The sequence below is a fragment of the Symsagittifera roscoffensis genome, chromosome 1 (assembly GCF_963678635.1).
Source record: "Symsagittifera roscoffensis chromosome 1, txSymRosc1.1, whole genome shotgun sequence".
Lineage (NCBI taxonomy): Eukaryota > Metazoa > Xenacoelomorpha > Acoela > Convolutidae > Symsagittifera > Symsagittifera roscoffensis.
In genome coordinates, this window is record NC_087062.1 from 85754721 (window position 1) to 85826338 (window position 71618).

A 71618-nucleotide genomic window follows, 5' to 3' on the forward strand; every position below is an offset into this window, starting at 1 on the left:
TTCTGATAGACTATCTGGACAACAGGAATCAGATTCTTATAGTGGAAAACATAAGCAGTGGATAACACAAGCTCCAAATTTTTCGATGTAACTGACCGTACACTTTAAGCATCTCTTCTAAGCCCTCTACATCTAGATGAACTGGAGAATTCTAGATGAACTGGAGAATTGGGTCAACCTTAAGAAATGTAAATAGCAAAGAAAAAGGTACCAAAGTAAACTTCTAGAGGAGCAGACCTCACCTAAAAACGAAAGGGTGCAAAACTAAAACACTCCAAGATCATAAAAAACTCTAGGAATTGACTTGAATGAAAACCTGCCTCGGAAAAACCATATTAAAGGTTGTTTATGAAAAGCTATTTCAGTTCTCTAATTGCTCATAGGAAACGTAGCTTTGAGAAAACTCCATGAAATTGACTAAAAATACCAGTCTTTTCATTCAATTTTTCACGCGTATCTGCGTCGAGAATAGGCAACCATCTTCTTCAACGTTTGCAAAAGAAAGTGATCAAAAGGATAACGTGACCAGAAGAAATTAAACTTGCCAATCAAATGCAAACTCTCAAGACTCTTCCATTACCAATGATTCTCGAAATGAACGCTACCTTACAGATAAATGAAGAAAGCAATTGTATCAGATTAGCGAATAATCAAATTTCGTCTCAGAGAAAGAATGAAAAAATTTTCAACGAAAATGAGCATAGAAAAAAACCAGAGCGGAGCTAATAAATAATGTAGACCCAAAAGCAAAATCTAGAAGAAAGGCAACAAAATTCATATGAAAAGAGGGAAAATAGCGCAAACTATATGGAATTTTGTTCACAAAAAAATTCCAAAACAGTTTGGATTCTGCGGAAATTTTGCGATTGCAACAGATGCAGACATATAAGAAATTTATGGTCATTTTTTATACTCAGACCGGTTCCGGAACCTATTGAACCAACTTTCAAATCCCCACATACAACTACAATTGTTGAGAAATTTTTTCACATATCTCGCGTGGTAGGAGCTGGCTCACTAGGTTCTTGAGTGAAAATAATTTGAATGTTATGAAAACATAAGCCAACTTCTCCAATGAGTGTGAAATACCAAGTGTCAGATTTCAAAAATCAAAAAGCACTCTCATTGTTGAAAAAATATATATTCTAATTGTTGACTTCATAGCCGAATTTTTTCTGTTCTAATTTAAAAACCTATTTGCGTACATTATCGACGTGCTGCTTTCTATGATCACATCAACCGTCCGCTTGCGTCTGTAAACTTTTTTGTTGTGTTTTACTGTTTTTTGTTTGGCGGGAGATAGGTCAGCTTGATTGGTGTCATCATGAGGTGACAAACAATTGCATCCGAAACAAGCAAGTGCTGAAACAATTACGGCATGATAAAGATTTTTTGCATTTCAATACATGGCGAGTAGTGCAATTGTATACGAGGGACAATCTTTTCGTATTTCTCTAGGCTTCTGTCCACGCACCTTTCTAATAAGTTCAAATAACTGTAGATAGACTGAAAATTGATCTAATACCCGGTTTTTGGAAATTTCGGGTCCCCGAGTGTTTTTTTTAAGCAAGTTGTGCATAAGTTTTAGCTGAAACTGCGAAAAACTGAGACGTTTAGGGCTAATGAGGACCATAAAGTTACACTGAGATGGTAGTGAAATTTTCGGTTTGCCGTTTTCTGAAGCTTCAAATTGACGCAAGCTTAAAGAAAACATCAGAAAACGATGAAGGATACTTGGAAAAAATGTCCAAGAGACAGTAAAAACCCCTTGGTGGAAGGAATGAGCAATCAGTTAAGGTGTTTAAAAACGTTGAACTGCGGGAATGGGTACGTAAAATGCTGTCGTTGAGTCCGATGGGTCCAATTAGAGACAAGTTTCACGAAAAGCTCTTATGAGAATCTTAATAAAACGCTTGCAATGTTTTTCGACAATATCGATGGAGCCAACATCGAAACCAACACAAAAGATGCGACAAAATCAATTGAAAACACTGCTCTATGTCCTGACAAAACTATAGTGCCTCTTGATGTAATATTAAAAAGGCTTATGAAAAATGTTCTCCACGAAGAAAACTGTACAGCCGGGAGGGGAGTCCTCTCCGCAAATTTAAGGATTCACAATGAAAAAGGTTCTGAATATGGCGGTCAGCAGGGCACTTTTTCAGTGTAAAGATTAACGGTACGCTCAAATTGACGGTCTCTCAAGGGGCCTTTCCCTATGTGATTTATGCAAGTCTCAGGCTGAAAGATGATGACTCTGCTTTGAAACAGGAACTACCGGCGAGGCAGGTGCTACAGCCAATGCACGACAAAAAAAGCTTTGTGCCCATGTTGCAGCAGGAAAATAACAAATAGATTAAAGGAGACTGGATGCGAGATTTACCAAAATTTGTTCCATCTAAATTAGGCAAACATTCGATGATTTATATGCATCAATAACCGAGAATGTCTGTAAGTGAAAACTGTTGCCGCGTTAAGAACAATGAGAAGGATATTCCACAGGTAAATTTGTTCTTCAAGTATGGATGCTTTTTTCGGACAGTTAAAAATGAGCCAACTCATATTCTTGTTGCCGCCAGTATCTTCGAAGTGGCCTTTCCTGGATTTGAACATAAATTTTTAGCAAAATAACAGGGTAATCTGCATTTGATATCAAAACTAACAGACACTTGAACTATACTAAACTTTAGGAGCTGCTCCCCATTTTTGTACAAGCTTAGTGTTCTTCAAGGCACTATCCGAGAGTGTTTAGGAGTACACCTAACTGGGGAAACTTGACAAGGCTAAGGAAAAAGAGCCGCAGATGTGACTGCAGACGGCCTGTTCAAACTGATTTAGGGTAAGGGCAAGCCTTGGACAGTCGGAAGAGGGCATATAAACTTGGCGTGGTCATTAACTTTGCTAAGATTAACTCAGTTCAATTCAGTTTGATTTGCTCAGCCAAACCAAACAAAATAAATTTTTTTAAAATGTGACATCGGTTACGAGGCAAAACTGTGTGATATATGAAATTTGAGCGGATTCCGCATTGTATGTGTTAAGAACAGATTAAACGAGGAACCCGGAGTCGGGCTAAATGCAGGATACACGCGGAACCCGGAGACTATGAAAGTTGAATTTGCCTAAATTTTTTCTTCTACTTCATACAAATCACAACTACTAACAAACTTCTCATACAAAACTTCTTCATGCGTATCTGCGTCGTGAACAGAAGCCCATTATTCTGGAATATTTTCAAGAAAAAAAGAAGAACAATCAATTAGAGTGACAAGACGAAGTCATGTATGTCAATCATTTGCAAATTCTTAACATTCTTTTTTTTCAATAATTCTCCTAATAAACAATATTTTGCTGATATTTGAAAAATTGATTGTATCAGAGTAGCGAAAACTCGAATATCGTACCAAAGAACGAATGAAAATTTGTGTCCACAAAAGTTGACGACCAAAAAGGCCAGAAGAGAACATACTATCTCAGAAACAGAACCTAGAAAGACGTTGACATTGAAAATTAACTTGATGGAAGTAAAATGGAAACAAGTCGACGAAAAATTTTGCAAAACAACTGAATGCAACCGGCAAAAAATTTTCCGATTGCTACAGATGCGGGAAAATATCTACAATTTTTTACGTGTGACCGGGTCCCAGTACACTGCAAACCTACTCGCAATAGCTAACAACAATTACAACCTCAAATAAGCAATCTCTTCTCAAGTATCGCGTGTGGGAGACGGCTCATTAGGCACTTGAGGAATGTTTCTTATTACTTGAAATAAGTTTCAATGTTTTGAAATCATAAGCCAACTGCTCCATGGGTATGGACTATCAAATTTCAGAGCTCAAAACTCTAAAGGTACACTCAGGGTGGAAAAATTATAATGAAACTGTTGCATCTAAAGCAGAGCTTTTTCTTTCTCAAAAAAACCCATTGCGTACATTATCAAGGTGCTGCATGCTATGATCACAACAACCATCTGCATGCGTCTAAAAAAGTCTTTTACAAAAAGAACAGACAAAAAGAGTGACAAGACGAAGTTAAGTATGTCAATCATTTGCAAATTCTCGACATTCTTTATTTTTCAATGTTTCTCCAAATAAACAAAATTTTGCTGATATTTGAAAAAGTGATTGTATCAGAGTAGCGAAAACTCGAATATCGTACCAAAGAACGAATGAAAATTTGTGTCCACAAAAGTTGACGACCTAAAAGGCCAGAAGGGAACATACTATCTCAAAAACAGAATCTAAAAAGACGTTGACATTCAAAAGAACAAATTGAAAATTAATTTGATGGAAGTAATATGGAGACTTGTCGACAAAAAATATTGCAAAACAAACTAATGCAACTCGCAAAAAGTTTTCCGATTGCAACAAATGCAAGAAAATATCTACAATTTCTCACGTGTGACCGATTCCCAGTACACTGCAAACCTACTCGCAATATCTAACAATAATTACAACATCAATTAAGCAACCTTCTCTCCAGTATCGCGTGTGGGAGACGGCTCATTAGGCACTTGAGAAATGTCTATTTATACTTGAAATAAGTTTCAATGTTTTGAAATCATAAGCCAACTGCTCCATGAGTGTGGGTTATCAAATGTCAGAGCTCAAAATTCTAAAAGTACACTCATGGTTGAAGCTTGAAATTGATGCATCTAAAGCCGAAGTTTTCATTTCTCAAATAAAAAAAACTATTGCAAACAATATCAAGGTGATGCTTGCTATGATCAGAACAACCATCTGCTTGCGTCTGCAAAAGTCTTTCGCAGTTTGTATAGCTCGGCGGGAGATAGCTCCGCTCAATTGTTGTCATTAGGCTGATAAAATGAAAGCAATTGCTTATGAAACAAGCATTTGCTGTCATAATTATAGCTTGATAATCATTTGTTTACATTCTTATACAATTGCGTGTAGTGTGATTGTCAACGCATGACTTTTTTTTCAATTTTTTTTCCTTGGCACCTGTCTAGTCATCTGTCTAATGATTTCAAATAACTATGAATGGACTGAAAAATTTGAGAAAAAGTTTTGAAAAAGCTCTAATTCTGAACGTTTTGAAATTTAAAGTCCGCAAAAATTTTTTTTAGAATAACCGTTGCATAAACTTCAGCTGAAATTGCTAAGGACTAAGCCTTCTAGGGCTGAAGAAGACAGGAAATGGTACGAGGAGATGGTAGTGAAAGTCCGATTGCTGGTACAAAAAGAAATCGATTTTCGCGGGCATCAATTTTGCGCTTTGTAAAATGTCTATTTGATGCAAGCTTATAGATAATGTCAGAGAACCATATGAATTAATTGTGCTTGATAACCTTGAACTATCAAGATGGGTACTAAAAACACAAAAAAGCGAATGAAATAATGAGAAAGAATATTGGGATGCTGGCTGTGATTTTTTATAAAAGCGGTTAGTTTTTACTAAATTATGAGAAGGACACACAAAATAATATTGAAACCTGTTTGCAAGCATCTATTTTCCGTTATGTGAAGCGTCTTTTTGATGCAAGCTTATTTACAGATAACGTCAGAGAACATAAAAATTATTTGGAAATTTTTTTGGAGAGACAAGATAAACCTCTTGGCAGTAGAGAGGAGAGATCTGCTGAGGTCCTTGATAATATTGAACTGCCGGGATGGGTACATGAGATACTGTTAATGGGACCCAAGCATCCAATTACGGACAAATTCATCAAAACAAACCCCCCCAAAAAAGCGAATGAAATAATGAGAAATTATATTTGGTTGCTGGCTGTAGTTTTTTATAAAACGGTTAGTTTTTGCTTAAGTATGAGAAAAACATTCGAAACAAAACTGAATCCTTGTTGAAAACTGCTCAATGTTTGATGAAGGTGCAACGACTCATGAATTGAATCAGATGAAAATTGAAAAAATATATATATAAAGATTTACTTGCCATTAACAAAAAACGAGATGAGTGATCATTTGTATTCTAATGGAAGGTCAAAAATAGGTCAAATTTACAGAAGTTACACAAAGATGAGACATATCTATGACCAGTTGTATCACTTCAGGGCAGCTGTTTTGGGAATTCTAAAAAAAAACACTTGCAAAAAGTTTGAAAACACCAATGAAGCCAATATCGAAACCAAAACTAAAGTTGCAAGAGAAACAATTCAATTTGCTGCTCTAGATCTGGATGAAACTATAGAATCTCTTAAGGTAAATTTTCTATACACTGTTGATTCCTTGAGGGAACTGTTTGAAATTGCCTTACAGAAGGTGCTATATCCAGGAGTCACCTCCTGAAATCAAAGATCTACGAGGAAAAAAATTTTTGAAAATGGTTGTCAACGAGGTATATTGTAAGTGTAGCGGTTCTTTTTATGTTTAAAATGATAATTTAGCAATGAGCGTTTCCTTACTGCAATGCTTGCAAGTGTCAGGCTGAAAGAGCATGAGATTTCTTTCGAAGAGGAACTAACGACAGGTTGTCGCATTAACCAAGGCATGACAAGAATGTTTTGTGCCCATGTTGCAGCAGGCAAATAACAAATAGATCGAAGGGGGTTGAATGCGAGAGATGCCAAAACTGATGTCATCCTAACGGGAATTTTTTTCGATCATGTATAGCATACATAATCGAGAATGTCTGGTTTTGTCAAAGCTGTTGCCGCGCTAAGAATAATTAGAAGGATACTCCACAGGTAAAACTGTTCTTCAAAATCTACCGTTCACTCTAGAGGAAGCTGAACCAGAAGGAAATTTGCCGTTATGGGATTGGAATATAAATTTCCCGCAAAATAGGAGGATAACTTTAAATTGGTCTCAAGAAACCTTAGATATTGGGAATATACTGAATTATAGAAGCAAGCGAAGTGTTAGCCAAGGCACTACAGACACATTGTTTTGGAGAACGTTTAGTTTGGAGCAGTTTGACAAGTATGTGGAAACTTACAGGGTGCTATGGCTGATAAATTCTTACCCAAAAAATTGGTCAGTAAATGTGGCAGCAGATGATGCCCTGTACAAAACCATTGACGGCAAAGCAAGCCCCTGGGCATAGAGCGGAGTTTTTAGTTCAATTACCAACGATTTCAAAGCCTCAATTGCTGATAATTCAACGAAAATATCACCAAAACTAAAATTTTGACTCTTAAAAACAAAGTTTAACCACTCGTTAGGTTGTTTTTAACACAAGAAAACTCTAATCATGTTTATCACCGTTGAAGTCAGTATTTTCTGATGAACAGCCTTATAATGGAAATACTTCTACATAAGTCGGACAACTCTTCGACATTTGACAACTAGAATTGAGAAACATAAGAAAGCAGACTCATCAAAAGGCCTCCACCTTCAGCAGCGCAGACTTAAGTGAAAAAGCGCAGATATTATTTGGGAAATTTAGATACAAACTAAAAGCCAAACTAAACTGTTAACCTTAGAGGCTAAAATTATCTGGAAAAAGAAGCATCACCTGAACACGCGCGAAGAGCTTAGACCCAGATTACTCACACTGAAAATTTAGTTCCTGAGTTTTTTTGGATTTTTATTCGAAAATTGACATAACTAAATGTTTTGACTCAGAAATTTGCATACAAACTATTTGAAAATTTTAAATTTTCATTTAGACGATAATTTTTTTCATTCTGTTTGACAAAATTTAGCGGTCAACTTTGATTAGTTTATTTTTAACTTGATGGTCTAGAACCAAATTGATATGAAAAAACGCAAACTATTTTTTTCCATTGATATTTTATTGTTATTTAAATTAACTTATTGTAAAAATCCTGACAAGGCACATAGTTGCGAAAATGTACGATGTTTGTTTCTTATCACAATTTCGATCTATTTTTGTTGTAACTGCCTTTTAAATTTTAAAAAACAATAGTTAAAAAACTCCTTGAAAGTTTAATGTTCTGACCATTTGGAAAATGTGGAGTAACTTTGTATTGTGTTGCATTATCGTTTCTCTTTTTCTTTGTTTGATCCAAACTCAAAGTCAAATACCACGAAGAGTCATTGGAAGGTATCGTATGATATAGCTCATAAAAACAGTTCAGTTGTGATTCGAATGACATTAAAACTTTTGAAAAAAATTTCTTAGCGTCAAGAAAAACCAGTGTGAAATTTTTGATTTGTGGTCTGATTTCAGGCTAAGTCCTAGCAGTCTTACAAGCGCTTATTTAGGTTTGATTTAGGATGTCAAAATTTAATTGTTTGCCTAAAAACTAATGGCCAGATTTTTTTTTGGCACCATTTTGAGAATGAGGAAAATTGAAAAACTTGTTAAATTTTTGAACGATTTTTTTTCTAATTATTTTTCTACTAGCTCGCGTATTTCACTATGAATGTGGAACAGCTTTTCTATCATACCATGCAAGAAAAAACCCTAATTTGAAACCGGATGCCCAATTACTGTGTAAGGGCACAGAGTGTTCCGACCATAGTTTTATTTTTTTTCAACTGGGTACAAGACTTTTTTTTATAAACATTGTTGTCCACAGCATTCGCACGTCAATTAACTCGTGTTTTTTTGTATAGGCAAATGCCAATGCATGTTAATGCAGGTATGGGACTGGTGCGATTGTCATGAGATCCTTCAATAGTGTTTTTGTTCGAAAATGTTCTAGTATTTTTGGCAGTTGAGTGTTGGCTTTAAATCCATCGGCTCATTTTTGGAGTGAGTTTTTTCAATTATTTTTTGTTGGTTTCTATAAAAATGGTTGAAGTATCACAGAATCTTTCGGACAAAACTAAATTACTTTCCCAGACCCTTCTTAAAAAATGAAATTTTTAAAATTAAAAAATAATCGAAAATGTTCGAATTGTTTTTGAAATTTTTCAAATAACATTTTCTCTAAAAAGTTGTTACATTTTTTTCCTTTCGATTTCAGTTAGCAAAATAAATTTGCTTTCAACCTTCTTTATTTTTTGTTCAATCAGCTGTTTTTATCATATTTTTTTTCGTGCGGGTATGATTTTTCACAACTTATTTGCTTATTTTGTTAAGTTTGCTACAACATTTGACAATATGTCCTCATAGCTTTTTGGCCCATTTTGTTATGAAAAATAGTGCTTCAATTCAAAAACAAGAACGCAGCAAGCCTGTGTTGCCACCAAATCAAAAATATTTAATCTCAAAAACTTTGGTAACTTGATTTAAAATTGCTAGACAAATTCATCGTTTTGCGAAGTCAATTTGAACTGATGGCTGCTTTAATATTGTTCTTCAATTGTTGCTTTGTTTCATTGGGTGGCCTCATTGTCTTAGAGTATCAAAGTTTGTGATAACTTTGTTAGGAATTGCTGGACGAAAATATCATTTTTCGTTTTTTTTCTCGCTATTTTAAAAATTGTTTACACTTTTCCTCATGTTTAGTGAATTTTGATCTATTTCTAGGCTAGATTTTTCTAAAAACTGTTCAATGCATAAATTCTTCTATACTAATTTATTATTTTTTTGTTTGACTATTTGGTAAACTGTTTTTTCAGTCAAATTGATGGTCTTCGCTAATCGGACTACTTTGGAATTAAAATTTGGCGTTATCTGGTTCATAGCTATTCAAAATCTTTTTTTAAATATACAATGTCTAGTTTTTATTCTTTTTTTGTTTCACTTGTTTTGTTTCTGGTCTGATTTTTTTGAACTCATTAAAAGACTAAAAGTAAGGTTTAAATTGATGAATTGTTTTAGAATTGATATTTGAACAAATTGCAAAACTTCTCATTGTCACTAGTGTTGTGTTTAATTCAGAAAAGTTTTCAGTTAATCAAAATTTTTGTGTTCCCAATAAATAGGAACTTTGAAACGTTAACTCAAACGGTTTTGCACATTTTGTGCATCACCAGTATTAAAAAATTTTAAGCAAACTTTTCAGTACAATTATAATTTTTTGAAAAGTTACAAAATGTCTTAAGAAAACTCAATAAACTTCTGACCAATCAAATTTAAGCAACTGTACTACACAGTATTTTACTGAATCATTATTAACAGTTTCTTTAATATGTTTTTAATTTTTTTGTTCTTAAATTGTTAAATTATTTTGCATTGGGATTGTTTTCGATTCTGTCATGTCAATTTCTTAAATTTTAGCCATTATTTACATGAACTACAATTTTAGCGTTAATACCCGGCGCGTCTTGATTTTTGGCCTTTTACCACCAAATATGCAAAACCTCTAGTGTTAGTAGCTTCTGACTTTCACCTGTTTGGTCTATAATTTCTGATTCCAGCTCAGCAGAACCACCAACCTCCTTATTGCTTTCTATCAAATGCTGTCCTACTGTAGAGTCCTTTTTGCAGTGTTCATCAACCATCCTGGCTAAATTTTGCCCTCTCCGGCCGACTCAGATGGAGTTACAACCAGTACAAGTAAGCTTTTACTTTTGTTTGGATCTCAGTTCATAAGCAAAGGAAGTTTTAAGGTTTGTTCAGCATTTTCTCAACTTTCTTGTTGTAAAACTGGTTGAGCCCCAGATATTTGCCGCATCTTTGCAGCTAACAGCTGCGATGGAAAACCTCGAAATTGCCTTGTCAAAAAAGGGTTGATTCTACCAACCAATTATGATTTCTCTATTTCAATGTCGCAACCTTTAAAAGTTCCTACCCCAATGTTCTTGTTCAGAATTTCAAACACTACCCTGTCCGATCATTTTTGCGGATATTGATTTTCAATCCATTGCTTACGATTTTTCTCCAACGCATTGTCAAAGTTTACCCACGTTAAGTCACTTCTTGCGACCCGATAGACTTTACCTTCAAAAACATTTTTTTTTGTTTTGCAAAGGTGCGCAGCTTCTAAAATTAAGAATGTTACCAGTATCTGTGAGTTTTTGAAACAACTCAATTGTGACTTGTTTTCGTGAGTCCATGTTTACATTTGAAGCCAAAAACTCTTAACTACCGTTACTATCGAGTTTTTATTTAGTGAACAGAAAGTTTGGATGCAACTTATTGGCAGCCTCGAGGACTACCCCAGGATTGCCCCTCACAGTTCTAACTGTGTCATTCACATAACTTAGAAAAATTTTAACACAATTCTCAAATCGATCTGTGTACTGCTGGTTTTTGCACGTTTTGCAAAACCAGACTTTTTCAGCAATGTTTACATATTGGGAATCCGATGTGTTAACACACCCTAAGTGGAACCAATCCAAGCAGGCTCCGCATTCTTCCCACTTTAGTCCAGTAAATCACCTTTTTCTGACATACATCAGATGGAGTTACAACCAGTACATGTAAGCTTTTACTTTTGTTTGGATCTCAGTTCATTTGCAAAGGAAGTTTTAAGGTTTGTTCAGCATTTTCTCAACTTTCTTGTTGTAAAAACTGATTGTGCCCCAGATATTTGCCGCATCTTTGCAGCTAACAGCTGCGATGGAAAACCTCGAAATTGCCTTGTCAAAAGAGGGTTGATTCTTCATACCATTTATGATTTCTCTATTTCAATGTCGCAACCTTTAAAGTTTCCTACCTCAATGATCTTGTTCAGAATTTCAAACACTACCCTGTCCGATCATTTTTGCGGATATTTATTTTCAAACCCTTGCTTACGATTTTTCTCCAACGCATTGTCAAGTATACCCATGTTGAGTCACTTCTTACAACCCGATAGACCTTCCCTTCATAAACACTTTTTTTGTTTTGCAAAGGTGCGCAGCTTCTAAAGTTAAGAATGTTACCAGTATCTGTGAGTTTTTGAAACAACTCAACAGTGACTTGTTTTCGTGAGTCCATGTCTACATTTGAAGCCAAAAACTCTTAACTACCTTTACCATCGAGTTTTTATTTAGTGAACAGAAAGTTTGGATGCAACTTATTGGCAGCCTCGAGGACTACCCTAGGATTGCCCCTCACAGTTCCAACTTTGTCATTCACATATCTTAAAAAAATTTTAACACAATTCTCAAATCGATCTGTGTACTGCTGGTTTTTGCACGTTTTGCAAAAACAGACTTTTTTAGCAATGTTTACATATTGGGAATCCGATGTGTTAACACACCCTAAGTGGAACCAATCCAAGCAGGCTCCGCATTCTTCCCACTTTAGTTCAGTATATCACCTTTTTCTGACATCCAGGGCAGACTCTGTTGTTATCTTCATTTAGCAACGTCCATGTTGGTGCGTTTTTTCCCTTTTGCAGATTCGTTCTCATTGAGCCACAAATTGGTCAGTAATAGGGCTAGATTGATTCCCCTTGCTAAACCGCCTTTTTGTACTTATCACAAACTTTTGCATTCAAAGTATACCTTACTCGCAGCAAAAATTAGTAGCCTTTTATAGCTTCGCCAGATTGTTCCGGATGATTTGTTTGCTGAAACAACTTTCTCGTGGCTTCTTTTCAACAGCTTCCTCGAGTGGGCATTAGTATACAAACTTTTAGCATCAAGGGAAAGTAGATTCTCATCAGAGTCCAATTGAGTTTTCCCTAGCCATTTGAGTTTTTGTTTCTATTTTTGCGCCACCAAATTCATCAAACAATTTTGCCAATGTTGATTTGGTTGATCAGATGAGCTACCAGGTGAAAAAACGACGGGAGACCGATCATTTAGCAGACAAATCGTTCAGCATAAAAAGTGATAAATGAGTCTCTTAGCCAAACATAATAATGTCATAGAGTATTGATTGACAGACTCAAAAAGACGCTCAGTTTGGGGCAGCGGAGCATGTGGTCGCTAATCACAAATGCCGTGTTTGAAGTTAGCTCTCACGCTTTATTTGTTCTCTGTCTGCTATAAACATGTCTACCAAAAAACCTGTCGGCTAAAATGCCAAGCACCGTAATGACGGGTCGAAATGGTGTTTCTTGTTTGTGCACATTTGCTTATCCGTTCAACCTAGCTTATTGCGCCCAGGCATTTCGGGTTCGGGTTTTCGGGTATCGGGTCGGGTTTTCGGGTTTTGAGACAAATTTCGGGTTTCGGGTCGGGTTTCGGGTTCAACAAATTTTCGGGTTCGGGTATTCAATTATGTCGGATTTCTAAAACCCGACTTGTTTGCTGTTTTCGGTTTCGACAAAAACTTACCCAATTTTTCTTTTGTTTGAGGTTTTTTTACTTTTTTAATTTTTATTTCTATTTCATTTCTGAACGCGATTGCATTGTACGATGAAGGAAGAGTGGCGGATATTTGAAACCAAAAATCCAAAGTTGAAAGACAAGTTTCTGTGCGGTTTCATTGACAAGATGAAAACAGAAGCGCGGAAGTGCGTTCGTTGCAAAAGTGTATTTTCATGTAAAAAGAGCAATACGTCAGCTCTTGAAAGGCACATTAGCAGCTGCACTTCCACTGAGTCGGAAGATGTAAATCAAATTTCCATAAGAAAATTTCTGAACTCGAATACTGAAAAGTTTACTTTCCATTCCCAATTCGTATAAATATTGTTTTTACAGCTATTTTTATTGTTCACTGTAAGAGAAAGTTACACTCTAAAAACGCATCAAATTTATTGCGTCAACGTTCATACCATTTAATCTACCTGAAAATCGGGCATGTCGGGTCGGGTAATCGGGTTTTGAGATCTTTTTCGGGTTTCGGGTTTGAAATGAATGTCGGGTTCGGGTTCGGGTTTGAAGAAACCGTCGGGTTCGGGTTCGGGTTTTAGCTTATCGGGTTTCGGGTTTGAAAAATGTCGGGTCCCGAAATGCCTGATTGCGCCCCGTTATCTTCTCCTGATATATAGCGCCTCGCTGATCTCGTGATCTTTCTTTGTCATGGCAAAAAATTCTTTAGTTATGTCTTTTTCGATTCTTATGACAAAACTGTCAATCAGATTCTATCTCTTACTTACTGTTTTGCGTGCAAAAAATCGGTAAGTTTCCTCGAATGTTTTTTTTTTCAGTAAACAAAAACACAAACCCTTATAAAAAGGAGCTGCCAGAAGCACGTTATCCTGTCTTAGATGGAAAAAACTGAAAAATTTTGTTCGGTATTTGTGTCTCTCATTTACTAATTTAAAAAGTTAATCATAGTTAGTGGTTTTCGTTTTTTCATCAAAAAAGTTTACCAATGCAGTCTACCCATTTTTCAATCGCGTGTCTTCGTAAAAATTTTGATGCATAGCAGGCAGGTTAAAAAGTTAAAGTTGGAGGTAGGCTGATTTTGTAGCTTGTTTAATTTAAAAAATGTTTGTGCAACAATTTTTTTATCTGATTTCTGATAACTTTTTCTTGACTTACAATTTTGCATTGCAAGTAGTGCGAAAATCTGCTTCGCCCCTGTGTAAAAAAGATCCGTACGAGAAACCAGTGCTCAAGCATAATCGACTGTCATAGTAAAGTAAGTAAACTGGAAACTAATTTTTCTAGTAAATCGACTTGAAAATAAAATAAAAAATTCAAGAAAGTTTTTCAATTTTGTTTATTGCAGAATGTTTTTTGAAATTTTTGATTCCAAAAAAGGCGCAATCAAACTGGACTTTACTCGAGTTAAACTAAGTTTTACGGCTTAACTTATTTTTAGGTTTTCAGGGCCTTGAAATAAGCTATTGTAAGCCTGCTTGATCGCTTTTTTTGATCGAATTCAGACGAAAAATCGAAATTGTCCACCCGGTTTTTCTTGACACTGTGAAGTATTTCTCGAATGACGACTGAAAGGGCTCTAATATGATATATTAGACTTTCTTCAATGATTAATTGTGGTAGCTGAATTTGCGTGGAAAATAAAAGAAGAAAAAACTGTAACATCCGAATACATATTTCCTCCACATTTTTCTAATGGTCGGACATTTTTTTTTCTTAAGACTATTGTCAGATTATTCTGTGCTGCTTGCATAGTAACCGGCTATCTTTGTTTATATATGGATTTTTTTACAGTTAATATTTGTTCGATGCTCCTATGGAGGATGTAATGAAAGATTATGAGAAGTTGGATAAAATTGGAGAGGGCCAATATGGAGTTGTATATAAAGCACGAAACGTTACCTCTGACGAACTAGTTGCCTTGAAAAGAATTGCCATCGATGAAAGAGATGGTGTACCATCCACTGCTTTGCGCGAAATTTCGTTGCTGCAAGGTCTAAAACATGAAAATATTGTTAGATTAATTGACGTTCTTTTCGTGGAAGCTCGCTTCTATATTGTGTTTGAACTCTCTGACATGGACTTGGGTCAGTTTATTCGAAGGTTTAGACCAAAACTTGTTCCGCTTGAGGTTTCAAAGAGTATTTTTAAACAGCTGATCTCTGGTCTTTATTTTTGTCATTCAAGAAGAGTTTTACACAGAGATATCAAGCCTCAAAATTTACTTATCAACAAGGATGGAGTCATGAAGATAGCCGATTTTGGGTTGGCACGAGCTTTTTCTATTCCTCTTCGGCCACTGACCAATGAGGTTGTGACTCTGTGGTACAGACCACCGGAAGTTCTTTTCGGTCAGTAGAATCATTTTTGTTATGATATTATGCGAATAACTGATAGTTGATTGAAAATAGCTGTCCCGTAATTTGAAAACAATTTGCGGTGCTAGTTTACTTGTTTGGTCCCTCAAAAATGCTGTGGTTCCTAATAAAAACCGAGGTACAGTATGTGGCTAATTCTAACAGTAAGCATTTTTATTTCTCTATATTGCTGTCGAAACGGTCCGAGTTAGTCTTGCGGGTATGAATCCGGTTACCAACCCCAAGTCAAGGGGTCAAATCCCATGCTGGCTTTTCTTTTTAGAAAAAAGGGGGGACCTATCATCTAAACTAGTTTTGTCACGGGACCAAACAAGTAAACTGGTACCCAATTTGCATGTTACGATTATTATCGTAATTTGTCCGTTCCGATTATGGACAATTGCCGAAGTTTTAGGCGACGACTTTTACTCTATGGGAGCTGATGTTTGGTCGAGCGGCTGCATCCTCGCAGAGTTGCTTCTTGGAAAAGCGCCATTCCAGGGTGACAGTGAAATTGGACAGATTCATGAGATTTTCAAACAACTGGGCACTCCAGAGGAATCTACTTGGCCTGGTATTTCAAAGAATAAACTCTTCAGAACTACTTTTCCAAATTGGGTTCGCCAACCGACCAAAGTTTTGTACCCGGGAGTTAGCAGCGATTCTGCTATAAAACTCATGGAATCTATTTTTGTTTATGACCAAGAGAAGCGTGTGTCTACGAAAGACATTCTGAACTCTTCTTTTATTGCGGATGCATGTAGTAGATTTCGGTTTATGGTACCGAAACAGTCGGCGAATTATCATTAACCTTTGAAAGGCATTTTGTTATTTTAAAATGTTCTTCTATCGTTGTGAGTTTGAATTTTGTTGTGTTTGGTGATAAACTGCTGTAGCATAGGAAATAAATTTCTTATTTTAGTCTCAATGCGAATTCTACAAGCATGAACAAAGGTCTTGCAGAAATCAAGGTTTACTTTATTACATTTTAGAAGGCTTGGGTAATAGTACGAGTTTTGTGTTATCGCACAATTTTGTGTTCAATTTCAGATTGTGTTATCGCACAATTTTTTGTTCAATTTCAATATCAAATTCTATTCGGCGAGATATCTATCAGCATTTGTTATATGCGCGTTTGTGCAACTACTTCAGACAGCTAGGTGGATGAGTTAGCGGCTGTAATATTCGAAAATCTTGCCATGTAGTGTACTCTGTTTGTCTACATATGCCAGCTGTCACTAGACGTGCGATAAGGAAGAGTGCAATCGGGTATTAGACTTGTCTTAGCTGTAAATAACTTGGTTCACAGGTTTTGATCGTGAAAAAATTGTCCATAGGGTTCAAAATTTTGCATTTCTATTTCTAGCCATAATTTGGGGTTTGAGCTACTGAAGTCATATAAGATCTACAGCTGGAAATGTTGTAAGTTGTAAACTGGATTTTTCTCGGTTTTTTGGATTCCGTCCTCAATTTTATCGGCCTACTTACCGGGTGTTCTTATCTGTTTGAATTTTAAAATACTTTTTCAATTGAGTTTTGCAGAGCGTAATAGTACTTCATAGGTTTTGGGTATTAACACACGCTAAAATTTTCTGGACGAAAAAAATTGAGAAGTTTTTTTTAGAATTTTTTTGCATTAAAATTTCAGTTCTTTCGTAAGCATATTTTCCGATTTTTTGCTTTGTCTTAAAGTGTGTGAAACTAGTTGGAAGCTACTATGCGTCATAAATAAGTGCGAGCAATTCCATTTTAAATCCGTTTAATTGAATGGCGCAGTGTACTGTTTCACTATGACTAAAAGTTTTCGAACATTTTTTTGGCAAATTTTGGATTTTTTTGCAATTTTGACTTCGAAATTTTTCGGCGAAAGTCACATGATAATCAAGAGAGTGGTTGTTTCTGGCTGAAATATTTTGAAAATATGATTTTTCGTGTTGTGATTAGCGGGCATCTTTTTCTTAATGTAATCTATCTTATGTTGTGATAAGAGTTAACTGAAGTTTCGGTCACAAATCGTGATCCTAAAACTCCATAATTTACGTGGAAACATCAGGAACAGTTGTGGGCATCAAAAGGCTCGATCATTTGCTGGCTTTTGACAAACTAAAAAACTGTGAGACCGCAAATTTAACGCAATCACATCAATTTAATTAATGCAACGTAGATAGCTGGTATCCATGTTGCATTTGCCAAGATTGATTTGATTGATTAATATCGTGGTCTTAGTTTTTATTCAATTAAAAAGCAAGCAAATCATTGAGCTTTTTGATGCCCGCCACTGTTCCTGATGGTTCTTGGTAAACTTTGTCGTTAAGGATCACGATTTCTGACCTAAAGTTTTCTCTTATCTTTTGTCTGCCAGTTACGAGTGAGAAAATTATGTGAAGGCAAGATTCTTCTTTTTTCACTAAAAATATTTCTAAAAGAATTAGTTGAGGATTTTTTTTCAAAGTTTTCCGTCTACTATTTTCAACAGAATTCATTGGTTTTTAGCAATCGGTTGAGACAGATTTTCTTTTCAAGCTTGGCGTTTAGTTTGCAAATGGCGCTAAGCTCCGCTCGGCCACTGTGTTATAAATCAACGCTACTGACTCTCATGAATTATTTTAAATAAACTTGCTTTTGAGGTATTTCTTGTAAGAGTAGCTCAAAGGTACTTCTTGATGTTATATCGATTTAGTTGCCTCATACGTTTGAAGAGTGAAAAAATATCATTTTGAATTTGTTTCGTATGGGGGCGCAAAAACTTGGGAAGTTCCAAACTAATTTTAGCTCAATTTTTTTATGACCACGTTTCTTGCAGCTCAATGTTTGTCTGTTGAAGCATTGCATGTTTATTACTGGTTGACAATTTTTGTTTCAATTCTAATTTACAGTAGATTTCAAATTGGCGAAGGCCAATGACAGGTAATCTGGACGTGTGTGGTTCAAATCTATGTTTTTTTAAGCTTTATTTCCAGGCTTTTTTGTATTTTGTCGATTTCAGTTTTGCTCGGGTTTGCGAAGTAGAACTCCGCCGGTGGGTTAAAAAAAACTGTAACAAAGACCGCCGGTGGGTTAAAAAAAACTGTAACAAAGGCTTCTGCTGTCCTGTTTTTCCGAAGACTCAGGGAGTGGTAAGGAAGTATGGTTAAGGGTGTTTTTGTTTCGGGAGATTTTAAGGTGCCGGAAAAAAAAACAAAAATGAATGATTGGGGAACCTTTAAAAGCCATTTAAACCGAGTATTGCAATCGTGTACTAGACTTTTCCCCGTAAACAACTTGTCCACAGAATCTTCACTTCTAGAGGATCTTTCATCTCACATGAAAATTCAAATAAAAGTACTATTACTTAGCTAGTAATTACTTCAAGCCCATTTCAGGTTGTAATTCTCAATTTTTTTTCGGGTTCCTGGTGTTCATCCTGATTTATGTCGGTTCAATTTCCGTTTTTGTAACGCCATTTTTTAAAATGTGGTAGGGTTTTTACTGATTTACTTTTGTTCCAATTTAAACAGTTTTTACTATAACTGAAACTTCACAAATTTGTAAATTTACCATGTCTCATTTTGTGTTTTTTAACTATTCTAACAGTTTCAGTTTATGTCATATCGACTTTGTCAACTTATTTTGCGTAATTTCGAGGGCGAAATATATCCGTTTGGGATTATGTGTTTCATTTTGGATGGCTCGTAAAAACTTTTAATTTTATGAAATTTTTTATGACAACAGTTTTGTTTTCGGCTCAACAGGTTTTGACCCAAAGTTTCTCGCCTATGTTGCCACTCGGTTAATGATTTCCATTTTTAAGGACTGTTTATGAACGTCATCTGATACAAAATGTTTGTCAAGTTTTGTCAAGTTATGTTTCCAAGTAATTTTTTCCAACTTAATTTTTTTTAGAATTTTTTTTGAATTCTGTCTTTTTCTGCAAGGCGTTTTCTGCTTCGCCTCAAGTAAAAAGTTATTCAAGTTTGCACTTTGAAACTTTTATCAAATCGTAAAGTGGACTTTTCAGGTTAACAACTGCTTCAGCAAAACCTTTTATTCCATTTTGTAAACGACTTTTACTTCCTTTTTCTCCGCTTAAATTTTTCGTTTGTTTTTTTTTGTGCAGAGAGGTCTTCGGCATCAATTATTTTGGCTGTTGTTCAATCTGTCTAGTTGTTTCATAATTTGTCGCTTGAGTGACCAAGTTATATATATTTTTTAATCTCAAAGTTGTTGTGATCTGTCATGTGAAATTCCAATGTAACTAACTATGAAAGTTCTAATTTGGTGGCATTTTCTATAATCATGATCTGACTTGGAATTTTCGTAGCGCTTGTTCTCTATTTTACTGGTAACCAGTGTTTGCCATCAGTTAAGCGTCCGTGGCTGAGAGGGAAGGACGTGAGATTCGTAAGCTACTTGTCGGAGGCTCAACGCCTCACAACGCGCTAGTTTTATATTTGCTATTTATTAGTATTTAAAGTTTTCAAGTTGCGCAGATGAGAGAACGTGAGACTCAAAATCTCGTGATCGCAGGATCGAATCCGACGCATAGCAAGCCTTTTACTAGTTTGAGGCTTATTTCTACCCTTTCATATACCACTTTTTGGAGCTAAAATTGAGCGACTCCCTATGTAGTAAAATTGAAGGATCATACGAATGTTTTTGCCGCCCCTATAATACTTGCAAAAGCAAGTGTCCTGTGTTCAGGACCTATATTTTTTGCATGTGAACAGCTTTCTGGTAAATTTAATGAAACGTGCTGTTTTCATTGCGTTTAAGTGCAGAAAGAAAAGAAGTCATATTACAGCATTGGTACGGCGACTTTCTTCTTATCTTATACTAAAAAAAAATATTTTTTGAATGAAAACTAATGTTTTTCAAATCTGTCGGTTTCGTTGTAGTTATCTTTGGCTCAGTTTCCGTTTTTTAATGCTACCTCTAAGAAATTGAACTTGATTTGTTATTGACCGTTGGCGAATTGCCGACTCCCTCCCACTTGGTTTAATGTAAAACTAACATTTGCCTTCTAAGGTCTAGGGTTCGAGTTTTGGTCGGACCTCGTCTTTTGTCAGTATACTTGAAGTTGAAGTTTTTTCCTGGAGAAATTGAAGAAATTTTCCGACTCATTTTTGAGATTGTTTCCGGCCTTATTTTCGAAGGATTTCCGGCCTTTTTCGACTGTATATTATAATGGTTTCGGCTTTTGTTTTACCGGGTTATTGACCTTCTCTGTGTCGCTTCAAACTATTTAAAAATTTCGTTTTTCAAAAGTAGGTCTGGAAAGTTTTAAAGTATGAGTTTCAAGTTTAAAACAGAGCTGCTACGACAAAAAAGCAGCATAACAAAGTGCAATTTTAAGAAGTAGAAATCAGCCTCGAATTAGTAAATTTTGGCCATGTCTCGGACTCAATCTGTCTCACGCTTCGCCTTTTAACAGTTCTAACTATTTTACTATAATTGCAATTTGCTCTGTAGTTTGTAGTATTACTAACTTTGAATTGTAATAGTAATTTTTTTGATTTTTTGGTTCCGCGGATTTTTTAAATGATTTATTGGCTTGGTAAATATATATTGTGCAGTTTCATGGGTGAATTGTTTTTAATGCTTTTTGCATGTTTCAGGGGTATGGGTCGTAAAAATTTTCATTTAGAAAGCTTATAGCTTGAATATCTCTTATGTCTAGCGTATCGTTTTCGTCTTAATGAGGGTCGGCCTATTTTTTTTCACTTGAGTTGCCACTCGGACCGAGACAAAAAAATGTACATTGTTTTTTCTACTTTTTCAAGTTATTTTTCAGCTTTTTTTCTGAAAAGAATTGATTTCCTTCTTTTTCTATTCAATATCTTGTAATGCAATTTTTTATTTGTATCCGCTTTTCCTCTGTGTAAATAATTTATTGGCCTTAAAATCTGTTGATTTTTTTAAAAAAGGACTCGTTGTTCTTATAAAAGTCTGTTTCAGTTATAATTTTGATTAATGGCATATTGTTTGGAATATAATTGAAATGTTTAATGAGAAAAGATACATATGCAGCATTCAACTCACAAGGATTGCGCACGAGCCATGAGGGTTTTTGAGGCAAACCCTGAAAAACCAAAAACACGATTAAAATCTGATGCGAAAATGGTTTCATGTAATTTGGAACTTTCTGTAAGGAAACATTTCTCAATATTATTTATTTCGTTTATGTTTATTTGTTTTAAATTTGTCTGAAGTTTGTTTGAGGATAAACATTTTTTGACTCGCGAGCGCTCGTGCATCTTTGTGAAAAAATTTTTTCGTTCAAAATTTGAATGGGGATTTCGTAGGCAGCTGATTAATACTCTTTTTTTTATGTTATAGTCATATACTTATAAACTATATAAAACAACAGGCTTTGCATAAAAATTGTAAAATCTCATCGAGAGTGTTTTTCTTGGGAAAAAGCTTCGAAAAGCTTTGCCTGTATTTTTTTGCTTTGTCAGATTCTTGTAATTATTCAAAAAGTTGTGTGCTCTAGGCAGCGTATTATTTGACAAATTTTAGTTTTCCGATTTAAGTCTTGACAAAACATCTTGCTGTATTTAAAACTTTCTCGCAAACTATATCGCATAAAAAGGGGCAGGATAGCTACTAATGGTGAAGGTAGGATAGTTGGAATTTTTTGAAGAATTGGATTCATTTCCGTTTACAAAGAATAATATATAAAATATATAAAGTACTGACTCTTTTCCACCCCCCCCCCCCCCAAATTCGAAGTGCAACAAATCTATTCAGAATAGTTAATTCGTTCGGCCTGCAATGTGTCCTTGTATAATGACAACGTTAAATTAACTGAATGAAAATTAAGTATAAATGTGGGGAAGCAAAGGAGCCAAAGTACTTTATATGGTATTTTATCCAAGAGAGTTTTTCTGAGTCTGTCGGCTGTTTTTCCGGGTTTGTTGACTATGCTCACTTAACTTCCTAACTGCGGGTTTGTTTTGGTCGTTGATGCGACTGGCACTCTTCATTTTTGAGTTCGCTCTGAAAAATCGGACTTGGTCTCTTGCTTTTCTGTCCATAAATCGACCCCTCTCCCCTTCTCGAGGCGACCGCGAATCATCATGGTGTTTCTTCACGAACGGGTTTGGCAGAGGGGCGGGCGTTGCAGGTGTGCGAGGTGGAACTTTGTAGAAACCGTTAATTATGTAAGATAAATCTCGGTCAAGGTTGGACCGTTTATCTGATTCTGGTTTTGGTACGTAGTCACTAAAAGTGGCCGGAAGTTGAAAGTTGACACATTTCCCAATTCGATCATCTTTGCTATCTTTTGTTTGAGTTTTGCTGAAGATATCTTCTTTGTAAGTCGCAGACTGGAGTACGTGGCCGTCTATAATTTGGGCTAGGTTGCTCAATTGGCGGAGATGTTGTTTTTTTGAGGGACTGAGCATCGAACAAGAGTGAACTTCCCGTTCAGTCCACAAGATGCTGTTGGACAGGGCACTCGTGTAACATTTGAGACACCTGTTAATTATGAAAATTTTATTTTATAAATTGAACTGAAAGTGGTAGTAAGTAGAAAAACATCCAAACAACTTTTTCAGCAGAATCTATAGTTACAGAGTCACATCAATGAACCGAGAGATAAATATAGTGCCTGACATCAAATATCTGGGTTTTTTTTTAAATGCAGAGCTTTTTTGTTGTAAAATAAAGGACCAAATACGAGCTGCCGAGATCTTCGCGCACAACCGCTATTGTGCCCATGATTCAGTGATAAATGCAATATCTTTGGATTAGAGGGGTGGGGTGCGGGTGTCGCGCGCTTAAGCAACGATCACAAATCATAGTGGTTGTCAAAGGACGGAAAGCGCGAATTTTTTATATCTTCACTTCAATCTTTTTGGATTGCAATAATTTAGAAAAAAAATTAAATTAAAAGTACATGTCTAGAGCATCGACCACAGAAACAATAAAAACTTAAGTAATCGTACCATTCTATGGGGTTGTATTGCTCCGAACTGTTCCTGGCATTTGCTCTGCCCTCTTTCGAAGTGTCTTTCACCATCACTTCAACCACGATTGGAGGATTCCTGTCCCTCCTCTTTTTCATGCCCATTGCGAACTTCGGTGGAGACACTTTTTCAGCCTCCGATGCGACTATAGTGGTCTGTTGAGTGCTATGAAATGGAGTCTACAGGCAATTGAATCAATTATTAAATGTACCCAAAAAAACTGTCAAAAAACCCGAATAAAAGTTAAACTAGACGAACAGTGAACTCAAAATCAGCGGCGGTGAAGTGGTTACGCCCCCGCCTCTCAATCGAAAGGTCGGATGTTCGAGGCCCACCAGGATCCGTGTTTGTTGCTTCAGGGCGCGGCCCGGAAAAATAACCAATTAAGTTACGTGTAATTGTTAACCAGGGGCATAACAGCGGTTCTCAGTGAAGAGCTGAACAACTCCTGTGTTCGTCCTTTCCTTCGTTAAAAAATTGTCAAAAAAATTAATAAATTAGATGTCAAATTCCCGTGTTAAATTTTTTGTGATAAGATTTCTTAAAATCATTTTCCTGTAGGCTCAATTACGGTTCCGTGTCCTTTTGGATCACATGTGCTATTTTCACTTTGTGTTCCTGCATAAGTGCTTGGTGCATGTGATAGTGGAATTTCCTAGATTTCTCCTCGATAGAGTTTGGATCCCTTTTTCTATCGGTCGGTATCTGTTTTGGAGCGTTAAGTATTACAGGTTGTTGGTCATTCTTACGAATAAATCTGGAAATTTGGTCGCTCGGCATTATCAGCGCAGTTTGGACTAATCTCAGAATCGAGAAAAATATGGCTGCTTTAGGCTTTTCTCACTTGCAATTAGAATCGAAAAGAATATTATCGGTCGCACCTTCGAATCGAAGATGTTGGAAAACGTACGGTGATGATGATGTTTCACGTTCTAGTGAGCTCAAATAATTGAGAATGAATGAAAGGTTTCGATAAACTTCTTGAATCAGCTAGAAAGCCACTTGAAACATGATTTCTAATTAAGCTAATTTAAGTTATGAATACTCGACAAGATTGACTTGCTGTCTTCATTGCTCACCGAGACAGATCATTTTCTCAGCTTTTGTTAGAAATATGAAGTGAACTTGTAAAATTTACTTGCGTTCTTTGTTAGATTGTAGTCATTTTTTGAACGATTATTTTAAATTATACACTGGTATGTTCATTGGCCTGTTTGTTTTCCGCTGTGTTAGCTAATAAGATGCGAATATGGTGGTTTTTGTTAATCTGATCTTGTAGATAACACTGCTCGTCTCTTGCTCCGGCTGTTCGAACGATCAAAGTGCTTGAGTTAATCCAGAACAGTACTTACGCGTTTAAAAGCCAACGCTATTATAGAGAAGACAATAAAGCTGAAAAGAATTGCTAGGATTCGCTTTTAGAGGCCTTTTTAATGAACGTTTTTTTCGCATTGTTTTGAGAAAACAGGGTTTTTGGATGCCGTAAGATTGTTTTCTGTAATAAGGCCCAATTTTGAATCTTATTGTTTTTTTTCGTTTTTCATTAAGTTTCTACATGTGACTGCTCTCTCTCTCAACTTAATCTGAAAAAATTTAAGCTAATTTAAGTTATGAATACTCGACAAGATTGACTTGCTGTCTTCATTGCTCACCGAGACAGATCATTTTCTCAGCTTTTGTTAGAAATATGAAGTGAACTTGTAAAATTTACTTGCGTTCTTTGTTAGATTGTAGTCATTTTTTGAACGATTATTTTAAATTATACACTGGTATGTTCATTGGCCTGTTTGTTTTCCGCTGTGTTAGCTAATAAGATGCGAATATGGTGGTTTTTGTTAATCTGATCTTGTAGATAACACTGCTCGTCTCTTGCTCCGGCTGTTCGAACGATCAAAGTGCTTGAGTTAATCCAGAACAGTACTTACGCGTTTAAAAGCCAACGCTATTATAGAGAAGACAATAAAGCTGAAAAGAATTGCTAGGATTCGCTTTTAGAGGCCTTTTTAATGAACGTTTTTTTCGCATTGTTTTGAGAAAACAGGGTTTTTGGATGCCGTAAGATTGTTTTCTGTAATAAGGCCCAATTTTGAATCTTATTGTTTTTTTTCGTTTTTCATTAAGTTTCTACATGTGACTGCTCTCTCTCTCAACTTAATCTGAAAAAATTTTGAAAATATGCAAAAAATTTTCTGCATAAGAAGGTTATCGAGCTGCATCGTCGTAGCTTGGATGCTTGGGCCACAGTTCGGAATAAAGTTTTGTAAGACATATTTGCCGCTATTTAAAGAGAATTAATTCAGGTTGGATCATGTCTTCGCCAATGTCAGTTCTAAAACCACACAAAAGATTCCAGCCAACTCCTCGAAGAAGCTCAGATGACCCCTTCAAGCTGCCCGAACTGAGCGAAAGGAGCCGTCGATTATACGGGCGAAACTATCATTCAGGAGCCGAAGCATTCAACTTCGCTTCCATGAACTCATCAAATGATGTTGAAATGCCTAATTTGTTGTGCGATTACACGACAGTCGACATCGAAAATAGACAGAATACTCCTGATAACCTCGACAGGTTTATAGCTGATTTTGTTCATAAGGATGGTCAGAATAGCAGGAAAAATAGTAAAGCTTCACCTCGAAATAAAGTGTCACCGAGAAATAAATTAACAGGGGCTGGATACAGTCCGTCCGCGCCTGATGTTGCCCTTATGACTTCCATGGCCTCGCGATTACGTCAAGTTGAAGGACAATTGCAAGAGTACTCTCGTGAAATCATCGAAAAGGACCTGAAAATAAAGCAGCTTCAAGAGCGATTAAATCAATCAGAACTTGAGTTGAACAAAGTGAACGAAGTTTATTCGAAAACAAATGTAGGAGTGGTTCAGAAACGGTGCGAGGAACTGCAGAAGCAAGTGGATGAAATGGAGAGTTTTCTGGAAGACTACGGAATGATTTGGGTTGGGGATTCGAACAACGCCAAATATAATTCCAGAGAGTCACTAAACGAGGATGATGGTGACACTGGAGAAGATTGGATCCCAGGGGAGTCTGTGGATATTGTTGATAGAGTCCCCTTTAACGAACTCATCAAAGGAGTGAAAGATTTGAATGTTCTAGTTGGTGAAGGAATTGCCCGAGTGTCGCAAACAAAAACAGGAGCGACTTTCAAAATTCCAGATCCTATAAATCTGGAATTTTACACTGATGGTTTTATTCTATTTGATGGTCCCTTCAGAATGTATAGCGACGACTTTTCCAAAGAATTCATTAGAGATATCTTGGACGGATTTTTTCCTTCAGAACTACGCGAGAGATATCCGGATGGTATCCCGTTTGCTGTCAAGGACAAAAGAGACGTAATGTTTTTGGAAAAGGAAAGCCCCAAGCAAAGCTTCCCAGGTTCAGGTCACAAACTTTTGCAGGAGTTGGAATCAAGAGTAGTAAGGTCTGGATCAGCTCATGGAAACAAGGGAGAAAGCTCGAAAGAGTTCACTCGGAAACTGCCTCTGTCTGTTGTGAAAAATGGGAAAGTTATCGATATAAGAAATGATATCGAAGCACAACTGACTCAAAATGATAACGCAAATGATGGGTCCTCAAATAAAGAATCATCTGATAATCGCAGCGGTGTTTCAGTCTTAGCCACGAAGTTCATGAAAGAAGTATATAAGCTAGATCCGAAAGGCGAGGATACGTCTAAAGTGGACCCCGAAATTCTCAAGAAAGTTTCGACGCTCCGAATCAGGTCAGCAGCCGGAGATAATTTCTACATAGCGAAAATGTATCACGACGAAACCATTGGCGACATACGGAACTATATTCATGCAATGATGTCAGATGCAAAAGTATATGACCTTGAAATTATTACTACATACCCCCGAAAAGTTGTTCACTCGGATAACACTCAGACTATAGCAGATGCAGGGTTGGTTCCAACTGCTGTGCTGGTTTTGAAAGAGCCGAAAAACTAAAAACAAATTTCTGTGAATATCTAGCTTAAAGTGTACAAATTGTGTAAATTGTAATTACTCAAGTTTTGATTTAGTTATAATGAAAATTCATATGGCAGGAATGTTATTGTTTCAAATAACGAAGTTTTGATTAGAGGAGCATCCGTTTTTGAGGGTAAAATAAGGCTTAGATCTCTGAACAATTGAAATCCAGATTTAATTCCAGATCAACCGTCTACTCTTCTTACTGATCGAGTTTACTCTCTTGGGGTTAGTTTATTTTAAAATCTTTTTAACCTATTCTTGAAATTAGTTTTGAATAGTTCTCGGTAAGTACGGTCTATGAAACCTTAAACAATGTTTTACAAAGCACAATATAATTTTTTCCAGTATAAGTGAAAGCCTACTCCGCTTCTGGGTCAATAATGCAGCACGTAAGCAACGATTTCAAATGAGAGGCGGAGAATTTTACCACATTATCGTTTCTGACAAAAACAACTTTTGTTTTCTGGTAGGATTTCTTTTTGCTCGAAAACCATCTAAATAGTTGAAAAGTTTATTTCTAGTTTTTTTGGACATTGTCCAGATACTGTAATACTCGATGATGTTAATTCCAGAATTTCCGAAGGCTTAATTTCTGGCCTGTTTTTGTATGGTGAATTTGTTCACGCTAATTTTTATGTTATCCAGGTTTTGATAGAATGGAAGGTTTGATAACTAGGTACCGCGATAGTTATTTCAACTTTAAGCTGCGTGTTTGGTCCTGGTATGGGCGATCATTTCCTTTTTTCTATCTTCAACCAATTGTTTTGAAATAAAGAAATTAGAATTGTGTTCTACAGCCAGATCGTTATATTTGCATTAGACAATCAGATGTTATCATCAGAGTTTTGGAATAAGAACGTTTGTGTTCCTAGCATATCCATTTTTGACACTAGCGATCAGCCTACTATATTAGTACGAACCTTCTTTTTTTCTAACCTAACTCGAAAATAAAAGTGTTCATTGAAAGTGGAAAGTGTTTTATTTGGTGGCACTTTTGCTATAATCACGATCTAGCATTGGAAATTTTATAGCATCTGTTCTCTGCTTTATTTGTGGCTAGTGTTTGTAATGTATTAAGCTTGCGTGGCTGTAGTGCGTGATACTCATAATCTCTAGGTCGCAGTAGATCGCAGATCGAATCCAAGACATAGCCGAATATTTATTAATGCGATGCTTGTATCAACTTTTACTTATTGCACTTAATAGAGCTAGTTTTTGTCATGTTCTCGATAGTGTTTCTAGACAACCAATCTTCTCGAGAACAAAGAAGTGTTCTTACCTTAGGTAGTGTTTTTACCTTAACTAGCCCTAAGGTAAAGCTGGTAAAAACAAAAAAGAAAACAAGATCAGCCAAATAAATTTTAGTGAGACAAAAATTTTAAAATTTAGTCAATCTAACTGGGTTCACCTCACCAAAAATGGCGGTTTGTCAAACTAATTTTTGTTTAATCTTTCGAGAAGGGGTTTGCACATCAAAAGTTACTCAGGCAAGTTTTGGTTTGCGTTTCTCTAGCTTCGTTTTTTTTTTACCATTTTGACCACTTAAAGAATAATTTACTCAAAATTAGTTAAAAAACAGAAAAAAGCGTGCGCTTGGTGATAGTGCTAGGGTACTTATGAAATATTGAATTGTTATATAATTTGTAATTTACACTTGGTGTCTTATTGGGAAGCAGATTTTTTTCCCGTAAACTACTTTTTTTTAAACTCAACTTGATTTATTATCGAACTTCACAATTTCCGGGTTCCTTCCCACTTGGCCTAGCGGTAACGCCGTTGACCGTGCTCAATAAAGTCGAGGGTTCGGCTGGACCTTAGTTTTGTTAGTATGTATGCCCTCACAAAAATTGTCGGTAAAAATTATATTGTCAGTTTTTCGTTTGTATGCTCAATTTTTGTCGGCTTACTTGCCTCAGCATAGATTTTTCTTGTGCTGTAACCAACTTTCATTGCAGTTGAATCTTCGAGTGTTGTTTTTGTTATTTCAGGGAGGGGGATTTGAAACTTTTTAACTTTCTAAAATCAATTTTTCGGTTAACATATGTCTGCTCAAGATTTGTCGACTTAGTTCCCTCATCACGTTTTTTTCCTTGTTCTGCAAGCAATCATCACTGTATTCGCAAGTGCAAGTGTTGTTGGTTTTTTTAATCAGTGGAGACTCAAAACTAAGTCTTATGTTTTTTCAAAACATTTTTTTTCCGGCTCCTTGTGTCGGCTCTTACGTGGTCGGCTTTGTTTTTTTTTCTTTGTAAATTCTGTACCATTGCTAATTTCTAATCAAATGTCTGACATGTTTGCCTAAAATTTATTTCTATCGAGAAATAACGAACTTTACATTTGGGTAGACGTAGTTTTTTTCATGTTTTTCATGATTTTTAAACTTTAAACCTCTTTGTAAACTTTAAAAACAATTGCTTCATTAATGAAACGCAGATCTTTATCACATCATAAGTCGTTAGCAACAAAAATTAGCCAGTTACTATTTGTTCCTCTGGCTGGCTTGTTTTTGATTTTCATTATGAATTTTGACAAAAGTTTTAGATGTGAGAAAACACGCTTTTTTCGAGCCGAAAGTTACTTCGCGTTTCTGCTGTCACGGTAATACTTATTGATTCTGTTGATTTGTTTTTGAGGGCTAATGGGTTGAATACTTGTCGAACTGACGTTCTATAACAGCTAATGCCTCTATAAGGGAACCAATAGTTTTGAGAACAAAGCAGACTTTTTGAAAGTCTGCATACTGTTTGAAGATGCTATCGTTACTCACGATAAAAGTTATCAGATTTCGGAAGCTTTTTTTGACATCGTAGGTAGTAGGCTCTCTTTTAAAGGGTAACCCAAGGACCAGATGAAACCGCAATAACACAAATAGCTCGTTAACTGCAAAAGAGTCTGGGGTTGTTGATATTTTTTTCTTTGTTAGTTTGTCATACATGAACTTGTCCTGTGAACTGACAAAAGCGCATTTAGGTTTATTGGGCCCATATGATTTTGTTAACGTAGTTATATTATCTGCCAGATAATTATAATTGCTTCAATGGCTAGGGTATCCATTGCGAAAATTGCCGTGTCTTTGATCGGAATGATAGTCATTGCTCCCCAGTTTTCGAATCTCGTTTTGTGATTGTGCAGGTTGCTTGTTTTAAATTTGTTTGGATCACGTGCAGTTTTTGTCGGAAAATAGTAAAAAGCAATAGATATTTTTTATAACCGTTGTCTAACGCTCTGGTTGTTGGAGTATCAGTTCAAACATATGCATAATATGATATTGAAGATAAGATGAGTTTTAATCGAAAACATAATCATGCTCAGTCGAGGTAGGCGAGATATATGGTACTTTTTTTGTAGCCCGCTGCTGATAAAATTGGAAAACAACGTGCATATACTTGTTCAGCCTGTCCAGTTATCTTCGACTGTCTCCGGTCGTTTTTCGTCAGACTTGATTTCCCTCCTGGTCTTGAGATCCAGAATAGTCTTCGTGAATATCTTGGTAGTCGTCTTTCGTAATAATCAGCATAGTCATGGAAGCTCGATTGTTTGTTTTTATTTTAACAGTTACTGAACCTTTTTGCTTCAAGTGTTGAATGGAAGTTTCAACTCTCGATTGAATATGTAAGGTTTTTTGACTGCTCGCTGCAAAACCTGAATAAGATGAACTAAAAGATATATCGCATCTCGATGTCTTCATTGCAATTGCTGACAACATTTTTTTAATTTGCTGAGATTGTACAATTTATTTTTCGTCATTGTTAGTTCTGTCGGCTTGTATCGGCTTAAGTTATTCGGCGAATAATGAAGAGGTCTTGAACAGTAACGTTTTTGTTTTCTGGAAGCGGTGCCCTTGTACTTGTCAGGAACTTCCGCTAGTGAATTGTTCTCTTATTCGCCTGTTATGCTTACCTGATCGGAATGTTTGTCGTTGGCATCTAATTTAGCCAAACTTGCTAGACGGTTCAAATCAGTTGTAAAGTCTTTGCATACTCAGTTATGGATTTGAAATACCTATTTTATAATTCAAAATCATGTTCTCGGATTTATCAGATCCTGTTTTTCGATTTTACGTTACTCTTGGCATGCGGGCAACAGTGATACTGGCTCTTAAAAGTAAGTTTTTCAAATTTCAACCAGCTTTCATCAGGTTTTCAATGAAACGCTGAGATTGAAACAGAGGGTGAAATCGTGCTGTCATAAAAATACTTTCGAATGGAGAGTAAAAAATTTTCCCGGGCAATCAAATTGATCGCCAAATTTTCATGGAGTTGAATTAGTTTTTTCACGAGCGTTTTATAACGAGGGATTGTTTGATTGTAGTCGAAATTCCAGTTTAGATAATGTTGCAAAGTTAAGAAATGCAAAAGTAGCAGGAGTGAATATTTTGTGAAGTCCGATTTTTAAAATGCTTTTCAAGTTCGTGAATCAAAATAAAAGTCATCCTTATTAGATCAGAATTAGTAGTTAAGTAGAATAGTATTCAATTGCAGTTTTTTTGTTTGAAAGTTGTTAAGAAGTTTTTGTGTCAGTTTCAATCTAAATTAGTTACAGATTTTAATGTAAAATAGAAATTTGCTGAAAAACGCCACCGTATCTGTTGCTATAAGATAATTTCAAGTGTTTTATATGGGTATGTCTTTTTTTGCGGTGCGTCTTTTGTACTGGTAGGGCGATCCTTCCTTTTTTTATTTTAACCAACTCTTTTCAAATAAGGAATTGAGAATTGTTTTCAACAGCTAAAAGGAAATACATGATATATAATTTGTGCGGTTTTTTATTGTTATATTTGTATTAGCCAATCAGATGTTATCTGAGCTTTGAAAAATGAAATTGATTTTCCTGGAAGAAATTAAGTTATGCTGTAATAAGATAATTGCAAATGGCGTGAAAAATGGATCTGGAATATTTTTAAAAGTGGAGTCAGTTCACAGAGCAACATACTACACCATTTATTGATCCAGTTTTCTTATATATGGTTGTTTTTTTATCAAGTGCAACATAAATTATCAGTTGTGAGTAGTTCATTGTAAGTACGCTCCATGAAACTCTTAAAACCATTTTTTCTAAAATCAAATTTTTATTTGTTTTTCATAATTGCATATTTTAAGTGCAAATTGAGTTATGACTGGAGTGTATAACTCATAGAGTAATTTCGGATAGGGTACACCGTCTGCTCGTCACGCTATCTTATTTTCGGCCGGATAGATTCGTGCAACTTCTTAGTCTAATACCGATCCTAATCTTACTCTTATACTATCTAGTCTCAGGTTGTTTAACTAGTCTCTGCTAGGCTCAATAGATCTAGGGTATACTGGTTTATTGCGGCTGCTGAAGTACTCGGGAGAGTCCAACTAATTTCTAAGTTAAATTCAAATCTCTCTGGTGCTGAAATTACAAGTAACTTCAGCACTTACAAATAAGTGGGTTGTTAGTTAGATGGATCGTGATTGGTTAATATTAAATACTTTACATTGGTAAAACATTTAATTTATCCAATCATAAAATATAGTTTAGATCAGGTTCCACCCATCCGGGTTTTACAGAGTTTTTTAGAACAGTTCTTCTGTAATTCGGAGGATGGATGATGGACGTTGGTATTTGGCAAACATCATAATTTTCTTCCGCTTCTTCTTTGTTAAAGAAGTTCCAGGAAGCTGGAGTTAGGGACATAAGACGTTGTGTCTTCTTGTGACAACGACTGAGTCTTTGCAACAAAATCAATTCTGATTTCAGAATGGTTGGCTATGTCAGGTTTTTCTGTTCTTCGTGGAGAACTTCTTTTGTGTCTGATCTAGCTTGGGAATGGCGTGGAGATTGTGCGTGGAGGGGATGCCTGGTTACTCGGATCTGTACGTACACTTGAATCATCGAGGTGGTCATTGGTCTAGTTCAATGAAGTCCTTTTCTGCGAAGTCAAGTCGTACTCTAAATCCTTTGAGTTGTGATTGTGAGCGGCATATCGATTGTAGTTGGTCATTCTCTCTCGAGTGTAGTGGGATCGTTTTGTCTCTTGATGTTCGTCCTTGATGTTGTATTCTGATCTATGTATTGCATAATATAATTTACATTTTATAAAACTTTTATTAGTTTAATATTTTTTAATTATGATTTTAGTTAGTTGTTTTCACAAAAGCTTTTTGTTTTAGTTCGGTTATTTTGAAGAGTTACTCACCCTTGAGTAGCTCTTATTAAAAATAGGAGTGTGGTCACAAAGCGTGGATGTAGCGCGGTGGGTTAGGCCGGCTATAGAGCATGCTCAGGACGTCCTCTTCTGGTGGGTTAGGCCAGGAGTGGGAGTATGATTTCATGCGGTTTTTGTGAGGGGTCCTGTTATGTGATAACGTTTTATGTTGGGTTTGTTGTGGTCTTTCTTATGTCTTGTTGGTTATGTCCTTTTTCCAAAAATCAAATTGTTTGTGGTATGGGTTTGTCTTTCGACTTTTTTGTGTTTTATTATTTCTTTCTGAGACTTTATAATAGTCTTCAAAAGAATAATTTATCCAGTTTTAAACTGGGTTAATCCGGTTTGGGTACCGTTGGTTTCCTTTTCTTAGTCATGCTGTTATTCTATGATTTGTGGTATTTAGTAAGCTGCGTTGGTTAGTTTTGTTTAATATATGATTCCTTTCCAACCGGGTTAAAGGAAAGTTTGAAACATGTTATTTTATGTTAGAGTTGTTGAGTGTGAAAACTTGAAACTGAAATTCATTATTTTAAACAATTCTTCGTGGGCGAGCTGTGCGAGTGTGGATAGAATTTCTGTGCGAATGAATGAAAATATCAAAAGGTTAGTACTGCATTTGCATTTTATCAATTTATTGCATAGAATTTGGAAATTTACTGCTAGGTATGTGGGAATTTTAAGTTACAAATTTTCATCATAATTAGATTTACTGCTTGTGGGGAAAATTTTATAAATGAATTTACTGCATTGGTATTAAATTTATAAATTTATAAGTGTAAGAGATAAATAGAATTTTTGAAAATTGTTTGATGAAATTTGCGATTTTTATTTGTCTTTTGTGGTTTTTGTAGGTGATTGTTCGGATGAAGGCTAAAAATCTAAAGAAAACATGGATAAAGAATGGTGAGTTTTTAATATTGTAATTAGTTAGTAATATTCATTTAATTCATACCTACCTGTTAGTCGTCCGGGAAAAAACCGTGGGGGAAGATGTCGTGAATTAGTTCTGAAGTTGTTAGTAGTTTAGCTAAGATGCGGATGATATTTTTAGTCTGAAGTAGTGGCCAAACCAATTGAAGTGCCTTAATGGTGGTTAGTTCTTCAGTACCAACTGCAAACTCATAAGGTGTGTTTTGGATTAAGTTATATAATTTGTGATTAAATTTAGTGTTGTGGATGAATTCTAATATTGGGATTTCTATAGGTTGTACAAACTCGTGCGGGATAAGGAAGGGTCGGGATTCTTCGGCGTTGAAGGTCTTGGTGATGGGACAGAAGATGTACATTTGGGTTATGGGGTCATAATTACGAAGAATACCATGGAGGTTAGTATCTTTAATACAATATGTGAAATTTAGGAAATATGGTGAAGTGTATTTTGAATTAATGAATTGAAAACGATGGTGTGGTTGTCTAGAGGGTGTGTGTAGGTCAAAGTGATTTTGGATGAAACGATAATAACTGTATGTGTGGGTTTGTTTAGTGCGCAACATAATATCGTGTGAGCAGTGCAAATCTCTTTCGTGTGGTGCAAGGAAATGAAAGGTTAGTGAAAATATTTGGAAGCGTTCTTTAAAACTTTCGTATGCTTGTGTGTCTGTTAGTGCTTCTGAAATAATGTGATCAAACTTTCGGTCGAAGATGTTTAGTGTAAATACATATGGTGTCTTGATGAAAAATTTCTCGGTGATTTGTGGATTAGCGAATCGATCGTCGTCTAAGAATTGATCTTGGTTAGCTCTGATGATGTTGTGATCATAGTGTTCTAGTGTATATTCGTTAGCTCTAGGTGCAGTGTGTATTTTTAGTGATTTTTTATATCCAACGTAAGTAAATTGTCTAGCGGTTAGTGGTGTAGTTAGTCGATATAGCATGTCCTTATTTCGTTCTATATCGATGTGAGTGCTGGATAAAGGTAAGCAAAGAGGGTTAGTCAAATGATAGTATGAGGTCCAAGAGAGAGTGGGCATTAAAACGTATTCATCTACAAAGTTGCGTGTTTCGTTAGTGTCGTGAGGGGTGTTTAAGGTGTATTGTGGGAATGAGGGTAAGGTGATGGCTAAAAATTCTTTTGTGTTAGTATGCTTGGGGTGGTTGATGTATTCACGGGCTGTTCCTGGTTTTGCTGGGAAAGGATGGTTGGGGAACTTTCTTTTAAAAGTGCGATAAGCTCTATTAGTGTTGAGTGAAGATATAGTGGATGTGGATGACGGTGTTAATGATTTAGTATAATTTGAAGAGGGTGTAGGGGTAGGGGGGTTGGATGAATTTATAGTGGAGGAGATTTGGTTTATCGTTGGGGTATTAAGGTGGTAGGGTTGTTGTTGGAGGGTAATAAAATTATCTAGCTCTGGGGAGATTCGGGGGGTGTCTGGAGAATGAGATGATTGGTCAGAATGGTAGGAGGAGTAGGTTGGGGTAACTTGGGAAGCAAAAGAGGGTGTGGAAGTGATTGGGTCAGGGTTATTGGATAATATGGGTTGAAAAGGGGGTTGAGAAAATTTAGAATGGTTATGAAAATTATTGGATGGAGATGGTTCTGAGTCGGCAAATTCATCGGGGGTTTCAATATTCGGGTTATTGAGTTGTGAGATGGAGTATAAAACTGAAATTTGTGAGTTAGTGTCGGAATTCATGCCTGATGTTATATTACTAGATGGGAAATCGGGTGGCGGAAAAGCAAAAAGTGGTATTATTGGGATTGGAGAGGTAAGATTGGTTGGGTGGGAATTTGATCGGTGTAGTGATCCAAGTTGGCGGCTCATCGTGGGCTAAAAAAATTATTATTTTGAGATTGAAAAGCGGTGGTATGGGGTTGTTCAATAATTTGTTCATAAGTATTATCATCTTGTGATTGGTGTGTCATTATATGTTGGATGGGACTTTGTGATGTGGTGAGTCGAAAATTTGGATTATGTGTGATTGCTAAATTTCGAAAATTTCGTGGGACTAGGGATAGTGGATGGTTATGTGGTAGGGGTGGTAATTGTGGTGCCGTTGGCGTTATGTCTACATTGTTATGTTCTTCGTCGTATGTGTTTTGTCGTGTTGCTATTTTTGTGTTGTATTCTTTTATTTGTGCGTCTAAAAGAATTTTGTTTATAGATGTAGAAAAAATTCCAAAAAATCCTGCAAAGAGTATGCGTGCTACGCTTGCTTGTCTGTTTACTTGTGTGTGTATAGCACATGTGTTGTAAATTCCTTTTAAAAGTGAGAAAAGAAATCCAATAAAGTTAAACATTGCGTATAAAATAGTCAATTTTTCTAAGATGTAGTAGGGCCATCCTAGAAAATCAAGGATTTCATTTTTGAGTGTAACAAAACTAAAAATGTTAATTGGTGATATATCTTGGGGACGGTATTTTTCACCGTTTAGATATATATAATCTTTAATGTCTTTAAAATATCCGCTATAGTCTTGCGTGTAGATATCGGCAAATCCTGCGGTTTCTGCAAGTTTGCGTAAGTTTTGGTCAATTGATTGCCTTTGTATAGTGTCCATTTGTGTTAATAATTCTTGGAATTGTTGTGTTCTAATGTGATGTTGAATATCTGATTTTGAATATATTCCTATTGATTGTAAGTCTATATTTGGGTTTCGAGCAATAGCGCGAATGCTTTCTGGTGAAAATTTTTTGAGTGATTGCATTAATGTGGGATATGGAGTGAGAAGATAGTATTTATTTTCATCAGGGTTTAGTTGTACTACATTGTGGCTGTTTTCTGATCCACATGGGACTGCGGTATCCCAGAAATAGGTTCTTCGTGAAAGTGTATCCACGAAATGTACTTTATTCTTATAAAAGATAGGGATTCTTTTATAACATCGTTTATCTTCAAAAACGTATAGTGGTGATACTTTTTTAGTACAAGTATAAAACCATAAGATGTTTCCTTCATAGTCTAAAAAATTTGATCTATTTCCTGATAGTAAATATCCTGCGTAGGGTATTTTTAATACTGCTAGTGCAAGTGATTGTAATATTTGTGTTCTTTCTAATTCGCATAGTTGGTGTAGTGTTTCTAATTCGGAGAGTGACATTTCTTGAAAAATTCGGCTAATTGTATAGTCTAGTTTCATATCTAGATGAATATCATAGTGGATATTACCGAAATATGTTGTATTCATTAGTGATAACTCTTGTAAGCGTGTGCTTCTGGTGTCATAAGGTTTTAGATGTCCACCAGGTTGTCCGTTGCTTTTTTCAAAATTTACTGGTATATAGGATGTTCCTTCGTTTGGAGGATGACCTGTGGCATATGGGTCAATTTTTATTTTTCTAGTGGTCATGTCGAATCCTTTTTCGTATTCAACTAATATTTCAGAGTATTGTGTTCTGTGAAGTGGATTCCTATATTTAATGCAAGTTCTGTTTCTTGATATATTTGAAAACGTGTCAATTTTTTTTCTATATTGTGTATGTTTCTAAAATTAGTACTTTGTTTTCGTGATGGATGTACTTGTTCATATGGAATTGATTGTATAAAGTATTTTTCGTGAAATTTTATCATACGAGCGTGTATTCTTGCTACTTGAAATGTTGTACATGTGTCTTCGGGGAACCAAACAATTGTTGCTTGTGTTCTCGTTGTAGGGTCACAATAGCCTTGATCATTTTTACAAGGTAATCGGATTCCTTGATAGATCATTGTATTATCTGATAAATCTCGTGTGAGTTGTATTTTTTCGAGTTGTATTTTCCAATCGAAAAACATTATTTCTTGGTATCCTTTATTTTTTGTGTCTGCTTTGCAGTTTGATGGGTTATTTATACCAATGTGTGGTATCCAATGTTTATCGTGTAGGTCATAGGTTAATCGTCCGTGTGCGCCGTTATACGGGTATTTGTCGTCTAGTTTTATATGTCCTTGGTGTCTTTCAAGTTGTGATTGATGTACGGAGTCTGAAAAAACTTGAAAGTTAACTAACTTTCTTTCGGAGTTTTTATTTTGTGTGATGTTTAGTCTAAGTAATTCATTTTTACAATCGTCGGGATTGAGATGTAAAAGACGTTCTATATTACTTTGATAGAATGATTCATGGTCAAGTCGGTTTTTGTTTCCGTTTGAGACTTGTGAACAGTGTACTTTCTTTTCGGAAAATGTTGCTGTGAATTTATAACCTGTAACTGTTGTTGCTCGGGCTTTTGAATATAGTGTTGCTATTACATTTGTTGTTTCTATAGCTTGTGGTTCTGTTTCACATTGTGATACTTGATTTATTGCATATTTGTGTAGTGTTTTTTGTTCATTTTCTTCACAATCGTAATGTGTTACTAACAAATCTTGTGGTCCTGTACGGGGGGAAGGGTTTATGTTTTGATTTGAGATTACTAGAAAAAGGAGTTGGAGAAAAATTAATAATTTTAGAATATACATGTGTAGGATAATCCTGAGTATGGATTGTAAAATGTAATGGAACCAATTGTGTTTTTGGTATATCTGTCGTATTTATATATTACTTCAGTAGTTATAAACGGTGGTGGTAGTGATTGAGCTGTTATGTTAGGTGGGTTTAATGGGTAGGGATGTTGAGTAATGTTATTTAACTTAACTGTGATTTCAAATTTTAATTGTAAACTGTTTTGTTGGAGTATTTGAATATTGTGATCACGGATATCGTTGTGAATATCTTGGCGATATTGTAATCTATTAAGTGCCCAGTTATGGAGGCGGTTACTTTCTTGATGTTGTCCAAATAATGGTGGAGGTGCTGTGAATGTATTCCAATCTAATCTTAAAGGAATATTTGTTAATGATTGTTCTCGGTATCTGGCGTCGAGATTGTTTGGAAAAGTTAAGTTAAGGGGTGTCGGTGAAATTTGAGTAATGGATGGTGTTGATGGAAGTGATAATGTTTCGGGTAATGATGAAGATGTTGTATCTGTAGAAATATCTATGGGGTCATTGACTAAATTTGGTTCACCTTGTATGAATGATTGTGTAGTCCAATATGGTAATCGTGATGTTTGGTTTATGGGGTTAAAAGGATTTTCACGTATTTGCTCAGATGTTGGTGTGGAACCTAAGTAATCTGAGGGTAGGCTTGAAGTGCTTCGTTGTGAAAAAAGGGTAGGAGTTTCTGGTGTAATACCAGTGGGATTTTCTGGAGTGCTTTGTGGTGGTGATTGAGGTATTTCAAAATGTACTCGGGGAGTTTGAAAATTTCTATTTCGTCGAGGATGTATAATTTGTCGATTTATTTATGTTGTGTTTTGGTTTTGACTAAGGTGTCGTATTCTACTTAGTTCTTGTGGTATTGTTGGGTAAAGGTTATATGTTGGTTCACTTAGAGATGCTTGTCGTTGAACTGGTTCTAGTGGTTCAGATAAACGAGCGTGCCGTTCTTCAAAAGTGTATGGATTATCTTGAAAAGAAATTCGTGTAGATGTTTGAGGGTTTTGAGTAGTTGAAGGTGGTGTTGGGTTATCTTGGGATGATGTCGGTGAAGACTGACTCTGTGACTGTTGGGTAGCAATTTTTGATGGATTTTTGAATTGTTACTTTAGTGGGAAGGTTTATGTTTATTATAATATTCTTCCAAAAAAATAATTAGAAAAATTGTTGCTAGGGCAAATGTGATGATTGCTTTCTTTATACATTTACATATTGTCAAAATGAGGGATGATAAAAATGTTATGAAAATTACAAACAATAAAAAAATATCAGTTCTACTGAAAATTGTTCGTATCATTTAGACAAGTTGTTTAAATCGTACCTGTGGATATAATCAAGGGTTTTGGAAAGTTGGAGGAATAGTTCGAGAATAGTGTAGAAAATTAAAAAAATGTTACAAAAAATGATTAGGATTATTAGAAAAGATTCAAGTATATCAAAAAGAAATATTATAAAGGTTTCAAGTATTGTAAAAAAATGTTTAAGATTTATGAGTATTTTAGCAACTGTTCGAGAGAAGAGCATTTAAGAAATGATCTCTTGGTCGAATATTTTTTGCTGTTTGGGGCGATTTTCAAGTGTGGTCGGATTATTTATTAGTTTTTTGACAAGTGGGTTGAGTTTTGTAAAAAATTGTTGGGGGCTTTTCTTATGGTGATCGGGAGGTCGTCTTTTTCTTTATTTTTGTTTGTCAAATGATCCGGGGTATGGTGAGATTTTTATACTTTAGGCTAATTAAAATGTTCATTTTGTTACTTTAGGCTAAGTTAACAAATTTGTTTTGGGGGTATTTGTGGTCTGAGTTGGGGAAATATTGTTGATCTTTGGGTTATTAGATAAGGGAGGGGTACGGTATTATGGTGATATTTATTTTAGTTGTCAAGTTGGAGTGGTTTGCTTATTTTTGACCTGGAGGTCGTAAAGTTATAGTTATAGATGTGCCTGGAGTTCTATATTATTCGTCTAATTGGTCTTAGTTTGAGTTAGAGAAAGTGACGGATTGGATGAATCCTGTTGGTCTATTTTGAACTAGAATTATTGCGTACTTGTCAGCATGTTATTTTGAAAAATGTAAATGAAAAATGTTTCGGAGGTTTCAAGATTGTGAAGTATAAAGTTTAAAATTACTTTTGAAATTCTACTTTCTTTAATATTTTAGATTGGGGGATGAATATTTTGTAGTTTTTACGTGGTTGATTTCGGAGTCTTGTTGTTTTTCTATGTTCTGATTTGTCTATTTCTTCTTGGGGTATTATTTGTTCTGTCATTTTTCTATTTTTTCTTTGTTTTGAGAATTCTTTATGGTCTAGATTTTTTGTAGTGTTTTTGGTGGCGGTTGGTTTTGTGCTTTGATTTTCGTTGGGGTTATCATTTTGTTCTGTATTTTTCAGATGTGGTTCTTTTTGAATGATTTTTAATCCTGTGAAAGAATATAATTGAGTTAATTCGCGGAGTGCGTATTCTTTTGGATAATAAGGTAATAGGTTGTTTCGATGCTGAACGATTTCTTTTTTGTTTGAGTCGGTAATTTTATATGTGACATCAGTGGGTCTTGCAATTATTTGGTATGGTCATTTTCGAAGGGGTTGTAATTTTTTAGAAATTCCTTTTTGAGTATTAAAATTAGGTATCAAAACAAATGTTCCAATTTTTAATTCGGAAGCTGGTGTAAAACGTGAATTGATTTGTTCATTAATGTTTTGTCTTTGTAATAACTTTTTTGTTATTTTCTGATAAATTTCGTTATGTTTTTTATCTCTATTTAAAATCCATTCGGTGTGTGTACCGGAGGCTAGTTTAAGAATTTGTGGGTGATGAAAATGATCTTCATCGTGTGTATGTAAAGGTAGGTTATAACAAATTGAATCTTTATTTGGTTGACAATAACCTTGTGCGTTTTTATGAGAATTTGCTGTAAACATTATTGGTTTGCGTGGCTTTTGGTTAAAAACCATTTCGTATGGTGACATTCCTAGAGTTGTCGTAATTTGTGAATTATATGCTAAGGGAAATAATTTTACATCTGCTGACCATTCGGTATATTTTGTATCATTTCCGTTGATGATACATCTAAGATATTCTTGTAATGAACGGTTCATACCTTCGACTAAGCCGTTTGTCCAAGGTGCATGAGATGTACGTGGTTTGTGTTTAATGTTATATAAATGACATAGTGTGATAATTTCATTATTGATGAATTCTGTACCGTTGTCTGTGACTAAGATTTCTGGTAGTCCAAATTTTGCTATCCAGTGTTCATAAAGTGTTGTATACGCATAATAAGCGTTACAATGTGGTACTGGGTTAAGTGCTACATAGTGTGTAAATGCGTCAACAATTACCATAATATAGGAGTTTCCTTCTGATGAGGGTGAAATTGGGCCTTTAGTATCAAATGAGATACGGTGGTTAAAGTACAAGCTTTGTCCTTTAAAATCTTGTTTTTGTGCTATTTGTTTTTGATTTGGGTAAGGTTTATTTAGTTGACATACTATACAATCATTGCATAGTACTTTTATCCAAATTGGTGCATTTGGGAAGTAAAAATTTTGTATAAAGTTTGAATATGTTTTTTCTGATCCAGAATGTCCTTTAATATTTTGTGTATGTGAGATATTAAAAGCTATGAGAATCATACTTAAAGGAAGACAGGGGACTGTAGATTCGTTTAAGTTATACTCTAAAAGGTCTGTAGTTTCATTAATTGTTGTGTTATTAAATTTGCGAAAATATCGGAGGAGTGTCTTGTTGCCTAGAATAGTTGAGTCTGCTTTGATAGGTTTAGTTTTATATTTATACCATGATTTTAGTTGTCTAATTATCGGGTCAAGATTTTGGTATTGTTTTAGTGTTGAAATTGTAATTGTTTCTGTTGGAGGGAGAAAAATGTTTTCAATTTCGTATTTAGATAAGGGTATTGTATCTAATGGGTCATGAAGGTCGAAAACTTGATTTATTGTGTATTTCGAATCGTTTGTTTGTGGTCCTGATAAATTTATTTTATCAGTTAAATTTTCTTTTTCAATTAGTGGAAAATGGTCTTTTTTAGTTTGATGTTGTTTTGTTCGTTTTTGTTGGGTGTTATTTTTTATCCATTGAGAATATGGGATTGGTTTGAAAGTTGATGTTCCAAGTAGATCAACTTCATAATGATTATTTTGACAATCTAAATAAAGTGGGAAATGTTGTAAACTATTTATTTGTGATTGTTCAATATCAGTTTTTACTGCATATTTGCATTCTAATCGGGGTGATGTTTCGTTTTCTGCTAGGTAGAATTTTATGTTTTTGGGTATTTCAACTGTTGTTTTTCGTGTAAGTAATTCAGGTGGTGTATTTCGACTTAAGGTGTCTGGTAATGCAAGATTTTTTCCTGCGGTCCAAACTATATGTAAGTTTGGAAACTTCATTAGAATTAGTTGAAATCTGTAAACTCGGTGGTTTGGATTAGATTTCTGTGTAAAGAGAAAGATGATTGGTTTATGGTCTGTGAATAAAACTGTGGGATGTTTGGATCCAAGTATCAGAAATTCATATTCTGTCAGTGTATATATTATGGCTGTACATTCTCTCATTAGAGTTGAGAGTCGTAGCTCTGCTTGAGTGAATAATCGGGAATTTGCTGATATTAGGTTCATTTTATTTGTACCATTATGTGATTGTAATAGTGCTGCGCCGATGCCAAAGTTCGAAGCATCGCACATTGCATAAAATGGCTGATCAGGGTCTGGAATTGTGTTTGAAATTTGTTCAGTTAAAAGTTTCTTTATTTCTTCGAATCGTGCTTGATGTTCTGTATTCCATTCAAAATTATTTTGTTGTCTAAGGATGTTATAAAATGGTCGTAGATATAATTGCATTTTATAAACATATTTACTTAAAAAGTTTAACATTCCAAGAAATTCTTGGATTTTCTTTTTATTTGTTGGTGGTTGAAGTTTTTGAATAGCGTCAATGCGTGATTTCAATGGAGTGATTGTTTTTCTTTCTATATTATGTCCTAAGAATTTAACTCTTGTCAAAAAGAAGTGTGATTTATCGGGGGCGGCCTTCAGATTTTCGTTCTGAAGTATTTGGTGATATTTTTCTAAAACATTGAACATCTCGTCTTTTGTTTGTGATTGCATAAAAACATCGTCTAAATAGGTGATTACGTTTTTCTTAAGTATTAGTGGTCTAAAAATTTTGCTCATAAAAGCTGAAAATGCTGCTGGTCCTATGGATATTCCATAGAATAAGCGGTTGAATTCATATTGTTGGTTTCCGATAACAAATTGTGTTAAACGTCGTGATTGTTCATCTAGTGGCATTTGATTGTATGCACTATTCATATCGGCGGTTGTAAAGTATTTGCCGTTTATTTTTGTTAAAATAACTTGTATTGGTTCAATGGGCCAATTACATTTTGATTCATCTATGAGTGAATTGAGGTATCTAGCATCGAGAACGATTTTTAATGATTCTCCTTTAGCTAGAATGATAACGGGGTTGATAAATGTGTTGCCTTTTGGTTGTTCTTCTTTATTAACTGGTGATATAATGTTGTATTGTTCTAAAATATCGAGTAATCTGTTTACTTTATCATGTAAGTGAATTGGTACTTTACTTGCTCTCTGTTTTTTGAAAACTGCGTCTGGTTTTAACGGGAGATGTAGTGATGAACTGATTTTGCCAACATCGAATTTTGATGTTGCATAGACTGATGAATATTTAATTAGTTGTTTTGCTAACTTTTCGAATTCGTCTTGTGTTATTTGTGAATGTTGGAAATTAAACATTGTTAAAAATTTCTGTTGGTCCTCTGTGTAGTTACTTATGTTGAATGTAGGTTTGAAATATGGAGTTTTTGTGAAATAATCCGTATTTCTGTTTTCGTTACTTATTATATTATTGATAGATAATTCTTCATTAAGAATTGTAGATTGGCAAATATCTAATAATTGGAGTATATTATTTACGCGATAGGCTTTTTCGTGTATTGGTGATATTGTAGCGTTGGTTTCACAATATCCTAAAAGTCCTAAAGGTAATGTTACTTGGTAAGGTGTGTTGTTATAGACATGTAAGGAAATGATATCTGAATTCGAATTTTTCAAATATTTTATTGAAGAGATTGTGATTTTGAAAAATTTATGAATTGGTTTGAATTCAAAATCTGACATGTAGAATTTTTGTTTGTTTTGTTCCTTATCATATTGGTGAACTTGTTTAATTGAAAAATTATAGATGTTTCCTGATAGTGGTTTCAAGTGTTTTCTTTGTTGGTTAAATATCGGGTAAAATTTTGAAAAGAATGGTGGTTGTTTATTTAATCTTTGAAAAAATGTTAAAGATGTTTCTTTTGTTTTTGTATATTTATCTTTGATTAATATTTTACTATTTAGTATGTTAATTGTTGGTATATACTTCGAAATAAATGGTATTCCAATGATATTATATTTAATATCAGTGATATGGAATATTTGTTTAAATGGCTTATTTAAGATTTTGCTTTGCTCCATTGTTCTGGTGGGGAGGAGAAATAATTGGATTTTTCCGTAGTTAATCAATGTTGATCCTTGTGCTGTTGCTAACTTACTGGAGGTTTCAAGAGGTGTTAGCTTTGGGTGTAAAGTTTTTATTTCATTCCATGTGGGAATGTTTATTATGTTTGATTCTGCTCCTGAATCAATTAAAAAATCGATTTCAAGGTCTGGTGGTTGAAATTCTTTGTTTCTTGGGCTTTCTAAGAGAAATGGTATTGTCCAAATTTTTTCTTTGGGTTGTTCTTTTTGTATATTTTGATAGATGTGGTTTGTGTTCAAGCATTTTGTTTTGACATTTTTATTGGGTTGATTTGTAGTGTTAATTGCATTCGTTTCTTGCGTCGTTTGTGTGGAATTTATGGGTGTAGTGTAATAATTTTGAAGAAATTCTGATTGATTTTCATATATGTGTGATGAAAAAGGTTGTTCATATATGACAGATTCATAGTCATTTTCGACTTTTATCATATTGATAGAAAGAGTGTTTTCTGCGTCGCTTTCTGAATCTGATGATGTACAGTTTATTTGATTGAGTTGTAACGTGTCAGTTACTGTGTCATCAATACCTGGAGGGTCTGATGTTGTTTCTGTATTAGACTGTACTTGATTGATTTGTCTTTAATGTTTAGGTGTACTACTTCTGTGACGATTATTAGAGTTATTATAGTGATGATTATTCCGGTGTGGTGATTGGGAATAATTTCTATAACGATTATTATAACTTGAATGTCGATTTTGTGAATTATTTCGCGATCTATTTTGATAATTGTTTTTTGGTCTGTTATATGAGTTATTTCTTGATCGATTATTTTGATAGTATGGACTTCGATTGTTTGAATAACTTCTATTTCGATTATTGGAATAGTTTCTATTTCTATTGTATGATGAGTTTCGTGATTGATTGTTTTGATAGTATCTATTTCGTGATTGGGAATTAGATCTAGAAGCAAACTGTGTTGTGTTTGAGTTATATCTGGAGTAGTTATTTCTACTATTTGGTCTATTGTAGTGATTTTGTGATGAACTTTGTGTGTTTCTTCGTTCTGGCGATCTTCCTCTATAACTTGAGTTATATGGGGATTGATTTCTTGTATAGCTTGTATTGTTCGGAAGTGGTTTTCCGGAACTATTGTTGCTATATACATTTTTGTTTGGTAGATTTTGATCTTTTTTCATGTATTGATAAAATGACTTATTTGGTTCTTTGTATTTTTGAGGTTTATTTTGACTATCTTGCTGTTTTTGTCTACATTCGGAAATACTATGTCCGTATCGTCGGCAATAATTACACCATTTTTTGAAAGATGGTTTGCCTTTAAAGTTTGGGTTCTTTTCATAAATATTGAGTATTTCAGTGATTTTTTCAACGAGGTCTGTATCTGATTCTTGTATATTATTAATATTAGTGGAAGTTGTTTCAATTCTGTTAACGTATTGTAATTTCAGATTTTCCGTTTCTTCTAGTTTCATTGTGATTTCTGCTTGTTCTAGTTTGTCTACTAGTTTTCTAAAATCTAAATCGGGTTCTCGAATTGAGGAGGGATGGGATGCTCTCTTTTTTATTGCTATTTTCCTTAATTGTGGTGTTAAGGTCATCATTAAGATTTCTGTCATCTTTGTATTTTTATAGTCGTGTGTATTTAGTGAATATGCTTTTCGAACTAGTGTTTCGATTCTTACTGCTAATTGCTTGATGGTTTCGTTTGGTAATCTGCGAATTTCATTACATAAAACTCTTTGTTGTTGTTTGTTTCTTTCGGAGTCAAACATTTTTGAAAATTCTTGTGTAAATCTTTTCCAGTTTGATTTTATTTCTAGAGGTAGTACTGAAAACCATTTTTGGGCTGCGCCATCTAAGGTTGTTTGTATCAACGCTGTGCGTCGATGTATCCAGTTTTGATGTAGTGGCGTATTAATTGGTTCAGGTCCAATGTTTAAAATCAAGTTTGCTGTTACTGCATTTAAATAATCTTCTACAGAGTATTCAGGGTCTGTTCCTGTGAAAACCATTAAGGGTTTATTTGATGTTATTGATGATCCACCCATAAGGTATGGATTCATTGTCATTTGTAATGATTCTGCTGCATTTGGCATTTGAGAAAAATTTGAAAGTTGGTTTCTTGTTATTTCATGTTGTTGGAGATAATATGGGAGTGGTATTTCATTTTGCATTTGTGTTGGTTGATACGAGTGTGTCATCATTGGATTTTGTTGTTGAATTGGTTGAAAAGATTGTGTATTAATTGGATTTTGTTGTTGAATTGGTTGTTGATGTTGTGCATTTATTGGTTGTGGAGAAAAATTCCTATGATTTGTACGTGTTTTCTGTATTCCTTGTCTACGATATTCTTGAGTATATGGTGCAAATATGTCTGGTTGTAAGAAATCATCATCTGAGGATAAATAATCCATTTGATAAGATGTTTGTTTTTTATTTTTATTTTGTTGAAAAAATGGGTAATTTTCACTGTGATCCTGTGGAGGATTTGTTTGGAAATTTATTGAATTAGGTTGGGTCATTGGGTTATCCCAGTTTCGAGATCTTGTATATTGGTTAAAATTTCTTCGTGGTTGGTAATTTGTTTTTGATGGATGTGTATAATTATAATTGTGGTCTGCAAAGTTGTTTCTATTGAATGTTTTGCGTGTTTTTGATGGTATTGTCATGGGTCTGTATGTTTGGTAATCCATATGTGAATATTTTGGAGCAACCGAAGGTTTAACGGTTGATTGTAAGGTTACTTGTGTTTGTGAAGGATTTGTATTTCTTGGTGTTGTCAAATTTGGACGTATTGGTGAAATACTTTGTTGTGTAGTTGTTGTGTGTACAATTTCTTCATTTATGAAGTGTGATGGTGTCTGGATATCTTGTTGAGTAAGATTCCTAGTTCCATTGAGGTTTTCGTTATGTATGACTGTAGAGTTTAAACTATTATTTTGTGTATCGGGCAGAAATGTATTATAGTTTAGTGGTGTTGCATCAATTGTTAAGGGTATTACCTTTACATAATCTCTTATGTAAGATATTGTACCTATTGCTTGACTTGAGATTGATTGTGGGAAGCTTATAAATGCGGGATGAGACCATTCAGGGTCCCAAACATAATCTGATTGTTCTGTGATAGCGGTATCATCGTTCGAATTTTGGGGTCTAAAATTTTTTCTTGCTTGTGCAATTAAATCAATATTGTGTGTGAAATAATCTATTATGAACCATGCCAAAATTTTTTGTAGATCGTGTTTTGTATGTTGTGAAACGTCGTCTTTCGTGAAATTTTCTTTAATAATGTTTAAATAGCTAGAGAGTAGTGTGATTTCATGTCGTACTCTTAAATGTTTTGATGTTTCTGTCGGTGAGACATTTGTTAATGGGATTTCGTTTTCTAATATCGAAATATAACCATATATTATTGCGAAAACTTCATTAGTGAAAATGGAGTTTGCTCTTTGTGAGTTATGGTATTGGATGCTTTTTATATATTCTGAAAAAACTTTTGAAAATTCTAAATCAAGGTCGTCTGTTTGATTGTATATTTTCTATTATTATGGTTTGGTGATGTGAATTCTATGGAGTAGATTCCATACTGTTGTGTTATGTTGCATATATCTTTTAGATAGTGGTCTATGATTTGTCTTTTGATTTTTACATCGGGGAACTCTGTTTTACATGGGCTGATTCCGGGTTCAAATAAATTTACGAGTAAATTTTGACAAAATATGTGTTGTCCTCTATCAGTATCTGCGTCTACTATAAAAGGAAAGATTTCATCATCATCTGGAGTTTCGTCACCTGGGGTGTGCGTTGAGCTCATTTTTTCGTTCAATAACTGTTAGTATGTAATTATTAATGTGTCTAATTGGTTGATTCCAATTGTATAAATGTACTGGTTTGTGTTTGTACTGCTTTTTTATTCTTCTTTTTCCTCTTTGTGATGAATTTGAAGTTGTTTCTGAGTCAGAGAAATATAATTGATCGTGAATTGGGCAATTTTTATCTATTGATTCTTTTAGTTTGTAAAGTTCGTCTAAACTGTTGGTTTCTGATTCTGAAAATGCGTTTCGATTTTTTGAAAATCTTTTTCGTGTTATTTGTCTTTGTTTCGTTATTATTTTTCTTTTTAGTGTTTGTCGTTTTGTTCGAATGTATCCTACTGTTTGTGTATGAGGTGTGATTACAAGGTCGTATTTTTTGTTATCTATTTCACAATTGTGTAAAATGATTGTTTGTTTATTTCCTAGGTTTTTAAATGACATAAGGTTTAGGGTGACGGATGCAAAAAGGTGTTAAGTGAATTCTAATTGCTTAAACTGTTAGTCCTTACGATTTTTTGGTTAGCTTAACCTGGGTCTATTTGTTCAGGGTTGGAGAGAAAAGTATATCTATTCCGGAGAATGATTTTTACTTTCTCGTGACTAGTATAAGTTAAGGTGTTAACTTACTTAATCTTACTTAGGGGTAGTGATTGTGTTCAAGGGTTGGAGAATAGTAAATCGATCCACAAGGTTCAGGTATAATTAGAACGCGAGTAGTTCGTTAGATACTATTTTAAACTTACTAAGTTTAAGATTTATCCTGGGTCTGATAAGAGGGGGGAGTCAAGTGAAGGATGAATAACCGAAGTTCTTCACTGTTTATCCTAATTTGAATGATTAGTTTCGTTCAAAAATTTCTATTAGTCCTGGGTTTTTAGAAAGGGTTGGATAGTGAATCGACGTTTGAGGTCGTTAGACACTAATTAAGTGGGTGGGGGAGAACAAAGTTGTTCTGTTTGATCCAAGGATAATCCTTGATGATCAAATTTAAAATTTAATTAAGTAAAAAATGATTTAAGATCCAAGGATAAGCCTTGATGATCTGATTTTAAAATTAAGTGAATTTAAGTTTTGATAAAATTTTAAATTTGTGTAAAGGAAAGATTTAGTATTTTGTGATATTAGTGAGCTGATGATTGCTGTTATGTTTTAGGTGATGAAGCTGGAACAACAGGATGATTTATGATTACTAACCATTTATTGTCATGCTACTAATTTTTATTTTTATTTTCCAATAAATATTTTTCAAACCTGTTTTGTATAATACTGCAGAATTTAGGAAAACGATCTGAGATCTTTTTATCAATCGTTATTGTATAATATTAATTTTGTTTAGCGCCTGAAATGATTTTGAAGAGTAACTTCAAGGTTTTATGTTTGCAAATGGAAATCTAAATTCATTGCGGGTAGTATTCTAAATATAAAAGTTTGTTCTGGCTTTTGCCGAACTATCATATAACTATATGGCAAGTTTCTACTTTGTCGTAAGTCGTCTCTGGTTCGAGGTCTTCTTCCAATTCCGGGTAGTTCTGTTATGGTTCGGAATATTGGCTCTGATCTATTGAGTCGTAGAGACATTTCGATTAAATTATTGTCGTATAACATTTTAAATGTTTTTGTCTAATTTCTAATCTATTTTGTTAATTCTAAGCTATTAAGGTCTTGTTCGAGACTTATGGTCGCACCAGATGAGTTAAGACTGGAGTGTATAACTCATAGAGTAATTTCGGATAGGGTACACCGTCTGCTCGTCACGCTATCTTATTTTCGGCCGGATAGATTCGTGCAACTTCTTAGTCTAATACCGATCCTAATCTTACTCTTATACTATCTAGTCTCAGGTTGTTTAACTAGTCTCTGCTAGGCTCAATAGATCTAGGGTATACTGGTTTATTGCGGCTGCTGAAGTACTCGGGAGAGTCCAACTAATTTCTAAGTTAAATTCAAATCTCTCTGGTGCTGAAATTACAAGTAACTTCAGCACTTACAAATAAGTGGGTAGTAAGTTAGATGGATCGTGATTGGTTAATATTAAATACTTTACATTGGTAAAACATTTAATTTATCCAATCATAAAATATAGTTTAGATCAGGTTCCAAAATCTTAGTTTTCTGTTTGCGAGCATTTTTCAGAGAAGATGAAACTTAACGCGGCTTGTGGTAATGCATCACACAAGTAACCATTTTGCGGTACAGTTAGTGCCGAATGTTTCGATCATCAAGTATGGCTTAAGCTTGACTTTCTAGCTTGAAAAATATCTTTTTTGTTTCGTCCAATTTTTGGAAACGAAGGATGAAAAAGGCGAATAATTTGTGTGCCCGCTATCTAAAGCAGGCGGTTGTGAAGTATAATTTGGAATTGAGTGGTGATGAACGAAGCGAACGCATGGGTCCTGTGCCTTTTGTTTCGAGAAAATATGCTGACGCTCAAAATTCTAATTAAGGCGGTATGATTTGAGATTCGTTTACTGAATGAAACGCAGTTTAAGCTCTCCAATTTCATTAAAAAAGCTGAAATTTCATGTTTTTTCATGGATGTGCGTTTTTTTGCCGATTACGCTTCCGATTCGCGTCAGTTATCAAATCGGATTATACACTTCAGGTTAACTACTTGTTAAACAAAATCAATGGAATCATTTGATAGCTTGCTTTATGATAGATTCAAATAACTGGGACTAGCGGTAACGACTACGCTTATGGCAAAAAAGTTCTTTGAATCGAATTCTGTCAGGACCTGTTTTTTTTTTCAAACCTTAAGTGTTTTGTTTCAAAGAGTTGCCGGTCGATCCTTTACCTGATTGTTTTGTCAGCTTAGTTACCGCTCGAAAAGTGTCTTTTTTCGCTCGAAATTTTTTTTTCTCACGCCAGCCAAAAACGTTTTTTTCTCACTCTAGTGATTTTTTTTGTGCTCAAATTGAATATATTGCGAGAAAAAATAATGAAATTTTTGTAAATGTGATATTTTCGCCTTTTGTAGACTCAGTGGTTTTTTTTTATTTTTGTCTGCTCGCTTGTAACATTTAAATTTCTTTTATTTATTTGTATGCCAAGTTCAAGGTGCCCCATTTTTTATCGAAAATTTTCGTTTTATTATTTTGTTCGATTCAATTTTTGTTTGGATTCAAGTTTTTTTTTCGGCCAAACAGTGAAACAGTTTCTTTATTTGCAAATGTTCAAGGAACTTCATTCTCCATATTTCTTTGTATTACTTGTCATCTTCTCGTAATACGTTTATTTCATGTATTGTTGTTGTAGCCTTAACATTTTTAAGTTTTAAAGAAAGCTTCAATAAAGATTTGAAAACTGGGTCGTTTAAAACAGCTTCCTAAGCAGGCAAGATACTTATGCAAAAGCGAAAGTTTTTTGTTAGTCAATGAACAAAGTGGAGACTTCAAATTTTAAGTTTTACATACTCGCTCAGCTTAAAATTGATTTTTGATTTTGTTTTCAAGTTCGGTTTTAATTCATTTGCTTAAAGGAAAGCTGAATAGGCTCTCTAATAAATTAAGTGCATATAGCGCAAAAATGTGTTGATGACTTAACATGTTAAAATTTTCAATAGTGGTCAAAATTTTCTGGCAAGTTCTTCATTTTTTATCAGCTGTTTTTTCTCAGTTGGCGTAAAGATATTGTAACTGCTGTTTCCACAAGAGTTTTATTGTTGTGTTAATTCGTTTGTTTTTTCGGCGTTACTTCCTAGCTATTTATTTGTTCGGAGTTTCTAAACAAATAACGCATCTTGTTAGGCAACTATATTCTTGCTAGCAATCAATAAGCAAGAAAAACTTAGTGTTACGACAATTTTCGAAGAGTGAGAAGGAACTATGGCGTAGTGTCCGATTTTAAAAAAATATTTCCAGCCAATTCTTACTACCGTAAACCTCAAAGAAAGCTAGTACGGGGCTAAGTGTGGAATCTCATTAAAGCCCTGTTGGTAATGATTTCTAAAAAAAAAGAATTTAAAGTTTTCTTAGTCTCTAGAAAAACTAGTCTAGTGATTTTTTTTTCACTTTTTTAGATCAAATTTGACAAAACTTGAGGTGGCTGACCTCCCAACTTTATTTCTACCAGTCGTTCATTGTTATATTTTAACGTTATTTTAGCTTAAGTTACCGCTCTCTCCTAATTTAATCGACTTAACTAGAAAAAAATAACCGGAAAATTAGACAACAAAAATTGTGAGACAACATTTTTTAATTTGTTTGAAACTTTTATTTTCGGTTTTTCCTAAATTGTCGGAAGATTCTGTGCTTTTTTGCTCAGAATCCGGCTATCGTTCATGTTTTTAAAGATAAATCGAAGCCATTGATATAGCTGAGCAAATTTTGTTCACATTATTAGCAATTTTTGTCGGAAGTGATGATAATGATGGCTTACTAACCTAATTGTGGATCGTTCGAGGGAAACATAAATTGTATCCTCCAGATCACACGAGACGTTAAAAATCTCAGAATAGAATTCATAGTTCAAAGTTTTTCTAATTTTTCATCACTATTTTTTCGCTCGATAATTGCTTTTGAATTTTCATTAAACGCCGTGGAATGTGTTTCTGTACGTGTTTTCCGCAAAGAGAACATCATTTCAGACAACATTTTGATTTTTTATTAGTAGTTTTTTTGAAATAGTTTCTTTAGACTAAGTGGCTCTCATTTAGTTTTCTGTCTGCTAGCTTGCAATGCTATTGTTGAGGTATCGCAAGTGATGCGACGCTCCGCTTCACCTCTGTGTAAGTAATCGAATTAAGCTAATAGTTTGACACTCTTTCAGTTATGATATGCATTCCAAAAAGATACTTAAAATTTGTTTTGTAACAAATGTGTTAATGTCTAGCAGAATACGGCATTTTAAGTTCGAGAATAAAGATAAAGTTATTAAAAAGTTTTTAAAAAAAAAAAACTTTTTTTTGTACCGTAGAAAATTATTGAAGTTAACTCACGCTCATTTTTTTTGGCTTTTTTGTATTGCGTCTGGTTGCTTATTTTTCCTGCTCGTATTAACAGGGGAAGTTGAATTTTGCCTTCCAGGTTTAAAATGTAGAATTTTCATGTAGAATTTTTTTCCACAAGATGGTACTCGGAAAAGTCAAACTTCCAATTTTTTTGTTTTTTCAAAACTCTTGGCTTTTCTCAAAAACTGCCTTCCCAAGTCTGAGATTTTTGTATCAATCGCAAGCACTGGTTTAGCTAAATTCCCCTGCATTAGCGGTCATGCCGAGTTTTTTTTCCACAAAAATGTTATGGCCCTCGGAAGAGTCGAACATAGGTTTTTCCGTTTTTTGAAATTTGTTGACTTTTTTTAGACAAATACGCTCCAAATCTGAGATTTTGGCGTAAATGGAAAAAAAATGTGCGTAAGTGCTCCTCCATCCACTAGCGATTAAGCCCTTTTTTCTAAAACCAAAAGTGTTATCGTCCTCGGAAAAGTTATAATTGTGATTTTTGACCTCTTAAATTTCATGATTTATCGCAAAATCTACCCTCGCAAATATGAAAGTTTGAGTTCAACCGAACGGACAGATTGTTTGAAGCTCCCCTGAAAAAGTGGCTCCGCTCAATTTTTGAACTCAAAAAGTTCTGGCCCTCGAAAAAGTTAATCTGTGATTTTTTGACCTTTTTGAAAATTTTTGTCGTCTCGAAAACTCCTCTCCCAAATCTGACATTTTGAGATCAATCAAAAGAATGGGCTGCAAAAAGTTGTTCTGCAAAAGCGGTTTATCCCAAAAAAAATTACCACAAAAAGCATGTCCCTTTTTGACCGTTTTTTGAAACTTTTAACTTTTCTTGAAGGCTACATGTTTTCTTGAATACTACTTTACTTGAAAACAAGATTGTCTCTTACGCCTTAAAGTTTGTAAGAAAAATGTTTGTCTTTGAGCAAATTTCAATTTCTCAAAATTTTTCACTCTTACTTATTTTATAAGAGAAACAACTAAGGTTTCGGGTGAAGCCCAATTTTTGATTTTACCCATTTCATCCTGCATCAGTACCACGAATTCGGAAAAAATCAAGCCAGTACCTCCAGCTTTAGATGGGCTCCTAGTACTACTATTGAAAATTGTTCTTTAGTTTGTAAATTTACCAACTTTCATTTTGAATATCTTTTTTCGTCAAGCCGGTTTGGCTATGTTGTATCGGCTTAGTCAACCTATGTTGCATAGTTTCACGGGCGAATATTTCAAAATATTTTACCTGTTTCATGAGGAATGGGTCGTAAAGTTTCTGATTTAACTTTTTATGACTGTAGTTTCGTTTTCGGCTTTACGAGGGTCGATTTAAGTTTTCTGCCTTATTTACCATTCGGTAAATGATTCTCAATTATTGCTAAGGATGTTTTTGAGCCTCATCCGAGACAAAGTTGTAAAATTTTAAAATATTTTTTTTGACTTTTTCAAGTAATTTTTTCAGGCTAATTTTTCAAAAAAAAATGTAATGCTTTTGGTAATGCAATGATTTAATTGTACGGCAAGTGTTAAGCAGCTCTGATTCGCCTCTGTGTTTATGGAAGTGGTGTCAATTAGGCTTGAAGTATTTTTTATCCATTTCATTCTTTCCGATAATGATTTCTTAATGGAAATATTGATTTTGCTGCATTGTTTTAACCGCTTTCGCTCCTTTTCTAACGGAGCTAGCTTGGGTACCTACAACCTTCTAAGATTATTTCTAAAATAAGGTTTTGTTATTTCAAAAATGATAGTCTACGATTTGATCTCATTAGTCTACCTGCCTTTGCGGAGGCCAACCCGTTAGAAAAATTTATTACGAGGCCAACCCGTGCACTGGATATGCGCATAATTTATAAGTGTGTCTAGGTCTCTGAGCCCACAGACAAGTCTTTAAACATGTTAAATTTTGTCGGGACGATCAAAGAAAGCGAAAGAACAAAGAAAGATCAGAGAGAGCGTCCTTGTTGCGTAATCCGCTTACAATTCACAAAATACACAGTTTGCCCGCGTAATATTAGTCAGCGAGCTTAAGCAGTTCACTGGAATGTGAAGATGAATTGTCAACACTTTTAATCATTAATAAAGTTTCTTAACACGGAAGTATGTTTTTAACTTTTCTAAGTTTTTGGTTTTTCTTTGGCTTTGCAACTTTCTGTGAATTTAAAAACATCCAATTCTTATTCATAACTACTACTTCTTCGTCATAATTTTTTCTTCAGTTTGATTTACTCTTGCTGCTCAAATTGGATCAGAAAAGCTCTATACTGATTATCAATGAAGAACTTACCATATCTTTACTTGAAGAGTTCATGTTCTATAATATATTTGCAGATGTCGTATCTGTTTACTGCTTATTGAAGAAAATCTTTTCGGCCGTGTCCACTCAAAGATCGGGTCCTACTGTTATAAAGATAAATTCAGTATTTTCTAACATTATTTTACTAAGAGAAGAACAACGCAAGAGCTTTACTGCAAAACTATCTGATAAGGGATAACATTTTTTTTTCAAGTTAATTCCTTTCCGATAATTTTTTTATGGAAAAACGTCTATCAGAATAATTGTTTTATTTTACTGTGTTTGGATTGGCGTCATAGCCCTTAATTTTTTCCTGTTTTAAAATTACTGGGCTCAACCGTACAATTACCCAACCCAAAAAAAAAGCCAAAAAAAATGGTTTAGGATAGAGAAAACAATGGTTTTTCATGTTGTTGTTGTTGTTGTTAGCCCACGCGGGTCGGGTTGGGCTCTTCTGTCTCCAGGTCAAGGAACTTTGCAACCTCTACCGGCCGAAGCCACAGGTCTGCTGGGGTGAGTGGGGAGGGGTTTTGGGAGCAGTTGAAAAGGTGACATGTTGTGTGGGGGGCAAGGGAACAGGTTGGGCAAAGGTGGGAGATGGAGCTGTCGAGGCGGGATAGGTAGGTGTTAAGGAGCCGGCTGTAGCCAGACCGGAGTTGGGAGAGCTTACAGCGCGTGGGACGTGGGAGAGATTTTTCAGAGGGGTCAATCTTTGGGGGAGGGATACAAATAACTTTAGACGGAGGGGTTTTGGCTAGGAACTTGGTTACAAGGGAGGTATGGTTGTCTTTTAAAATTGGTTTGTAGTAGTTAAAAATAAAAGTGGAGACTTCGTCTCGGTCGTCCAGAACTAGAGGGTGGTTTGCGTAGACTGAAAAGTCGGTTAAAATTTTCTGGGTGTCTTCTTTGAAGCAGCTTATAATTGAGGGGCGAAGTAGACGGGGAGGAGGGGGATGTGAATGTATGAAATTGATGGGATGGTGGGAACGATAGGTAGAGATAAAAAATTGAGATGACAGAAGGGTATGGTGGTCTTTGACCGTTAGGATTTCAGATTCACTGTGCAGGTGGGCAGTGGAACTCATTAGATTTGATCCAGTAACAACGCGAAGGGATTGGTTTTGGGCAACCTGCAGGCAATTTATGGAGGTGTTACTTGATGCGTGGGACCATGCGGGGGCTGCATAGTCAAGTATGGGGCGAATTAAAGCTTTAAAAGTTAGGAGGAGGGTTTCTTTGGAGTGACCCCAGGTTGATCCTGCTAATGCCTTCAGGATTCCGATCCTGCGTCTGGCCTTTTCAGCGGATTGTTTGCAGTGGGTGGCAAAACAAAGTGTTGGATCAAAAGTCACCCCTAAGATTGTTGGATTTTTGTTTAGGGGTAGCGCCTTGTTATTTAAAAGAACACTAGGTGTTTTATTAAATTCTTTGTTATAAGAGGAGAAAAGTGTAACTGATCCTTTAGAGGACGCGAAACTTAGTTTGCGTGAGGTGAAAAAATCGTAGAGCCTTTTTAGGTAGCTATTGATGGAGTTTGAGGCGATATCAATATTGGAACTACTTGCGAAGGGGTGGAAATCGTCTGCATACGAAACAAGGTTTACATTATCGGGAGGTGGCGGTGCATCATGGACATAAAAATTGAAGAGTGTGGGTGATAAAACGGAACCTTGGGGTACGCCACAGTGGATTATTCGATGGGGGGATGTGTGTTCACGGAATGAGGTGGCAGCCTGTCGACCATTAAGGTAATTACTTAGCCAGCGGACTAGACTTCTTGGGAGGGGAGTGTCATGAACGAGTTCCACAAGTGAGCGATGACACACCATGTCGAAAGCCTTAGATAAGTCAAGTGTGGCCAGTACCGTACGTTTAGGGGGGCGATTTTGGTTAAAACCGTCTGAAATGTAAAATTCGAGAGTGGAGAGAGCTGTGGTGGTGGAGTGAAAAGGGCGGAAGCCGTGTTGGTGTTTGGCGTTGGGGAGATGTTTAGTAAAGATGGGGTGAACGAGCCTCTCCAGAATTTTAACTGCTGGGCAGAGTAAGGATATAGGTCTGTAAGATGTTGACTGTTTAAGATCCTTATTGGGCTTTGGAAGCGGTGCAATTTTTGAGTTTTTCCAAATTTGGGGGATAATGTTTTCGGACAAAGAGATATTAAAAAGGTATGTTAAGTATTGTGTAGCAAGTGGGGCGAGATGTTTAAGATGTATATTACAAAGGCCGTCGGGACCTAGCGCTCGCGATGGTTTGCTGTCTGCAATGGCTTGTTTAGTATTTTCAGGGGTAAAAATTGGGCTGTCTGACAGCGGTAGTTTGGCAATTTTTCTTCTCGTTATACGAAGGAGTTTGTCAGAGGCGTGGGGTCTGGCATTGGTGAATTGTTTGTTAAAAGAGCTGGTAATATCACGAGGTGAGTGTATGGGTTTAGAACCAAAAGTAATGGGGTATCTTCCTGCCACGGGCTTAGATCCATTTAAGGAGCGTACCACTTTCCAGAACTTTCTGGCACCAGTGCGGTAGTCGCAAGTCCGGAGGAATTCTCGCCATTTATTTTCTTTGTCCTTTGCTGTCTGTTTCATGAGTCTACAGTTCAGTTGGGATATGACTTCTGGGGGAAGGTTTTGTTGTCGGCTTAAATCTCTTTCGGCGGCAAGGGCAGTGGACTCGGGGGAAAGAGAGGGAGTGAAGTGGCGAATACGGCCAGCGGGGATGTGGTGGAGTGCTGCCCTGAGCACCAGGTCCCTCAAGAATTTCTCTCCGGCGGCAACTCCGGAAGGTGGAACCGCTGAAAGGAAACCCTCCTCAATTTCCTCTGTGAATTTGATCCAATCTGCTTTTAAAAAATTTATAAAAGTCCTTTTAGGTGAAAAATTTATAAAATCATCCAAGGGTAGTTCTAGAAGAATGGGTAGGTGATCTGATCCTAGAGATTTAATTGGGGTCCATGATGTGGAGAGTAAGAGCGATTGGGATACGAGGGAAATATCTGGTGACGAGAGTTGGTTTTCTGAGTTAAAAGGGACTCTGGTTTGTGTGTCATCATTTAATGGTGCAAAGGTGGATTCGGTTATTTCATTGCTAAGTACAGAGCCGCGTTGATCTTCCTCGATGTTTGAGTTCCATAGTTGAGAATGTGCGTTGGCATCCCCGAGTACTAAGGCGTCCCCAGGTGCAAGTAGTTCGGCAAGGGACGCAGAGTAACCAGGGGGACAGCTCGAGCGAGGGGGGATGTAGAAATTATAAATACGAAGCTTGGATGAACTGGCTACCACTGATATGCCCATAGCCTCTAGTGTTCCATCGTTGTTAATATTTATTTCTTCGTATTGTATCGACTCATGTATGGCTATGAGAAGACCGCCCCCTTCTTTTTCTCGATCTTTTCTGATTAAAGTGTAATGTGAGCCAAGTGAGGGGTTTCGCGATTTCTTTCTTAATTTAGTTTCTTGGAAGACAGCAATATGAATTTGATTTTGAGATAGGAAAGCAGCAATTTCGGGTGCTTTTCCGGAGATACCGTTGCAATTAAATTGAAGGATTTTTAAAAGGCCTTTGGCGGGGTGTGGTGAACTATTTACATTATTAACAGCAGTATGATTAAAATGGTTGTTTGAACTTGAGTTATTTACACTATTTACACGATTACGATTTGCGCGGTTTTGGGAGGAGGAATTATTATTCGAGGAGGTGGGAAGGGTGGGAGGGGGAGGGGGGTTAGGGAGGTGGGGTTGGGGGGCGGTTAGGGAAGTTGAACAAGTTTGGGAGTTGGGGGTGGTCAAGTTGGAGGACCTGGTGCCTGGGGGAGGTAAAATGTAGGTAGAGGTACAGGTAGGGCAATAGTAGTCAGGGTGGTGTTGGTTAAGGTGGGTAAGACCACTACATTTAAGGTGAATGTAACCACAGATGTGGCACCAGACACTGGGCTGGGTGCGTTTGATGCGGAAAGAGCAAGGGGAGCAAAAGTAAGGCCCTGGACCAGGGTTTGGATTAATGCCGGAGCGGAGTAGTAGTATAAGGATTAGCAGACGGAGCAGCCTGGCCGGCTTCAGACGCTCCGTAACCGAAAACCCGGAGACTTCTGAGCTTCTCCCGACCCAATGGGAGGGGGGGCTTGACGCCATTTGCATCTTGGTGGGGCCCAAGATGTCGGATCCACCACTGGAAGGCGGCGTCGTCTGGATCCAATGGTTTTTCATAAGCTAGCTTCGAGGATAGCCTCATTACGAGGCCAAACTGTGCACTGGATAGGCGCACAATTTTGTGTCTGTATGTTCCTGGATTCCAGAGACAAGTCTGTAAACATGTTAAAATTTTGTCGGAGTGATCAAAGTGAATGAAAGAACAAAAGAAGAACAAAGGGAGCGTCCTTGTTGCGGAATCCGTTTACAATGCACAAAATGCACAGTTTGGCCTCGTAATGCTAGATTCGTTCAAAGTTAATCTATCAAAGTTTTAATGTTAATTTGTCTAACTAACATAAAAAATGTAAAATGCATTTTTATTTGCGCGTTTGTATGAATTGCATTTTTGTACAGAATTTTTTTTCAGAACCAATACATACTTGGGTATGTATGTCTCATGAGGGGATTCTGCGGTTGATCCAATAACTAAAACAAAAGTAACATGTTCGAGGCTCAATATTTTTTTGTGGGGTAATTTCTGGATGTATTTCTGCCTCGTTTTCGTTCTGATTTAGATTAATTTCGGTTAGCTCGCATTTCATGCGTAAATTAACCGTAATAATCGGAAAATACAATTCAACAAAGAATAACGAACTGCCATAAATTTCGGTATTTAAAGCAAAATTCAATGTCATAAAATACGCAAATTGACAACTTATTCAAATCAGTTTTAAAACAGCGCCCTAAAAACTTGTGATCGTTGTTTCGATCATTCCTCTGAATGTGTTCCTACCCTGTACTTAGTTTATCAGAAATTTCATAAAATACTATCTTGGTTTTTCTCGCTATGATTTCTAGCGAGAAGAACCTCGCCCAACATCAGAGCGAGAAGAGGTGGTGAGACCTCAACGGTCAACCGGGTCGGCTCTTTTACCCAGGAACTGCTCCCGGTCCTGGTCGGCGGACCATTTTTCTGCCTCGTTTCGGTTTTGATGCAAATCTGTTTCGAATTCATATATTAGGTGAATTAACTGTGATTATAGAAAATTACAAGTCAACAAAGAATAGCGAACTGCCTTTGATTTCTGTATTTAAAAGCAGTATTCGATTTTATAAAACCAGCGAAATGAAAACACACAGAAATCAAAACAGCGCCTGAAAAACTTGTGAACTTTGTTTTGATCTTTCAATTGACTTTTTTCACACAGTTTTTTGTTCATCAGAAATTACTTGAAAGGTTTCAAAGTTTTCCTAAGGGCTCCTGATAGTCTCTAATAATTGTAGGCATCGATTATTTGACTCAGCTATAACTTATGCCAATTTTTTTCCTTTAGGGTTTAAAACTTAATCTGGTTAATTTTGGATTTTGAGTTGGAATATTGGTAATAATTTGGATCGCTTTTCATTTTTTCTTTTCGGAATCGTTTGCAAGACTTTTCATGTTTATATGCTTCAGTTCGGTAAAACCAACCATCAAATCTCAATTTCTTTCAAAATACTTGAAAAACCAAGGCTTTTTTGGTGAGCTTTTTTTCACAAAAAGGTGAAAGTTTTTTTTCTAATTACAATTAAATGTGAGATAAAATGCCATTCATGGCAAGTTTTATTCTGCCACTTGTAATTAATTTGAAAATCGGGATGAAAATTGTTTTAACTGCGTTTTAAAGCGAAGCTTATATGAACGTATGAATCAGAATGAATTCGAATGTGCATTTTTTTAAACCCATTTTCTCAGCTCGTATTCATGTTTTGCACACGTTCGAATCGTTTTATATTTGCGATTAGCTGTGATACTGCAACTAGTTACCTGAATTTTATCCTCCGTTGAATTTTTTGCGAGCAGGCAGTTGCGGATCTGGAACGGCGCACGCACTCCTCCTCCTCCCTGCCCTCAAGGATTCGATCCCTGGACGACCTAAAAGTTCCCCTTTTGGTACTATTTTATGACATCCGATTTCGCTGACCAACACTAAAACTTTTTTAAAGGCGCCCATTATTTTTTAATTTTTAGGGGAATGCGCGACGTCAAAATTTTCCGAAAGCGCCTAAAAACTCTTCTATTGCTTTAGTATACTGTGAAGAGTTCGTTCCGTAGCTCTCCACATTGTTTTTGATTCCATGGACACACAGTGACAGCAGGTAAATGTTTATCCACATCATTTAATTTGGGATTGTTCGCTTTTGCAGCTTCGAACAGCTCAAATCAATTAGCAATTCTAATAGATTACCCTTGAACTTCGGCAGCCTAATAACAGAACGCTTGAAATCTTTTATGTTTTAATAAAATGCGTTGTTGCTTGTGTTCTGATGAGTACAGCGGAAATCGCGATTGACTGAGTTGCGATTCTTGAACACAGTCGATCCGTCGAATGCATGTTGAGGCCGTTAGCCGGAGTCTGTTGCCGTTGTAGTGATGGATTCAATGGATATTGATCGTTTCTAGAGAACTCCAGGTTTTCGCAGGAACCAGGTTGATAGTATACAGAATCGCATTGTCGTTTATGCAGTCAGCCATGGAAAATGTTGCATCGTTCTCGAATTCTCTGTCATACTGTTTTTTCCCTGAGTAGTGTAGTCGTAGTGTGTGTGCTGGCGAATTGCAGAAGGGTTAGATGGCACAGTTATTCTATAGTATCGAAACTAAAGGCTGCCCTAGAAACATTGTACGTGTTGTAAGTTCTGGTGGAAGTTCGAACGTGAATACCACTGCTGGCTGGGATCAAATGCGAAGATAGTTGTAGAGTACAGTGACTGGGGGAGTCATCTATCTGTATCTCAATATCATGTTTTTCGTATCGTCGCATTTGTTTGATTAGCAAACATTTGCAGCTTCATAGCGAAGAATTATCATTTGTAAGATTTTGCTCGTCTGCAAGAGGAAACGAAGTTATATCATCTGCCAATCTTGTAATTCTTGCAGGCATTTGAAAAAGTCCTTAGTGGTTATTTTTACATTCTCTAATTAAGTAGCGTTTTGATTGCTAAGTTGTCGTTCAAGGCTTCAAAAAAAATTTAACGAAACTTCCATTTTTTATGAGCGCTTGTTGTGAAACTTTTGGAGCCATCGTCGAAGTCGTAAAAAGATTATAGGAATGGTTAATTAATGTTAAAAGAGAAGTTTTGATATGGAAGGAAAATAGCTTTGGGTATCAATTGTTTTTTGTCGACAGAAAAATTACGAACGGTCCTGTTGGCACTACGAGCGTGCGTAATTTGTATAGGGTTTTAATAAGCTATGAAGTATCAAGTGTTTTTGATAGTTAGAATTCTAGCAGTGAAACTTGGCTGAAAACACAGTTTTACGTTTTAAATGAGATGAGAAAACTTTTTTGAACCTCACTGATCAAGTTATAAAAGGAAATCTTACGCTCCTCTGGGCGTTCTTATTTTTTGTACAAGTTTTGAGAAATTTTTTGGATTGGTATATTACATTGATTTCATTTTTTTTTTCAGTTATCAACACAGTGTCATCAGGGTACGTTTTTAAAACCAAATCTACCTTTGCACCCCGAGGATTAACAATTCAGAATGCAAGGTATGATACAAACTATAGGTTGTGAAATAGCACAATGAATTAGATCGGTGCAAACATTGCACAGTGGTTTTGAATTTTGAGCCAAAACAAACAAAATTTTTTTATCTGGCCTGAATTTAATGTTGCTTCTGAGCAGCTGAAAGGACCTCTTCAAACAACTGGGGGGACCTCTGCGACAGTCCTGAACACCCAGGAGGACCATCGAGGATTTCCTGAACAGCTGGGGGGGGCTTTGAGACAGTTCTTGTAGTAGCCTGACTTGCCGCCCGGAGAAAGGGATGACTTACCCTTGATCGCGTGGTAGACTGCTGGCTCGGGCTTCTGAGATTGTCCTGAACAGCTGAGTGGCTGAATTGTCACTGGTGATGTGAGGGGGACGCACATTCCTGGTTGCTGACTTCGAAAATTTGTCACTTTTTTGGTCGCCAAGTTCTTAAGACTGAAGATACCAATGTCTTAAATTGTTCGTTACCTTGTCAAAAGTCAATTTTTACATCATCCAAAACTGTGACCAAACTACGGTAGTTTATGAAATATGAACTGGAAGTTACTGCCTTTTCAAGCTATTCATATGAAAGATTATTCACATCTATTCTAGAGCTCCTTCCGTCGTGATTGCGATTCAAAACAAAATTTTTGCGGGGAAAAACTGGCCTGACTTTTGCTGCTCAGGCTGATTTAAAGCTGGACGAGTGGATGAAAGGGTTGATGTCGCGTTCTGCTATAGGTTGCTGAAGTTAAATTTGTTTAGATTAGTTATGGCTACTTGTTGAAACTGAGTTTTAATAGTTTCCCGCTTTCCAAAGATTTCAAAAAATTCCAAAAGAGTACAGAAATATTTTTCGTTTTTGTTTAGCTATTCCTGTCATCGCAACATGATGCGCTACTTGCTAAGCAACTGGCTACCGTTGTTCATTTTCTGAATTTCATTTTTAAATTTAAATTTGTTGCCGAGTCAGAACATTTGTTCAATCGCCGATAACTAATTCGGAAGTTGCGGAAGATTTTTCGACACAGTTGAGCTTTGGATCGGAAATTTTTTTAAATGTAATTGTGACAGACTTTTTAAAGTGAACGTTCTTATTCAATATTTGAATACTTCCTTTGAAAGACAAAGTTTTCACTCAAAATATTCTGTGCACTTCACACTAACCATATGCTCTTTTTACTACAACTTAGTTTTGCTTAAAATCTTTTCGTATTTTGTTTGTTTACAAAAACTGAGAAAAACAGTTTTTTTTTCGTTTTTTGTCTCGAGTTTTTGATTTTCGAAGTCGAAGTGTGGTAAAACATCTTTCATTCACCACTTTGGAATAAATTACGTGATATTTTACCAATTTGTATGAAAGATTTGCTTTGAAAAGTTGATTGTTGAGCTTTTTAACTTTTCACGTGCTTCGAAAAAAAGTTATTGTACTTTTGAACATATTGCTTTGTGCGTAAAATGTTAAAGCTGTGGGTTGCTTAGACCATCAGGCGCCGATATCTTCTGAGTCTAATGGTCTCTTTTGGCAAGCAAAACATGCAAAAATCAGGCGTTCAGTTTAATTAAAAGACTCAACTTCTACTTTTCAATACAATTCCAAAAGCTTACCAATCTCAGTCAGCAATTAAAACCATCGAAGCGAGAGCAATTGTAATTGGTAAACGTGATTTGCCATCTATGGTCTCTTTTCAACTACTCAACGGCCATTTTTTATTTTATTCTTCATTCTTTGAGTTTTTTGCCAGTTGGTTTCTGTGAGCTTTTTGAAAAAAGTATCTGTTTGAGAGAAGAACGAACCGAACGCAATTATGGTAAGTTTCAGTTTTCATAAATCTGATAATGGTTTTAGCAATTTTATTTTCATAGGTCGGATGTAAACCGGCTCCTGTGTTGTTTTTTTATTATTATATCTTATTCTTTTCCTTGAAAAATATACTTTAAAATTTGAATTTGGTCCTCGAACAAAATCGAATCCTGTGTTGTTTGAGGCGACCATTTTAAATAACTGAGTCTGAAAAAAATACACATTTCTTAGTTCCGTTAGTGTTCTGTGCCAAAGTATATCCCAATAATAAACATAAAAACGAATAAAATAGGTTTATTAATTCTGAAAGAGAGAATTACTGAATGAGAATAAATTAATTAACTGAATTTAATTTTATGTTTTTATATTTTGTTAACATATTATTAATTTAGTATAAATACGAATTATAATAAAAAGTCGCGGGGAAAATGATGTTTTTTGTTTCAGAATTTGGCACTGAGTTTGGTCGTTCTGGCCTTGTGCTGTTTTACCGGATGGTGTGGTGCAGGAACCGCTGATTTGAGTACGTTGTTTTCCCTCTTTCTTTGTTCTCCCTCATTTTTTTTTCACCTATCGAGACTAAATGAGTGTAAATTAAAAAAAAACATGCGTTTGCCATAAATTTTCTTCCAGTCAGCTGAAACGACCTATCGAAGCACTGTATAAGAAATTCAGCAATGCGATATTTTTAAGAATCATAGACAAATTTTTTCCGGTTTGCGAGCTTTTATATATCGGAGAGAGCTTTCATTTAAGTTTGGCATGTTAAACGACAAAAGCGATGATAAATAAAAGAAAAAAAAAGGAAGAATTAGGAATCTGAGCGAATCTGTGTTAGGAAGCTCAAATGTTATAAGTATCCAAGGAAACGGCGTGACAAACAGTGATGTTTAAAGCACAGAATTGTTATAATTTGAATTTGATTTGTTTTAATTAATAAGAACGTGAATTTAGTTCTCAGGTTTGCTTTCAATTCAAAACAATTTGTTTCCAATGACCCTGTCATTCTAGTATGAAAGTAGGGACGGATTTTTGAAGTGGACGCGCGCCAAAAAAGGAGAATCTTTGGTCAAAACTTTCCAAAAAAGCCTAAAACTGCATTTTTGGCCCGTTTTTTTACAGAATTGCCTGCGGTGCATTTTTTTTGTCAAAATGGGTTCTCAAAAATGTATTTGATCGACTTAAAAAAAGGTCCACGAACATTAAAAAGTTTAATAAATATCCGACCTGTTTCAGTCATTATTTGGATTCAAAAAGGTATTCAGTTGTTACAAAAAATGAGTGGTTCGTTGTATTAATTCCGACCACTCTCTAAAGGGTTGATTTTCCCGCCGGATTTTAGGTACCCGAAAAAAGTATGTATAGGGTCAAATGTGGTATCAAGCTCTTTTTATCGTATTTCAAAGAGCAAAAAGATTTTTCAAAATAGTTGTCTCAGGGTCAAAATCATATTTAATTAAGTTATTATTTCGAAAAAATTTTTGCGATTCATAGTAATGACGCAAATTCGAAGGAAAAAGAAAAGTCGGCTGCTGCGCAAAAAGCACACCATATTTTGATCTTTAAAAACATTGAAAAAAAACTGGAATTTGGAGATTTTTCTTTTTCAAAGTGAGATGATGAATCAAACGATTATAATAAACTGTTCAATATAATTTCAAGATGTGACGATGTTGCTTCTTTTGTTTGCAATTGAATTGCTGTTGCAGATCTGACGAGTTACGGGCTTCCAGAGGCAACTTTCGCAGGCAGCTGTAATAGTCAACAAGGAACGTTTGTGGACAGACAATTCGAGGCTACCTGCTTTCCTAGGTAAGCTGCTTTCTAGGCGCTACTTACTAAAGACTGAAGCAAAGAGAAAACAAGACTGCTCGTATCAGAGCGAAGCCCTGAATGACCCGACTGCCTCTTAAGGTCGGATCAGTAATAACATGAACAAAGTAAATGTAATGAATAAAAATGATTTTTTTTTAAATTTGATTTAATTTGTGAAAATCGTCTACTCACACGCCAATCAAGTACAAATTGATAGATTTTGCTCCTAATAACAAATCGACTATGGCAAAAGGCTGATTTCAACCAATTTGGAACGATTTTTAGAAGGTTTAAATTTCCGCTTACGCTTTAATATCGCGGGTTAATTGTCCTCGATTGGCCACAATAGCAGCCTTTAAACCCCCATAACTTAGCGAAAAATGATCACAAGTGAAATATCTTTTCAAATTTAAGCTCAGGAGAACAATATGTTTTGAATGATATCAAAACTATATTCCTTACTTTCGTTAGGAAAGTCGGAACAATAATAATAGAAAATTTCAGCGAATTATTAGCCACATGCCGCAATTATAAACTGAATGGAACGATGAACGCAATTAATGTATCCGAATATTCCGACTGCTTTTTAGCGTAGCTGAATTAATATTCGTTGAACACTACGCAATGCCAAAGCATTTTAATTATTTTAGCCAAAGTTCAAAGTGAAGGGACATTAGTAAGAACTAACGTTTCATTTTAATACGCCTAACTTATTTCATTAATTAAAATAGGTTTTTTTTCGGTGTCTTTTTGTTTTTCAAAGTAACGGAATATTTGTGCTCGGGGTGGTTTTTTTTCAGACAAATTTGGACTTTTTAACTAGCCATTTTGACGGAATTTTTAAATATGATTCAAAAGGTATTGTTGGCTTGAGCTGAAATTTGAAAAGATTTTTTAGCTGTGATCATTTTCCGTAAATTTATGGGGGTTTAAAGATTGAACTACTTTGGGACAATTAACGCGCGATATATTTCGCGCTATTAACGCGTAAGCGGACATTTAATCCGTCATAGAAATCGTTCCAAATTGGCTGAAAGAAGATTTTTTGCCATAATTGATTTGTTACAAGGAGCGAAATCAGTTCTTTCGTAGTTTATATGGCGTGTGGGGGATGATTTTTATAGAAACTCTTTTTTGTTATTACATTGAATTTGTTAATGATATTTATGTTATTACTGCTCCATAAAATTTAAAAGGCAGTCGGAACATTCAGGGCTTCTCCCTGATACGAGCAGTCTTGTTATTGTTTGCTACTCGTTTGTTCACGAAAATTTAATAATTCAGCCGCTCACAGTAAGTGTTTTTTGCAGTAAGTCTGCACAACAATGAAGACGTAAGCAATCCATCAACTAACTGAATTCCTTAAAGACTGTTTTGTCCACGAGGGAAATGATCAACATACAAGCTGTTCATCTTTTACCGAGAACCGCTTTTATGTCCCTCTTTAATTATTACATGCAGTCTATGTGTTTGATTATTTTGGTCTGAAGATTCTTGCCTCACTCGGATGCACAGACAGGGATGGGCCTCGAACCACCGACCTTTCGACTGAGAGGTGGAGTGTAATGTCGTTGACATTATCAATGTGGAACTTTCCATATCTGTAGTTGAACATATCTTATTATTGAATATATTTCGAAATTGAAACTTTCCTAAGTTCATGTTATGTAGTATATTTGCAGATGTATCTATTTACTGCATATTGAAGTAAATCACTTCGGCCGAGTCCACCCATAGATCGGGTGCTACTATTATAAAGATAAACTCTGTGTTTTCTAACAGTATTTTTTAAAGAGAAGAACAACGCAAGGCCTTACCGTAAAACTATCTGAAATGGACAAATTCGCATATACCCCATAGCTCCTTTTTATCACCTCAAGAAAGGATTTTAAAATTGATCTTTGACATTTATTAATCGAAAACAGTTGAATACATTGAACGTAATACGTCAAATCAAACTACAAACCATATCAGGGGACCGATCGTTTAGCAGACCAATCTTTTAGCATAAAAAGTGAAAAAGGAGTCTTTTACCAGACCAACGTAATAAAGTGATGGATGATTGATTGGCGGATTCAAAAAGACGCTCAGTCTGGGGCCAAGCTTCCCCAATTCATACAATTAGCTCGCAATTTGTAAACAAAATTATCGGGGAGGGTTCTCATGCTTGAAGGACTGAATGGTTGAAAAATTTCAACCAATCAAAACCGCTAAGCGTCTCTATTGGCTAAATGCCTTTCTCACAAAATCGAAGTCAATATTAACAGAAAATGTATTAAATCAGTGGAAAATATTCAAAAATATTACAAATTGCGGGTTACAACCGCAATACTTTTGAGATACTCATCAAGATTAATGAGGTCAAAGACATTAGAATTTTTCAGTCTTGAAAACTCATCTGCTTATTATCTAATCGGTCAATATTAACACTAATGGCCTGAATTTATTTTCTTACTTTGAGGTTTTCGCGATTTACTTTGATATTTTGAATACTGATTGGCTCAAAGTAAGCTAAAATTAATTTCAAGCATTCGGTCCTTCAAGCACGAGGGACGCCACCAAAATTATCCACTTCAAAAACACAACAGTCTAAATTAGCGGCAAAACAAAGGTTTAAGCGCACAATAACACTCGTAATGAATTGAAGCGCAGCGGAGCAAGCGGTCGCTAATCGCCAATTCCGCGTTTGAAGTTAGTTATCACACTTTATAAGTGTTCTGAGTCTGCTAAAAAACCGGTCTGCTAAAATCCCTAGCACCACCATATCAATATTGTCACTGGTTTAACTGCATTAGCGGTAGGGTGGGAAATAGCTCAGGAGATTCTGAAAAGGATTTGAGGGGCGTACCAAATCCTCTTAATAGGATTTGGAACGCCACTAGATACATCGAACCTGTCTCCTGTCAAGACAGACATAGTCATCTCGGTGCTTTGAATTTATATATCAATATGTTTTGGAATAAATCCAAATTTATTCTGGTAAACTATCTTGGGACAAATTGTTTTACTTGCAGGTGCGATAAGTTATCTACAGCACTCTTGTAATGTTGATTGGTTTCCTACTGTTGCATATTCCGCTTTTTTTTAAAGAACAGGAACATGGATGAGTTAACTTACAAGTAATCAATGTATTTAGACAAGTGACTTGCAGCTTAACTGGTGTCATAAGTTCTCAAGTATGCGACGCTGGGCAGACCTTCATTGCTGATAATGATCCCACCTGCTACGACCCTGGATCCGCAGCAGCACTGGCTCAATGCGATGCAACTGTTATGTGTGGACTAGATGGTATAACTGTGCATGTTGGTGACGATGCTGTCTTCGGTCAGACATCTGGCGCCCTTCAATTTGGAGACAATACTAATCCCTCGGCGCCAGCTGCTTCCCAGTGCCAGATATCTCACTCCAGCTCAAGTTACACTGGAACTCTTTTTTTCGACATCAGCAGGTCAGTGCGATTTTACAGCTAAGGAATTTCCTTGTGTTTTCCATCACAAAAAAGAGCATTTTTGAATCATTTTTTAAATGTATGATCTCATTCTTGATTTATGAGAGAATTGACTTTTTCAAGTGAAATGGTTGACTCACCAGTTATAATACGCTGAAAATATTTATAAATGAGGCTATTACACGTTTTAAATCAAAAGACAATCAGTTCTTACTCTAAACCAAGATATTTTTCAGCGCTGATGATTTCCCCAGTTTAATTTTTATCTGCAGTACAAAAAATTTTGGCCAATTTTGTTGAAATTCCGATGGAATCTTGTAGGGTTGTAATATGATGCCATATTTGCTCTACTATTGGCGCTTTCTTTAAGGTACCTAACTTTCAGAAATTGAAATTTATTTGCAGTTTGTTGAAACTCGTTTTGTTGATTTAAACGTTTTTGTTGATTTAAAATCGGGCGGAAACACCCATGCTGCGTCATA

At 35.6% G+C, this 71618-nt stretch overlaps 4 protein-coding genes across 4 annotated transcripts in view; 3 read left to right on the plus strand and 1 right to left on the minus strand.

Annotated features, from left to right (window-relative positions):
* Nucleotides 1-14111: 14111 nt before the first annotated feature.
* LOC134851463 (cyclin-dependent kinase 2-like) lies at nt 14112-16257 on the plus strand. The gene is made up of 2 exons (XM_063867568.1): nt 14112-15331; nt 15753-16257. The coding sequence occupies exons 1-2, from the start codon at nt 14797-14799 to the stop codon at nt 16145-16147; spliced, it is 930 nt and encodes a 309-aa protein (XP_063723638.1). The 5' UTR covers nt 14112-14796; the 3' UTR covers nt 16148-16257.
* A 5836-nt stretch (nt 16258-22093) lies between these two features.
* On the minus strand, nt 22094-24464 carry LOC134857145 (uncharacterized). Its single transcript, XM_063873521.1, has 3 exons — nt 23858-24464; nt 23266-23451; nt 22094-22795 (listed from the first exon to the last, which is right to left on the minus strand). The coding sequence occupies exons 1-3, from the start codon at nt 24064-24066 to the stop codon at nt 22186-22188; spliced, it is 1005 nt and encodes a 334-aa protein (XP_063729591.1). The 5' UTR covers nt 24067-24464; the 3' UTR covers nt 22094-22185.
* Nucleotides 24465-25461: 997 nt separating this feature from the next.
* On the plus strand, nt 25462-27347 carry LOC134857146 (UBX domain-containing protein 11-like). Its single transcript, XM_063873522.1, has one exon. The coding sequence runs from the start codon at nt 25595-25597 to the stop codon at nt 27251-27253; it is 1659 nt and encodes a 552-aa protein (XP_063729592.1). The 5' UTR covers nt 25462-25594; the 3' UTR covers nt 27254-27347.
* Nucleotides 27348-65683: 38336 nt separating this feature from the next.
* LOC134851471 (uncharacterized) overlaps nt 65684-71618 on the plus strand; it is an 8256-nt gene continuing 2321 nt past the window's right edge. Inside the window, exons 1-4 of the mRNA XM_063867580.1 lie at nt 65684-65880; nt 66321-66396; nt 67583-67685; nt 70825-71136. Of these exons, the coding sequence (XP_063723650.1) occupies nt 65878-65880; nt 66321-66396; nt 67583-67685; nt 70825-71136 (494 nt within the window). The 5' untranslated portion in view covers nt 65684-65877. The remainder of the gene's footprint in view (nt 65881-66320; nt 66397-67582; nt 67686-70824; nt 71137-71618) is intronic.

What these genes read in the sequence shown, in the direction of transcription:
- LOC134851463 (XM_063867568.1), top strand. Translation starts at nt 14,797, where the DNA reads ATGGAGGATGTAATGAAAGATTATGAGAAGTTGGATAAAATTGGAGAG. An exon ending in ACCACCGGAAGTTCTTTTCG is followed by an intron (nt 15,332 to 15,752) that starts GTCAGTAGAATC and finishes CCGAAGTTTTAG; the next exon opens with GCGACGACTTTTACTCTATG.
- LOC134857146 (XM_063873522.1), top strand. Translation starts at nt 25,595, where the DNA reads ATGTCTTCGCCAATGTCAGTTCTAAAACCACACAAAAGATTCCAGCCA.
- LOC134857145 (XM_063873521.1), bottom strand. Translation starts at nt 24,066, where the DNA reads ATGCCGAGCGACCAAATTTCCAGATTTATTCGTAAGAATGACCAACAA. An exon ending in ATCCAAAAGGACACGGAACC is followed by an intron (nt 23,452 to 23,857) that starts GTAATTGAGCCT and finishes TCCATTTCATAG; the next exon opens with CACTCAACAGACCACTATAG. An exon ending in CAATACAACCCCATAGAATG is followed by an intron (nt 22,796 to 23,265) that starts GTACGATTACTT and finishes CATAATTAACAG; the next exon opens with GTGTCTCAAATGTTACACGA.